At 55.7% G+C, this 69793-nt stretch overlaps 1 protein-coding gene and 1 non-coding gene across 3 annotated transcripts; one reads left to right on the forward strand and one right to left on the reverse strand.

Moving 5' to 3' along the window:
• Positions 1-12223: 12223 nt before the first annotated feature.
• CPZ (carboxypeptidase Z) lies at positions 12224-35917 on the forward strand. 2 transcript variants are annotated; one of them, XM_036853956.1, is made up of 11 exons: positions 12224-12424; positions 17500-17532; positions 18446-18820; positions 21521-21736; positions 24258-24454; positions 25001-25162; positions 25573-25731; positions 29625-29760; positions 31465-31604; positions 34686-34785; positions 35466-35917. In XM_036853956.1, exons 1-11 carry the CDS (start codon positions 12337-12339, stop codon positions 35813-35815), a joined length of 1956 nt encoding a protein of 651 aa, XP_036709851.1. In that variant the 5' UTR covers positions 12224-12336; the 3' UTR covers positions 35816-35917. The 2 variants fall into 2 exon arrangements, with proteins under 2 accessions (XP_036709851.1, XP_036709852.1); XM_036853957.1 differs by lacking the exon at positions 34686-34785 and having other exon boundaries at positions 35466-35710.
• A 24948-nt stretch (positions 35918-60865) lies between these two features.
• TRNAG-CCC lies at positions 60866-60938 on the reverse strand. Its single transcript has one exon. It is a non-coding gene; the product is annotated as a tRNA-Gly (tRNA).
• Positions 60939-69793: the final 8855 nt, after the last annotated feature.

The following is a 69793-nucleotide window of genomic DNA, read 5'->3' on the forward strand; positions in this document are numbered from 1 at the left end:
GCTAGGACTTCCAAAACTATGTTGAATAATAGTGGTGAGAGTGGACATCCTTGTCTTGTTCTTGATCTTAGAGGAAATGCTTTCAGTTTTTCACCATTGAGAATGATGCTTGCTGTGGGTTTGTCATATATAGCCTTTATTATGTTGAGGTAGGTTCCCTCTATGCCCACTTTCTGGAGAGTTTTTATCATAAATGGGTGTTGAACTTTGTCAAAAGCTTTTTCTGCATCTATTGAGATGATCATATGATTTTTATTCTTTAATTTGTTAATATGGTGTATCACATTGATTGATTTGCATATATTGAAGAATCCTTGTATCCCTGGGATAAATCCCACTTGATCATGGTGTATGATCTTTTTAATGTGTTGCTGGATACTGTTTGCTAGAATTTTGTTGAAGATTTTTGCATCTATGCTCATCAGTGATACTGGTCTGTAATTTTCTTTTTGTGTGTGTGATATCTTTGTCTGGTTTTGGTATCAGGGTGATGGTGGCCTTGTAGAACGAATTTGGGAGTGTTCCTCCCTCTGCAATCTTTTGGAAGAGTTTGAGAAGGATGGGTGTTAGCTCTTCTCTAAATGTTTGATAGAATTCTCCTGTGAAGCCACCTGGTCCTGGACTTTTGTTTGTTGGAAGATTTTTAGTTACAGTTTCAATTTCATTATCTGTGACTCGTCTGTTTATATTTTCTAATTCTTCCTGGTTCAGTCTTGGAAAGTTGTACCTTTCCAAGAATTTGTGCATTTCTTCCAGGTTGTCCATTTTATTGGCATATAGTTGTTTGTAGTAGTCTCTTATGATCCTTTGTATTTCTGCAGTGTCAGTTGTAATCTCTCCTTTTTCATTTCTAATTTTATGGATTTGAGTCGTCTCCCTTTTTTTTCTTGATGAGTCTGGTTAAAGGTTTATCAATTTTGTTTATTTTCTCGAAGAACCAACTTTTAGTTTTATTGATCTCTGCTACTGTTTTCTTTGTTTCTATTTCATTTATTTCTGCTCTGATCTTTATGATTTCTTTCCTTCTACTAACTTTGGGTGTTCTTTGCTCTTCTTTTTCTAGTTGCTTTAGGTGTAAGATTAGATTGTTTGTTTGAGATTTTTCTTGTTCCTTTAAAAAAATTATTTATTTATTTATTTATTTACTTTTGGCTGCATTGGGTCTTCGTTGCTGCACGCGGGCTTTCCTAGTTACAGTGAGCGGGGGTTACTCTTCATTGTGGTGTGTGGGCTTCTCATTGCGGTGGCTTCTCTTGCTGTGGAGCATGGGCTCTAGGCACGTGAGCTTCAGTAGTTGTGGGACACAGGCTCAGCAGTTGTGGCTCATGGGCTCTAGAGCGCAGGCTCAGTAGTTGTGGCGCACGGGCTTAGTTGCTCCACGGCATGTGGGATCTTCCCGGACCAGAGCTCGAACCCGTGTCCCCTGCATTGGCAGGTGGATTCTTAACCACTGCGCCACCAGGGAAGCCCTTTTCTTGTTTCTTGAGGTGAGACTGAATTGCTATAAACTTCCCTCTTAGTACTGCTTTTGCTGCATCCCATAGGTTTTGGATTATCATGTTTTTGTTGCCATTTGTTTCTAGGTATTGTTTTATTTCTTCTTGATTTCTTCAGTGATCTCTTGCTTATTTAGCAGTGCACTGTTTAGCTTCCATGTGTTTGATTGCTGTTCTGCTTTCATGCAAAGTCTGGTTGGGTGAAAATTTCTCTTGGATTTGAAAGCAGACTGGCAGGAAGGAGGGGGCAAGAGGAAGCTGCTGCATTTAATGGAAGGAGGCTGGGCTTGGAGCTGGTTTGGTGGCCTCTCTGCATAGGGATGATAAGGACATTGGGATTGGAGCCAGAGTGATTCCCAGCACTCCTGGTTTCTAGTTATGGAGCCTTGGAAAAGACACTTAACTTACCTGAGTCTTCCTTTCCCCAGCTATAAGGTGGGAATCATAATAGAGGCTGACACTTCTCTGAGTGCTCAGTGTGGTGTGCTGGGCACTGCTCTAAGCCCTTTATGCATATATGTTAGTTTAATCCTAATAGCAGCCACACAAGGGAGATGCAATTACTAGCTATTAATATCCATCACGCAGATGAGAAAAGGAGGCCCAGGAGGTCAGGTGACTTGCCCGAGGCCCCGTGGCAGGTGATGGGGCCAGTCTGCCCTGCTGCATCCTCCAGCCCCCTGCCCTCTCTCCGGGCCTCACAGCACTGGCACTCAGGACACTCCCTACTAGCCACACTTTGTCCTTCAGAAAGGGCTAGGCTGGCAGAACCTCCGGGTGAGGGTGGGTAGGAAGGAGTGGGGAAAGGTGGGATGAAGGTTTGTGTTCTGGCTCTTATGTCAGGGCTGCCACTGCAGAGAAGATGCCAAGAAGGTTCCTGGAACCAGTGGCCTCCAAGTGCCTTCCCCTCATCCTTGTCCTGCAGGCTGGCCATTGAAAGGACTGGAAGATTCCCACAGAGTGACTAGGTTCGGAAGCCGAGAGGGGTCGGGGAGGTGGGGAGGGAGAGAGACCCTCTCCTAGAGGCTCCAGAAGCCACGTGGGGCAGCAGAGCTCCAGCTCCAAAGGTGCTTCCAGACTGTAGGACGCTGGGAGCAGCCCCTCCCAAGTTTTCAGCCTTTCTTTCTGTCTCTCTGCGTTTCTCTTCCTTTCCCCCTCCATCTCCTGATGTCCTCCTCTCCTCTTTACCTTTCCTTCCTCCCCTCACCCCTCTTCCAACCCTGTTTCCACTTCTTGCCATGCTTCTTGGTTCAACAAGCATGGATCCAGTCCCTGACCCTGAGCTGGGGGTTGGGGAAGGGGGACGTGGCCCAGCCAGTGCGTGCTTTCTCTCTCTAGTTCCCTCCTTGTAACACCCTCCGCCTGCGCTGCACAGTTCCCTGCCCCCTCAGTCTCCCTACTCAGAGCCCCCCGCAAACCACACCGGTTTGGTGCCAGCGAAGAGGAGGATGCGGCGCACGGTGAGGGGCATTGGAGGAGGAGCTCACTGGCTGGCCAGCATTTCAACTGTGCGTGAGTCACCGCGGAGCCTCCCGTGAGGGTGTGACCACTGCACGGACCGACCTGGTCCCCAACAGAGGGGCGCAGAGCCCCCTCCCGCCACTCCACGAGACGGGAAGTAAAGGCAAAGCAACAGCCATCAGACCTCTGGGTCCCCCACACCCTGCGCCCTCCTGCCTAGCTTCAGGGGCTAGACGGTGCCAGGGGCAGATCTGCGCCGGCCGCGGGGACGGCGAGCGCGTTCAGCACCCTGGACAGCGCCGCGGGCGGGGGCCTCTGCGGCGGTGTCCGCGCTCCGCCCTCCCGGGAGGCGCCCCGCTCCGCAGCGCAGCGCCCGGGTCAATGCACTGGAACCCCGCGCTGGCCGCCGCTCCGAGTGCCGCTCCGGACCTGCCCGCCGACTCCGGATCTTCGGACTCCGCGGGCGCGCCCGCTGCCCCGCCGCGCTTGCGCCCGCTCGCACCCGGTCTGTCCCACGCCGCAGCTGGGTGCCTGGAGAATCGCTAGCGCCACGGGCCGGGGAGAGGCGGTGCTGGTGGCGCTGCTGTTGGCCGTGTCGCCGCTGTCCAGCGCGCCGCTGCTGCCCTGAGCCTACGGAGCCAAGCTGCGCGCGCACCTCAGGCGTCTTCCCGGTGAACCTGTGCCTGGGCCACGGGCTGCCGCCGGCGCCGGACTTGCCCTTCACGCTGCTCGGCGTGCTGCGCGGGCGGTCGCCACAGGGGCCTGGCCCGTCGGCTTCCTGGACACTTTCTCGGCTTCCAAGGCAGCGCTGAACGTGGCGGCCCTGAACGCGGACCAGAGGCTGGCGGTGGGTTTCCCGCTGCGCTGCGCCCTACGCCCGGAGCCTGCGACCGCGCGACACCCACCTGCTGCTGGCCTACTGGTGGGGAGGGTCGCTGGCCTTCGAGCTCACCGCGCGTCTGCTGGTGGCTCGGCTACCGGCGCCTTCGCGTCCTGCTCGCTGCGCGGGCGCTTCGGGGGCCTTGGCCTCCCTGCTCCACACCAGCCTCTCCGCCCGCCGCTCAAGGTGCTGCGGGTGGCACTCGGCCACTTTCAGCGCAGCGACGTCGTCACCACGCAGGTAGCTGGCCCCACCCCATCCCACACCCCCAGCCCCCAAGGCCGCATCCGAGCTCCTGTACTCCCCTGGCAGGTGGCTCAGAGGACCGGGCGGGCTCGGTCACCCGCTCAGGCGTTGCACTCAAGGGCTTCCCCTGCGCGCTGCCCATGAGCTTCCACGGTGGCTTGTTCATACACTCCTCTGTGTGTCCACACCCCCAAAGGCATGGGTGTTTCTCATGGCCCTGTGGAACGTGTGTTGCAGCAGACGGGACATTTTGCACCAAGCTGTGAGGTCTGTGCCATGGGGGAGGGCTGCCCCCTGATGTAGGGGCAACAGCCTCGCCCACCCTGGGGCAGGTGGGTGTGGATTGGAGCCCTCCCCATTTCTGTCCTGCTGACCCTGTGCCTTTGCCTGACCTGGGGACTCGAGGCTTGGGGAGGATCCGCCGGGTTCCGTCGGCTCACCACTGGGCATGCACGTGCCCACTGACTCTCCAGCTGGGGTCGCTGCTAAGTGCTGCCTTCTCCCACTGGTGCACGGAGCTCCCGCAGCCCCTGCCCCACGCTGCCCCCTCCCCATGTCCCCGCGGGCCCAGGTGGCTTCTCCTCACGAGGGTCCAGCCTGCTCCCCGCCCCCCCCCCCCCCCCCCGGCCGAGCGGATCTTAGTTCTCTCTGCACTGAGCGGAAAGAAGCCCCGGGGGAGGGTGGGGGAGGGATTAGAACGGGGAAAGGGGGAAAAGACCGTCCCCTCCTTCCTTCTGCCCATGCCGCCACGATTTCACCTTTACAAAAGAAACCCAGCTCTCCCTTGCTCTTTCTCTCTCTTGTTCTGTCCCTCTGTAGCCCTTGGGCCTGAACGTCCCCTTGAACCTGCCTGGTTCGGCTCTTGGCTCTGGGCTCAGCTCTGTCCCTGCCCTCCTGGGCGCAGCTCTGTCCCCTGCCCTCCTGGACACCGTGACTGCTGGCCTCTCCTCTCCCTGAAGCGTGCGGTGGGGCTGCCTCTGTGAGCAGAGGCAGGGCTGCCCGGGGTCTGCCAGGAAGACCGGCATCTTCAGCGGGTCCTTCATCATCTGCTTTGCCCCATGTGCTGTGACTAGATGGGTGTTGGCTGTCAGGCCCCTGTCCCGGGAACTGCTGGGCGGGGTGGGCTCCGGCACAGTCGGCCTCTGAGGTCTTCCAGCCGGGGACCTGGAGGGAAGCCAACATCCACAGGCCCCTCCTCAACACCTGAGGCACCAGGGGCCTCATCTCAGCTCTTGTCAAAGGCGCTGGGACTGGGATGTCCCCAGCCCCACTTCCCGTGCTTTAAATGAAGAGACTGCCCCACCCAGGAAGACTGACCCGGGCACAGTCAGTGGGTCCGTCTGAGCCAGCACCTGGCTCTTTCTCATCCTAGGAAGTTTTCAAAACCAGTTAGGCAAACTGGGAGCAATCTAAGCCTGAAACTGAGCATCCCCTGGGCATGGGTTGCAGGCGCCCTGGGTGGAGGCCAGGCCGCGGCCTCAGGACTGTCACACCTGGGGGAGTGGTCTCTTTGCTTCTCCTCCCATCCCTTTCCTGGACACCCTGGCCTGGCGCTTGCAGGAGATTGGGAAAGAGCCCGTGTCAAGGGCCTTCTGGGTACCATTGTCACGGTCCTGTGAGGAGGGCAGCGTGGGTCTGCGTTCTTGGGATTCTCCTTCCGTAGCCAGGGCCCTGCTGTGGTCAGACTCCCTGGGTGGTCCTCCCTGCCCCCGGGAGGAGCTGGCGGTCCTCAGCCTCACGGGGCTGCGTCGCCCATGGCCCAGGCCACAGCCCCAGGGCAGAAAGCAGGCACGGGGCGCAGGTCCAGGCGCCCGGCTTTGTTCACACAAGGTTCTCCTGGGGCTCCAGGGCACACTGTGAGGTCAGGCCGTCTGTCTCCTCAGGCCATTTGGTTTGTTAGGTGGTGTTGGAGGAGGTACACGTTCCCCACAAGCTGAGGAGGGGCGTCCCTGAGCTTCGGTGCTGGCTGGAGTGGGCTCTCTCCTCCCTGTCAAGCTCTTGTGGGGAATCAGTGTTCAGGACCCGAGTCACGTGACTCTCGGCCGCTGACCCCGTCTGGCTCAGGCACGTGGTGTGGGTTTCTCCTGGATCACGGGCGCCATGCTTCCTCACATGAAACCTGGCAAGGACTCTGGTTTGAGGAAACTGCATGGGAACCATCGCAGATGGAAGGACGGGTGGTGTTCTCCATGAGCCAGCGGTTTACCTGACCCAGGATCATGTCTGTGTGTGCACACATGTGCACGTGTGTGTGTAAGCACACGTGTGCAGGTGCACGGGGACACGTTTGTGTGTGTGTGTGTATGTGTGTGTATGTGCTTAGGACATAAAGCCTGAGTTTCAACAGCTCGAGCCAGGCATTGCTTTCCGAACACTAACCCGCTGTGCTGCTCCCAGACTCACTCCCTGGACACCTGCACCTGAGGCCCAGAGCCACTCGGCCAGTAAGCATTAGGGCTGCCATCTGTACTCCCCTGTGGTTCTGTGGGTCTAGAAACTTCCAAATCTCTAGAGCACAGGTGTGCTTGTGTGAGCGCGGTCACTGCTGCCGAACTACCTGCTCAATTGCCCAACAGGCTGGTGGAGCTCGTGCCCTTTGTCACCATCAGTGCTCACTTTGTCACAGTGGGGATCGTTTCAGCTCCAGGCTTGGGCTTGTGGCTGCGGGGTGGCCCTTGGACAGTGGCTTGCCCTCTCTGAGCCTGTTTCTCCACCTCCTTTCTGAGGTTGTTGTGGTGCTTCAAGGTGGTGGGTCAGCAGGCACCCTGCGCAGTTCCAGGTACACGGTGGGTCTCCTGTAAGTGACAGCTGTCGTTACGGGTAGGGTGACTATGCTCACTTAGGGTCTGCTGGGTGGCCCAGGTCAGCATCTGTTGTTCCAGCCCAGTTATTAACATTGCCCCCCTTGCCTCTCAGAAGTGTCCAGGTCTCCCACTCCTCACGTCCGACAATCTGTGGTCAGGGTGGGACGCTCCAGTGCGGGCAGGGGCGGGTTCCCTGAGAAATCTTGTTGTCACCTCCCTCTGCCTCCACTTCTGTTCGTCGTGATGCTCGGGGGCTGGGCTCATTGGTCACACCTGCACCCCGTCTGCCTTTTTTTTGGTCTATTTCCTCCAAAGGATCAGAATCTTGACTGGGGAAGGACATAAAGAGTGTCTGTGTCCCAGCCTTTTCTGATGAGGACATAAGAGCATGTGGACCCTGTCCCCATCTCCCAAGGCCACCGTTGGGCCTCTTGATGACAGTCATGAGAAGGTCAAGAGAGTAACAGCAGGGGGTAGAGCCCAGGAGTCCAGGGGGGCAGCGGCCGGGAGGCTGGGGGCCTCCCTCCCCCACTGCGGCCACTCTCCTCAGCCCTGGAGCCCAGAGAGGGTGGGGCTTCCCCTGAGTGGCATCATCCTCGGTCTAGTGGGCCATCCAGGGGAACGCTCCCGGGTAGGGCCACCCGCTGGCGTTGTTGCCAAATGGACCCAGGGCACAGTGTCCGGGAATGGCGTGCACATCTGTCATGTTTCACAGTTCGAAGAGAGAATGGTGCCCAGCATAGAAGTCTGCCTTCAGCAGAGGGAGGTTGTACGGGTGAGTGAGTGAATGAATGAATGAATGAAGGGATTCGATTCCCTCTTCAATCCTGTTCATCACTGTTTCCTTCCTCCCGGCCCCGTGCTACCCCCTGCAGAACCAGGGGTGGGCGGCGTGATTGGGGGCGGGGGGCGCCACCTGGTAAGACGGACTGTCTGACAGGGGCCCGCCCACAGGACCCTGCAGAGCCCGCAGCGCTGGCCCCCGCCCAGGTCCAGGGAGAGGTGGGTCCTGAGTTCGTTCTTTCCAAACACACACACAGCAGTCAGCTCTTTTGGCCTCTCAAGGCGTTAGTAACAGTTTGTAGCCTGGTGGAGCCGCCTTGACAAATTCTTTTCCAACTAACTGGGTGTCGTTGGCTGCTTTGGCTGATTCTCCAGCACCTCCCGCCAGCAGGATATATTTAAGTGCTCATAAAATATAAGGTGCAATTCAAATGAAGCAAATTACTTGAGAGAATAATAGCTATAGATACGGGGTCAGGAAGCAGTTAAAAAATAAACTACTCAGGCAGTTCAATGAAAGCCATCACTCCAGCCCTGGGCGGTGGGCTGCAGGTATGAGGCGGTGGCGGGCTTCGCTGCCCTCATTCACAGGAGGCATGTGGACCCAGAGCCCCCGGGGCTCTCCCGGGCACCCCCAGTTCTTGCAAAGGAGAGCGTGGTCCCCTTGTCTGTGACTTCAGAGCCAGGCCATGGATCTGCAGGTCGAACCCGCTTCTCCTTCCTGGGAACATCCCCAGGGTGGGAGAAGCATGCCAGCCGGCGGGGCTGGGCCCCGTGCCACCCCATGCACAGGCTTGCAATGTTAAAATCCACTCTTGGAGCCTTAAATCCACTTGAGGAAATGTGTGCACAGGAAACCATCTCTGGCCGGCGGGGAGTGGATTCCCATCACCTATGGGCTCCTGGCTGCTGAAAATGCCACGGTTGGAAAGAGACAACACTTATTAGAGGTGGTGGCTGTTCCTCTCCCTATTTTGCCTTCCCTGAAGCCCCACGGAATTTTCTAGAAGACCTCTCAGGCACAGGACCCTCCCAGAGGAGTGCTGTTAGCTGTGTCTGTGCTGGGCATTCTAGAACATTCTCTCTCTCAGCTGATGTGGCTTACTCACTGTGTTGTCTTTCTTTTTTTTCTTTATAAATTTATTTATTTATTTATTTATTGGCTGCATGGGGTCTTTGTTGCTGCACACGGGCTTCCTCTAGTTGCAGCGAGCGGGGGCTACTTTTCGTTGTGGTGCGCAGGCTTCTCATTGCCGTGGCTTCTCTTGTTGCGGAGCACGGGCTCTAGGCGCACGGGCTTCAGTAGTTGTGGCACGCGGGCTCAGTAGTTGTGGCTCGCGGGCTCTAGAGCGCAGGCTCAGTAGTTGTGGCCCACGGGCTTAGTTGTTCCGCGGCATGTGGGATCTTCCCGGACCAGGGCTCAAACCCGTGTCCCCTGCACTGGCAGGCGGATTCTTAACCACTGCGCCACCAGGGAAGTCCCTGTGTTGTCTTTCATCCTGGGCTTGTGGTCTTTTTTTTTTTATTATTTGAAAGATACTTTTCATGTGCACTTAAATGTATTGCAAAACGGTGTTGTGTCCCAAGAACTTTGTGAACCAATAAACACTTTATTCAAAGAGTCTCTCATTTCTCTGGGAAGGAGAAACAGCTGCCTTTGCATTAGCCCGAAGCCAGCTGTCTGTGACCAGGGGGGCGGGTCCCCTGCTGGGCCTCCAGGATGACCCCGACCAGACCCTGCACCACGTGTGCCGGGAGGGGCACTTGGTTCTCCTGCACAGCTTGTGCTTTCCCAGCGCTCAAGCCAGCGGCACCCAGCGCAGCACGTGCTCTTCCGGGGACAGTCCCTGGCTCCCCTCCAATGCTCAGAGGACCTGCAACCCACAGGGCGGGAACGACTCGCCTCTGCATAGAGGGTGGCTGCCAGCTTCCTTGTTGGCAACTCCAGGCAAGGCCTGCATGAGAGGAGGACGTCTCTCCAGTGCCCGGCAGGGGCGGCACCGAGCCTGTGTCTGGAGAGCCCTCATGCTTGAATTAAACATGGTAAATTTACTGAACTAAGCGCTGTCCCAGAGGAAGCATGGGGAGGGGCTCCTGGGGAGGTGGGGGCATGGGGGTGGCTCCCCGAGGCTTTGACGCTTCAGCCAGGCACTGAAGGAGGGGCGCCCAGGAAACCATCTCTGGCCGGCGGGGAGTGGATTCCCATCACCTATGGGCTCCTGGCTGCTGGGCACCCACCCCTGGTCATCAGGAGCCCCTTGCTGAGGTCAGTCTCTGGCTGAGCGTCCTCCGAAGGGTGGAGTGGCAGATAAGGAATGGCAGAGTCTCTGCGCTTTCCGAAACACCGTGTGGCTTCTCGCCCAGCATCTTACTCTGCAAGCAGCCACCACGGGCTCGTGCGCCGGCCCAGGCATCCGGGTGCTTGCAGACTCAGGTTCCCTGCATCGCCTGGCTCACCTGCTCCACCCTGATGCGCAGGTCTCGCTGCAGGTTGCCCCCACCCCTCTGGCCCATCATTCGGTGGCAGGGATGCAGTGCGCGGGGAGGATTTGGCCCTTGGAAAGGGTTAACCTTGCCTGTGACTTGCCCCCGACGAACGATTTGGATCGTTCGGATCAGAACGATCTGATTTGGATCAGAACGATTTGGTGCATCAACCTCTTGGCTAAAAAGCTTTTGCAAGAGGTTGTTCCTTCCAACTTCATTGGAGAGGAAAGAGGGTAGTCCTAGAGGGGATTACCAAATTCTTCTCTCTGGGTCTTTAAAAACAACAGCTAACACTGATCTTTTTCATCCAAGCCAAAACACTTCTGGTTTAAAGCTGTATCGTTACTGTTAAGCACCACTCAGCGAGAAAAACAAACCGGATGAGAGGGCTGTAATCGGAGGCGTGAAGCTGACCCCCTAAGGGCTCAGGCTGAGAACTGAACCCGTCGCGGGAGGGGACAGCCAGGACACTCACCTGTGCCCACGTGGGCGCATGGGGGTGAGGGAGGGGGAGGGAACACACCTCCCCCAGTACGGGCACCACCAGCTGGCACTCAGGAAGACTGGGGTCTGCATTCACACTCCCAGTGTGGGCCAGAAACCTCAGACGGGAAGTCAAAGGAAAGTGCCTGGGAGACTGCCCGGAGAAAGGCCAGGGGCTTCTGGAAGGACAAGCCTGCAGTCCATGTGGACACAGGGTAGCATGGAGGCCAGCGCCCCAGACTCTGGAGGTGCTGACGGGAGTGGAGTGAGCGGCTCCTTCTCTGAGCCAAGGATGGATCAAAGCCCTCTTCCCGCGTGTACTCCACAGTAGGTACTGTCACTGTCAACCCAGCCTCCGGGCTAAGCCGCTCGTCCCAAGTCTTAGGGCTGGGTGACATCTGGCTCCAGGGTCCAGCCTCCCTGCCAACCAGGACAGTTGGTGAAGGAGGCCCATAAAGGAACCTGGCTCCAAAGATGGTCTGGGCCAATGGCCCAGCTGGGGAGGGACCTGCCCCAGGGGACGACGCGGGGCTGAGGACCTCCGTGTCTGGCCCGCAGTGTTCCCTGTGCTCAGGGCACGAGCACAGCGACGTACACGCCGGCTGGACCACAGCTGTGGGGCTGTGAGAAGTGGCTGGCAGGCAGATGTGTGCACATCTGGATGGCAGAGTGAGCACCTGTCCAGCTCCTTGGGGGGGTGGTGGTTTCAAAGGCGTTGGCTGAACCCCCAAGCAGTCCTGACCCTGGGAGGAGAGAGGGGCTCTAGGAACCACCTTTTTCTCACCTTGGGGCTGAGGTCCTGGGCCTCCCTCCTCCCAGGCCCCTCGGGCCTCCTGCCCAGATGGCTCCTGGTGATGCAGGCAGGAGCATGGGGGAGGGGAGGGGAGTGGGAAGGGGCTCTCTCGCACCCCCAGGTGCAGATAGGTCCCCCTGGAGTTAGAGTGTCTGCGCTGGGCTCTCTGCCCGCCTCTGAGTTGCTTTTGCCCTGTCATCTGGTGGGTGGGGGGGATGGAGGAGACACCCCAGTGAGCCTTTATGCCACCACCTGGACCTCTATTGGCTCCTTTAATGGGCTGAGTGGAGGGACTGCCACGTTTCACTGAGGACCCCTGGTGCCAGACTCCCTGCCAGGTCCTGCTGGGAGCAAACCAGGAGGGGGCTCTTCGCCAGGGCGCAGGCTCAGAGGCGGGGAGTCACCCAAGGCTACCGAGGAGCTGCCTGCCCTTCCTGGTACCGGAGCCACCCCCCCAGACCCTTCAGGTGCATCCACAGCCTGCGACAGCGCGGGGAGGTGGGGACACTCCATCACTCCTCTCCTGGGACCCAGGCCCAGAGCTGGGGATGATTTGGCCTGGCTCCCCGCCAGTTGGGTCCAGCGCGGGCCAGGACCCCGTCTTGCCCACAGACCCCTCGGGTCCAGGAATCAGGATTCGTAGGCAGGATCAGCAGGGGATCTGGAGGTCAGGTGGGAGGCAGAAACCGAGCCCCACGGGGGGCACCCACCCCTCGGGGCGGAGCGCCGGCCCCGGAAGCGGGCTGAGCGCTCCTTGGTCCCTCCCGCCGCATCGCTCTGCGCGGTTCCTGGCGCCGCCGTGCTGTAACCCGACTCCGCGCTCGTGGGGGGCGGGAGACCGAGCGGCGCTGCGCCCCGGCCCGAGTGCCACATCACTGCCCGCCACCCTGCCTGCCGCCCACCATGCGGACCCCGCCGCCGCCGCTTCTCTTCGCGATGCTGGTCCTCGCCGCCGCCCGGCCCTGGTGCGAGCCCAACACGGACGCCGCGGGTAAGGCCGTACCGCCCGCGCCCTGGGGTGGAACTCGGCGCCCCGGAACCGGGAACTTTCCCCCGCGTGACCCATGGTCCCCAAGTGAGCACCCTGTGACCTTGGACTTCGGGGTCTGCCCAGGAGGGGGCAGCCGGCTCTCTGAGCGCATCCAGGCTGGGACCCCCGCGCGGAACGCACAGGCAGCTTCGGGGCAGCGGAGGTACCCAGTGCTCTGGCAGGGGGTTCTTCTCGGTCTGGGCACAGCGGGCAGGGCGCCCTGCAGGTGGGGTCCGAGGGAGCAGGTGCCAGAACTTTGCAGGAGGAGAGGTCGTCCGAGGTCCCCGGTCCTTCCAGGAAGGGGGCGGCCTCTGGGCCGGGCAAACTCTTGACCCCTCCCTCCCATCTCTGTGGCGTGGACAACAGCGTCTCCGGAAGTGGGCGCAGAGGGCCGGGGAGGAGGGGGTAGGATTCTGGGGCAGGGGGAGGGGGAGAGTGGCGGGAGCCAGGGACCCTCCGGGGCGGTGCGCCTGGGAGTGCGGGGTGCCGGGCTGAGGCGGGGGCCAGCTGGGGACCCGGGCTCCGGTCCTGACCACACCTCCCGTTCTGGAGTGGAGTGGGCCTCGGTTTCCCTTTACGTTTAAAGGTGAGGGTGTATCTAGTCCACTGCCGTCAGGGTCCTTAGCAGCAGCAGACATCTGTGCCCCTGGAGGGCGGGGGTCCCCTGGGGCACAGGGGTCTGGGCGTGTCAGATTCGGAATCTCTCAAGCGCTGGAGGTTTGTGGATACCTGAGAACTTGCGGGCACCAGCCAAGTGGGTGTGCCAGGAGCAAAATGCCTCTCTCAAATGTGCCAAGGGCCATCTTTTCCTTTTCTTCTCCCTTAGCCCAAATTGAATTTTCTCTCCTCCTCTGCCCCCCTTCATCTTTTTCCTCCCCCACTTGCTACAGAAAGACCCGGGCCAGGCAGAGTGTGTATGGGTGTGTGTGTGTGTTCACACGCACGCCTGTACATCTGTGCACGGGATGCAGATGGAACTTGCGTGGTGTCATGGATGGACCCTCCCCTGAACCCCTGAGGCCCCAGGAAATGTCTAGAAGTATAGGCTTGTCAGGGATTACAGTCCCCTCTTCCAGGAAGCTCTCCCTGACCTCCCCTTCTTCCAGGGAGAAATGCAGCCCCCTCCTCTGGACCCAGGTTGCCCCTTCCTCACCTGGAGGGATAGGCAGGGTGGATCTCTGTCTTCCACTCCATGGTGGCATCAGTGACTGTTTCTAGAATAATTCCTTCCTCCTAGTTGGATGTTCTCCTTACAGATGAGCATGTGTGGTCCGTGGAAACCCAGTGCCTTTTCCAGACCGCACGCTGACGTGGGCAGGGGCAGGCAGCTTGAGTCCAGGCTTCTATGTCCAGGACTATATCCAGGTCCTTACTGTCCCAGGGCTCAGAGCGGGCCCAGACCCTTCCCCCCCGCCTGTCCCTTGCCTCCCTCAGGTCTTTATCGGGAGCAACTTTCATGCTCCTAGGGGCCAGGCAGGTCTGGGTTCAAATCCTGAGTCCTCTACACTGCTGTATGGTCTTGGGCAGATGGCTCGACCTCTCTCACCTCATTCTATTATTGTTCCTCGTCTTTAAGACCTTCAGCCCCAGGTCAGTCTTGCTTCCTTGGTTGAAGACATGCTGACACCTTGTGGTCAAGAGGTGTAACGGTCACGTGTGGACTGCTCAAAAGCAGCCTTTGGACCAGAGCTGCCCAACAGAATGATACCAACCACATACATCATTTCACATTTCCCAGAAGCCACACGAGTGAGATAATAAGAAACAGGTGAAATTAACTTTAATAACAAATTTTATTTAACCCAGTATATCTGAAACGTTGTTTCAGTATTTTGTCATCAATGTAAAAATTATGAATGAACTGTTTTACATTCTTTTTTAAGTGCTAGATCTGAAAGTTGATATTTTGCACCTAAAACACATGTCAATTTGGACTCACAGCATTTCAAGTGCTCAATAGCCACACATGGCTAGTGGCTACCGTACTGCATGGTGTGTCCTCTCTTGACACCACCCCCAGCCCGAGCTCCCCAAAGGCACCCCCTGGGGCTTGCTTATCATTATGGGTTGAACTGTGTCCCCCAAAGATATGTTGAAGTCCTAGCCCCCCCTTGCCCCATACCTGTGACTGTGACTTTATTGGGAATCAGAGTCTTTGCAGGTATGGTCACATTAGGACTGGTTTAGGGTGGGCCCTGAATCCAATGACTGGTGTCCTTAGAAGAAGATGGAAATTTGGACACAGACACACCAGGAAGGATGTGTGGTGACAGAGGCAGAGATCAGGGTGATGTGGCCACAGCCAAGGGTTGCTGGGGGTGGAAGCCGGAGGAGGCAGGAGGACCCTCCCCCGGACCCTGCGGAGGGTGTGGCCTGCCAGCAGCTTGATTTCGGGCTTTTGGCCTCCAGAACCATGAGAGGAACAATGTTTGTTGTTCCAATTTGTGGTTCTTTGTTACGGCAGCCGCAGGAAACGAGTCCACCCATCTCTCTGTCTTGCTCCTGGTGCCCACCCTGGAAGTGTTGGTGACCAAGTCAGCAGATGCCGCCCCCTTGTCCTCCCACTGGGCATCGCTGTCTGGCAGGAGGGTCACAATGGGCCGTCCCTCCTTCTCCCCGTGCGACCCTGAGCCACTGTGTGTTGGGCCCTTACTGGGCCCAGGCCCTGGCCTCAGCACCCCCTCATCGGACCCTCCAACAACAGTGGGCACTCTTATTATCATCCCCATTTTACAGATGAGGAGACTGAGGCACAGAGAGGAGCTTAATTCCCGAACTTCAGTTTTCTCATCTGTGACTCAGGGAGGCTCGAAGCCACGTGAAACCGGGAGGATCCACTTGTCAAATCCACTCAAATCCAGGCGGCCGTGTGGCATCTGATGGCTTTGAAGGAGCAGGTGTGGGAGTAACTATGCTCCGGCCTCCCCGCCACGCGTTTGCCTGAGGCCAGCAGAGGCCCCAGGGCCAGCGGGGGTTCTGCTCACTGAGCGCCTGCCGAGAATCTGAGCAAATCTTCAGGTTCGCCCGCCTCGGCTCTGGGCTGGGCACACGGCAGGCGCAGCCTCGGCGTGGTGGGTGCAAGCATAAGGAGGGGGCGGGGGCCTTGGCTGGAGCCATCCGTCTAGGGAGGCCTTGGGCTCCTGAGCTGACTGAGTCGTGGCGTCCGTATGGGTCCGAGCTCGCACGGGCTGTGAGGGCGGGTCGGCTGAGCGTGAATTCTGAGTGTGAGCCCTGGGCACGGATGCTCCCAGGGGGTCCTGCTCCAATAGCGTCCTTTCATCTGTTCTCCCGACATCAACGCAGACAAGCAGATAACAGCGCAGTGTTCCAAGCTGAGTCCTGGGCCGGTTTCTGGTCCTTTCTTTATTTCCCTTATGTTTTGATTCATCCTCACGCCTCCTCATTCCGCACAGGGCAGTGGGCACAAGTCTGCAGACACTTTAGACCATAAAGGCGTGGAGTCGGGTGATGGAGTCGGGCGGGTGCGTGGAAATTCCCAGGCTGCAGGCTGAGAGCAGGTGTCCTCACTCACCGCCAGCCTCCTCCCAGCGGGCACTGCGGGGTAGCCGAGGGCACAGGTGGTGGGCACGCAGCAGACCTCTCTGTTGCATTAAGGGCGGCAGCCCCATTGCCTGGATACTTGAGGAAAATTATTCTCTTGCCCATTACTTTGCCAAGTGGTGCCGGCCGGTTCGGACAGCCTGAATCCTTGGCTCACCTGGTGGTGAGAGGGCACCCTGAACGTCTCCATCCCATGAGAGCTTCGAGAGCTGGCCCGAGGGGTCAGGGACTGCGGCCGCCTTGTCCACAGTGGGGGCACCGTGTGCAGAGGTCCTCACGGGGGGCTGCCTGGCCCCCGCCGCATCCCCGCTACGTCCCCGCCACTGGGGACTGACGTGTGCTCAGGCAGGTTTCCACGACCCCCAGATCTTAAGGCGAATCCCTAGAAGCAGCTCCCACCCTTGCTGTGGTCCAGGTCTAGCTCCCGATGAGGTTACAGGGTTAGACACACCCTTTCCCTCTGGTCCTAGCCTCCTTTCACTGCTCTTTCCGGGCTCCCCCTGCGCCCACTTCCCGCTTTCTTTCTGTTTGTTTGTTTATTTGTTTATGTACTTACTTATTTGCCCCTGGTCTTAGTTGCGGCAGCCGGGCTCCTTAGTTGTGGCATGTGAACTCTTAGTTGCGGCATGCGTGTGGGATCTAGTTCCCTGATCAGGGATCGAACCCGGGTCCTCTGCGTTGGGAGCTCGAAGTGTTAACCACTGCACCACCAGGGAAGTGCCCTCCCCCTCCCAGGACCCCTGCACCAGCTGAGCTTTAAATCTGATTTCCGTCTCTTGGAGCCAGTTTTTTCCTCTTAGCTCTCACAGAGCACTTGGGACCTGCCTCTGATGGGGAACCTGGCAGGTAGTGTTGGTTGAGGTTGGTCTTAGTGACCTTCCCAGGGGTCTCACTGTTGGGTCCATGTGTCTGGGCCTCGGGGAGGACCCTTGAAACCCACAATTCCAAGGACAGTTCATGCGTTGGTCCTCTTCTCAGGAAACAGGAGACAGCGCACTGCAGAGTGTTCTGGAAGGGAGAGGGCCGCTGCCTGCCTGACTCTCGGGGGAACTTGGAATAGCGTGGGGTGAGAGTCACTGGTGGGGTGCAGCCCCTGGTACAGCCTCTGAGGGCTGCTTGTTAAATATTTGGGAATTTGGTGAGAACTAGTTCAGCTGCAGGAAGCTGAAATTGGCCACAGTGGAAGTATTCACACCACGGCGATCGGCCGACACTCTTGAGTCAGGGCTCTTTCGTCCTGGCTGTCTTCCGTTAGGGGAGTCGTGTGACCTCTTTGAGACTCAGTCTCCCCTACTGTGAAATACGGGAGGACGGCCATGAGGACATCAGAGGGTGGCTGTGAAGGGGAGGGTGGGCAGGGGGCTGGGGGCCTGGCCAGTACCCAGTGAGAAGCAGCAGTGCCTTTGTGCACATCTGGGGGACGACTGATGGGCGGGGGTCCGCCCCCCTGATAGCACCGCCCTTTCTCTCCCCAGGTGGATGCCCCGGGACAGCAGCTGCGGACAGCGGTACGGTACACGGACTTCCCGGTTTTGTTTTGTAGGAGTGATGCAGGCCCTTCACACTATCAAAGCGTTTTAGGGGGTGGAACCCACCGTTCTAAAGTGGGTGATGAATAAGGTGGCCCATCGATTAAATCCGGACCCATTTTAAACAACTAGAAATTAGACAAAACGAGACAAGGAGGCCCTTCCCTCTGTGCAGCTGGGCTCCCGACCTTGGCTCTGCCCCGGGCTCCTGTAGCAGGTCCTCCCATTCCCCTCCCCCCCACTCCCCCCTTCCCCCCCAAGGCGGGATCTAAGTGAGCTCGGTTCCGATCGTGAGGTGTGCACACACCCGCTGCATTAGCTCCTTATCCTGTGCGTTCCCAGTTCTGTGCCCGGCCCCTGCTGAGTCCAGGGCTGGGACAAGCCCCTTCCCTCCCTGGCCCTGAGTTCCTCCTTTGTAAAACGAGGAAGGGAGTATTGATCTCGGGATGATTTTGGAGGTGACGTGGGGTCTGATCTATCAGAGGTGCTCGGAAGCAGACGTTTCCTCAATGCTCCTCCTGCCAGATTTAGGCATCTGGTATATTCTAAGCGGAGGGACTAGAGTTTTTTAAAAGTAGGAAAATATTTTCCCCATACAGAAGTCAGTGACATGCCCTAACGTGGCAGACCCTCGGCCAGGGTGGCTTTCCTGCACCCCTTTGGCAGACGTGGAAGCTGAGACCCAGGGCAGCCTGCCCCGCTCTCTCACCAGTGAGCCCTGGCAGGCTTCCCTGGTCCTCGCACAGGCCCTGGCCTCTCCCTGCCATGCTGCAGGTGCCCATCCCGTAGGCCCCGGCCCTGAGCGGGGTCGGCTTGGGCAGAGCAGGCCCTTAGTAGGCGTCTGGGTGGGCCATCGTGGGAGGGAGTGACGTGGTGACGCCCCCTCCCCCAGCTACATGCGTGGACCTGCAGCTCCAGACCTGCAGCGACGCCTCCTACAACCAGACGACCTTCCCCACGCTGCTGGAGCACCGGTCCCGGGCGGCGGTGGAGTCCAGCTCCGAGTACATCCTGCTGAGTGTCCTGCACCACCTTCTGGAGGGCCAGTGCAACCCGGACCTGCGTCTGCTGGGCTGTGCCGTGCTGGTCCCACGGTGTGAGGGCGGCCGGGCGCGCAGGCCCTGCCGGCACGTCTGCGAGGCGCTGCGGGACGCCTGTCAGCCCGCCTTCGACGCCATCGACATGGCGTGGCCCTACTTCCTTGACTGCGGCCGCTACTTCGTGGGCCAGGAGGAAGGCTGCTACAACCCCCTGGAGAAGCTGCGAGGTGAGCTCTGGCGTCCCGTGGTGGTGAGCAGCTGGGGGTCAGGCGGGCGGATAGGACGCACGTCGGGCGGGAAGTGCCTGGGCCAGGGCGCCGACAAGGAGGCCCTGGATGCAGGTGCCCGGCTGGGAGGGCAGAGGTGTGTGAGGGCCCGAGTCCTCGACGGCACCCCTCCCCCGCCATCAGAGAACAGAGGGCACTGTTGTGAGGAGGGCCTGTCCCCCCGTGAGGCCTGCCGGCAAAGCCTGGTGATGCCTGTGGTCAGTCCTGAAAGATCACACGTAGAATACTGGCCGGGAGTGGCAGCCGGACTCCTCGAAGTGGGGTCCGTGGAGCCCCAGGGGAGAGGGGAAGAGGGGCTGCAGAGATGGGCTTTGGTTTCTCGTGTGGACAAACCAGTGGAGGTGGAATGGGCAGCCCTGGGTGGTGGTGATGGAACGAGCAGCCGTGGGTGGTGGTGAGCCCCCCGTCTTGGGGGGTGTGCAAGGAGCTCCTGGGGCCCCGCTTGGCAGAGATGCTGGAGGTGGGGGGGGGGGCGTGCAGGCCAAGTGCCTCTGCAGGCCTCCCTACCCCCTGGCTGGGCTTCCAGACTGGGTGAGAAGGGATAGTTCCAGTGCACAGTGGAACCCACAGCAGCCCCACTAACAGAACCCTCTGTGCCCCCACCACCCCAGACACGGAACCCGCAGCAGCCCCACTAACAGAACCCTCTGTGCCCCCGCCACCCCAGACATGGAACCCGCAGCAGCCCCACTAACAGAACCCTCTGTGCCCCCGCCACCCCAGACATGGAACCCGCAGCAGCCCCACTAAGAGAACCCTCTGTGCCACCGCCACCCCAGTCAGTAGCCACTGGTCACACGTGGCTCCCGAGTGTGACTAAGCATCTAAATTTTGATTCGATTAGACTTTAGTGAATTTGAGCTTAAATGCAAATAGCCACATGTGGCCATTGTGTGACACTGGGCGGTGCAGAATGACATCGGCTTCTGGCTTCTCACGTGCTCATGTCGTGGAGCTCACGGGGAGGTTCACGTGATCTGGGGCCAAGTGCTATGCACGTACGATCTCATGAAAACCCCACAACGACCCTGAATATTGGTGTAACCATTTTACAGACGGCAAAGTGGAGGCTCTGGGAAGGCCAGTGGCAGCAGGCGGCCGGCTCCCGGCTGGTGGAGCCGGTGTGAGCCAGGCCAGTCACTGGTGGATGGATCCATCTGTCCATTCACCAAACAGCTCTTGGGCACCTGCTGTGTCCATGGCTCCCGGCTGGGACACCGAGGATGGCGGGGGGGGTGGTACACAGAGGTGCCTTGGGCTGGCCTCCAGTGAGGCCTGGGTTGCAGCTCCGCCGCTTGCTGGCTGTGCGGGGCTCAGGGCTGATCCTGGAGCTGAATCTGGGGGGCTGGGGGGTTCCGTCCACCCGCAGCTTCTGTGCGATGCAGCGGCCCGTGGGTGGCACCTTGCAGGCAGACAGGAGCCATCTGCACGTGAGGACGCAGGAAGCGTGGACAGCGGGGGCAGCCGGGTGGGGAACGAGAAGCAGAGGAAGGAAACCAGACATCTCCGTGGGGTTGAGCCTGCCTGCCCTGGGAGAGCCCACAGAGCGGGCTGGAGAGAGTTTATTTTGGGCAATTCTGCCACCAAATTGCCAGTTCCAGCTGCTTGCTTCTCCCTCGGAAACCATTTTGAGGAGAAACAAAACCACAGGGCAAGTGAGACGCTTGGGAAAAGCATTCCCCATTAGTGCTCCTCCAGGACCAGCCTGCGGGGACCTGTGTCTTTCCGCGCAGAGACCCCGGGGAAGGGGGTGGGCAGGGGCCACTGGGGCCGGCCTTGGGGTGCTTATGTGGGTGGGAGGGGACAGCCAGCTGGCCTGTGGATTGTGCTAAAAAACATCCTTCCCTCGACCTGGAAGCCCAGGAATTTCTCCTAAGAAAACTTTAAATTTGGGGAAAAAGCTTTTCTCTTGTCCCCCTCCCTTCCTCTTTCCCTCCCCCTCCCCCTCCCTCCCCCTCCCTCCCCCTCCCTCCCCCTCCCTCCCCCTCCCTCCCCTCCCTCTCCCTCCCCCTCCCCCCTCATGCTCACTGTTGTGTGGGTAATAACAGCTAACGTTTGGCCTCAGGAGGGTAGTGGAATAGTGGACAGAAAGGAGCCTTTCAGAGCCTTGTTGCCTCCCTGACAAGACGTTGAAACTGTGTCCACCGCGATGCTGAGTCAACAAAGCAGAACAGGAACCTGCATCCGCCCCCAATTATAGCTTGATGCTCCCGGGACACAGAAACACCCGAAGTCATGGGGCGGCAGCTGAACGGAGGTTTTCCTTGGGTTGAGGATTCTGTCGGTGCGCCTCTTCCTTCATGTTCTACTGTTCTGTGTTTTGTAAAATTTCCAAACTAACTACATATGATTGTTATTCATAGCAACGCTAGGAACTGTGTTGCCGTATACGTCTGTTGGGGGCTGTTATTAGCTGTTGATATTAAGCATCATACAGAGAACTTTCATTACCAGCAAACACCGACTGGCTGGGGAGCCGTCTGAGAGGGAACAGGTGGATCCCGACCCCCAAGCTGCCACGGTGCAGTGTGGGTCGGGGTGAGGGCGCCGGGAGCCGTCAGGGGCCCTTGTCGTCATCGTGGGGGTGGGGGGGGGCGGGCAGGCCCCAGCTGACCCCCGGCACCCGCGTCCCTCCCCCAGGAGGCCTGGACGTCGTCGAGGAGGCGCTGCCCTCGGGCCACCCGCCAACCTTCCTTCGCTTCGCCCACCACTCCTACGCCCAGATGGTACGTGTGCTGAAGCAGACGGCGGCCCGCTGCACCCACGTAGCCAAGACCTACAGCATCGGGCGCAGCTTCGACGGCCGGGACCTGCTGGTCATCGAGTTCTCGAGCCTGCCTGGCCAGCACGAGCTGAGTAAGCCGCTGTCGCCGTCGGGGGCAGGGGTGAGAGGCCCGGGCCCGGAAAAGGCTCTGGCCTGCTTGGCCTTGGGGTGCAAGAGCCAGATCCGGGGTCCCGATCAAAGTCCCCGATGTCTGGGGGACAGGGCGCGGACGGGGGCTTCGGGGTGTGCTTGGGGCACTGGGGTGCACGTCCCGTCCCAGCGGGCATGTGTGACCGCTGTCACAGCCACATTGCTGGGAGCTGGGAGGAGCAGCGGGGAGGGCCACGGTCCTGGAGAAATGGGCTGCGCAAGTCAGGGGGCATGAGGTGAGGGTGTACAGTGGCTGTAGGCACGTCGGGCCTTGTGCGTCTGCAGTGCAAACTTAACTGTGCTTTGTCTGTACCTTTTGTTGTTTCTGCAACCTTGCCCTGGCACACCCGGACCCCAGGCAGGTATGTGGGGCTCTGGGTCCTGGCCCTTGACGTTTCCTCCTTTAAGTTGCGCGGTCCGCATTCAGCGAGTGATGTGAATACAGCAACTTTTCCAGTTATTTAAAACCCACGTCCATTTCAGCTCATATCAGGCTTAGGTCCTGTTTGGAGATGGGGGACCACGTGGAAAGCGCCACGTCTTACTGGCCCTCGGAGCCGTGTTCTTGCAGGGCTGAGGAGGTGTCAGACTCCACCACAGTCCTGGGTCTTCCGCCATAACTGAGAAGGGACTGCAGTGCAGATGCTGAAAAAAAATTACCGTGAAACTGAATTTCAGGGCCAGGTCGAGGAAAGGCAGTGGGCCCTGGGGGCGGGGCTCGGGGCTCTGGCCCAAGCATCCAGATGTTCTAGCAAAGACTCAGCACCCTGGCTGCAGCCTGTTTCCGGGGTGGCGGGGAGAAGATGACCACGAGCCCCCCCTCCAGGGCACTGAGAGCATTGGGCACAGGGACCCCCTTCTGGCCTCTGCTGGGGAGTCGATGCGTGAGGGTCCCAGGCCTTCCTCGTCTGGTGTCTCAGCTTGTCTGTCCCTGTGACTGTGGAAGTCAGACGGGATTGGTCTAGAAACAGCCCCACTTGACCTTGGTCCTTACCCCTTGTCTTGGTTAAGTGGCTCCAGCCCCTTTGCTGGGCTGGCCACACTCAGCCAGTTTCCATCCTGGTGGCTTGGGCAGCGTGGACGTCACGAGCCCTAAGCCCTGTCTCCCGTCAGGGGTCAGAGGTCATCTAGCCCCACTCCAGCCTCCAAGGCCCACCCTGTCTCCTACCCCTCCAGCCCTGGGCTGAAGACAGGACTCTGGCTTTCAGACTGATTGGTCTGCAGCTTTGGAACATGTGGGTGAGGGCTGTCCCCTGTGAGAGGGTCAAGGGCGGTGGCCAGTGTGGAAAGCCTCAGGGTTGTTTATACCCTTGGAATGTGGGAGGGACATGGCCGCTTGTTCCCACAGCTGGCGGTCCTTGGGCTGCTCACAGCCAGGGAGGGAGATGCCATTTGCCATGTGAGCAGTGTGAGGCTCAGAGAGGAGAGGTGACTTGTCCTAGGTCACACAGGTAGTGAGGCTGTCAGGCTCCTGGTCTACTCTTCCATCCATCCATCCATCCATCCATCCATCTTCCATCCATCAGTCCGTCCATCCATCCACCCATCCATGCATCCATTCAGCCTTTCATCCTTCCATGTATCTTCCTTCCTTCCTTTATTCCATCCTTCTATCCATCTTCCTTCCTTCCATCTATCCATCCATCCATCCATCCATCAGTTCATCCATCCATCCACCCATCCATCCATCCATTCATCCTTCCATCCTTCCATCTATCTTCCTTCCTTCCTTTATTCCATCCTTCTATCCATCTTCCTTCCTTCCATCCATCCATCCACCCACCCATCCACCCATCCACCCATACATCCATCCATTCATCCTTTCATCCTTCCATGCATCTTCCTTCCTTCCTTCCTTCCTTCCTTTGTTCCATCCTTCTATCCATCTTCCATGCATCCATCCATCCATCCATCCATCCATCCATCCATTCATCCTTTCATCCTTACATTCATCTTCCTCCCTTCCTTCTTTCCTTCCTTCCTTCCATCCCTCCAGCCACCCATCCATCTATCCATTCTTTCATCCATACTTTCAGCTTTCTGCCTTCCTCCTTCCCTCCGTCCCTCCCTTCCTTACTTCCTTCCACCTACCCATCCATCCATCCATCCATCCATCCATCCAAGGGCCAGCTGCCTTCGCATCTAAGCACCAATGTATACCCTACTCTATTGCACAAACATGAAGAGTGGCCATGAATGAAATTCCCACAGACCAATGATAACTTATATTATGATTAATCAGTATCTTTGATCCATCGTGCTAATAGTTATGGCGATACATCACAGATGTGCTCAACAAAAGTGATGACCTTGATGAGACCTCATTAGTCACAGAGTCGCTTGGGCCAAAACGAGTAGGAATAGGTTCCAAAACAACTGGCCACCCTTGCCGTGTGGGCCCTCAAGTCTCTGGGGACCCCGGGGCTTTGAGACGATGCCCCCAGGTCACCATATCCCCCCCAGTGGAGCCCGAGGTGAAGCTCATCGGCAACATCCATGGCAATGAGGTGGCGGGCAGGGAGATGCTCATCTACTTGGCCCAGTACCTGTGCTCTGAGTACCTGCTGGGCAGTGCCCGCATCCAGCGCCTGCTCAACACCACCCGCATCCACCTGCTGCCCTCCATGAACCCCGACGGCTATGAGGTGGCGGCTGCCGAGGTGAGCGCCCCCGGGCCGGCCCCATGGCCAGTGCCTTCCACCCTCCCCTGTTCGTTCAGCCCCTAGCGGTGGTGCAGGGTCTCTGTGCGCGAGGACTCAGTGGGCGTCAACATCGGCGGGGTCCTGCTTGGGGGTGGGGAGGGCCGACAGACACTGGTAGTTCTATGGTGGGTTGAAAGGTGACGAGCGCCGTGGAAACAGGGTGACGGGGGTGGGAGGGGCCGGAGCGTGTGCTGGCTGGAAGGGGGGGGGGACTCCGGGAGAAGGTGACCCTGAGCAGGGCCTGCGGGGGGTGGGAGCGAGCAGTGCAGCCCTGGCAAGGGGTGTTCCAGGCGGGGCACAGCCAGTGTGGGGCCTGAGGTTGGAGGATCAGCCCAGAGGCTGGAGAGATGGCAGGGGAGGTCAAGGGCAGCTCCCAAGTTCATCACGTGAAGCCAGAGAGAAACCACAGCCCTGCCCGCGACTCTCAGCCCAGCCCTGCGCCTCCCTCCAGAAGGATCAGGGTGGGCGCGCTGACCCCTGGTGGGGGGCGACCTGTGTGTTCAGGGTGCCGGCTACAACGGGTGGACGAGCGGGAGGCAGAACGCACAGAACCTGGACCTGAACCGCAACTTCCCCGACCTGACGTCCGAGTACTACCGCCTGGCCTCGGCCCGCAGCATGGGCAGTGGCCGCATCGCCATCCCACAGCACTACTGGTGGGGTAAGGTAGGAGCTGCCGCGCGCCCCGCTGTTGCAGCCGAGGGTCTCTGGGTATTCTGGGACCCTCGGGGGTCCTCCTTCCCCAGGGCAGCAGAGGCTGGCGGTTAACAGCCTCAGCCTCTGAGCCTCGCTTTCCTGCCTGCAAAATGGGGATAGTCCTCACTGGGCCGCTGGTGGGATTCGGGGAGCGTGTACCGAAAGCACCCAGAGTCTGGCAGGTGCTCAGGGGCAGTGCCCTGGAGGGCTGCCTGGAGGGGGTGGCATCCCCAGGAGGTGGGCAGGAGAGTTCCAGGCCAGAGGACGGGCACGTGCGAGTGCCCGGTGGGGCCTGAACGGATTCCTGAATCTTGGGCAGGGGGCTGGGTGGTCGGCGGGGACGTGCCTGGTCCTGAGGGCTGCCTCGTCCGCCTGGGCAGGTGGCCCCTGAGACGAAGGCAATAATGAAGTGGATGAGGACCATCCCCTTCGTGCTCTCCGCCAGCCTCCACGGGGGCGACCTTGTGGTGTCCTATCCCTTCGACTTCTCCAAGCATCCCCAGGAGGAGAAGATGTTTTCCCCCACGCCTGACGAGAAGGTGAGAGGCTGGGCAGAAGTGCTGTGGGTGCAGGAGAGGCAGCAGTGTGGGTGGTGCCCGCGGGGCCCCGGAGTCCTTCCGGTTCTGAGCCGGTGAAGCCCATGGAGCTCGGAAACATTAGGAGCCTTCTAGGCCCACCTCCAAACCCCCTCCTCCAGGAAGCCTTCCAGCCAGCTGGAAGCAGCCCCTCCCTCCTCTGGCTGCCCCCCTTCCATCAGTGTCTCATCTCGTCTGGGAGCTCCTGGGGTGGGGACCCTGGCCGAGTGCCCTCCCCCCAGGCCGCCCCGTGTCTTCTGTCCTAGGGAGGCTGGGGTTCCGGGCGACACCGGCAGAGGGCAGCGCTGCATCGTGCATGGCGCCCGGCTGGCTCCTGGCGCCTCCCTCCTTCTTGTGGGTCCGGCCAGTTTGTTAAGGGTCAGGTACCCTGGGACTTGAGGATGCAGTGAGATCAGAGTAGGAATTTTGGCCCCAGCGGTCGCCTGGGCCCTGAGGAGACCCTTCCCGCCTCCAGGCCTGTTTCGCTCGCTGCTCAGACCAGCAGGCATGAGACCCGTGATGATGGCGGGACCCCTCACCAGCCCCGTTCTTCCCTTCCCCGGGGGCACCCCCTGCCCTGACTGATACTAGAGGCTGGTCTTCTGGGAAGGGCATGGGGGTTGAGGAGACTGAGGCCAGGCAGGGGGTGATCTTCGGTGGGTCACAGCCGAGTGCACTGCAGCTTAGCTGCCCCAGCTGCCCTGATGACCCCCCGCCCCCAGGCCAGCTCCTGCCCTCCCTCCCCCGTCAGGAGGCAGGAGACTTTCCTGCCCTTCCGGGAAGACAGAGTTTGATAGTCTTTCCTTGACCAGCCTGGGGAGGCTTGGGCGGGTCTGAGCTGTCCGCTTGGTCACTCAGCAGGCCCCCTGGTGGACCGGACTCGGGGTGGAGAGCGAGGCCAGGCCTCTGCTGCCTTCTCGCACTTTCCACCTGGTACTGGGGGCAGGGCAGGGAGGGTGGGACTGGTCCTGGACAGACAAGTGCCCGGAGCTGGCTCCCCTCGTGTTCTCCTCCTGCGGCCACCCAGAGGTCAACCCTGCCTCACCCAGTCCCTCCCTGTGTGTGGCCGGTCCCATGGCCACCGCAGCGAGCAGGACTGAGCCCTGCGCTGAGGGTCCTAGTTTAGGGTGGGAGACGGAGCCAGAAACGGGAAAGGATGCTCATCTACTTGGCCCAGTGAAGGTGTGGCCTGGCCAGAACAAGGGGCTGCCCAGGAGGGCGGGGACACGCAGGGATGCTGTGTGTGTGTGCGTGCGTGCGTGTGTGTGTGTGTGTGTGTGTGTGTGTGTGTGCTGGATCCTCAGCCTTAAGGTGGACTTTAAGGAGGGTGTCCTCAAGGGGCAGCTACCCCAGTGGAGCAAGTGGAGACTCCGCCAGGCCCCCAGGAGTGAAGACTCAGGGGCCTGTGGGCAGTGGGGGCTGGGGAGGCCCAGCAGGGATGGGCTGGGCAAGCCTCCTCCAGGGCTGGGGGTGCAGAACCCGTGTCTCCTGCGATTGTTCCTGCACTTGTTCATTCTTGCTCCCACTCTCTCATTCATTCAGTCACTCGTTCACTCCCTCATTCATTCATTCATTCACTCCCCCACTGACCACTACAACCAGCACATGCCTAGCACCTGGAGGGGTGCCAGGTTCTACGCTTGGAGCTCAGCCAGGGCCCCCCGGGGTGGCTGGGTGGTCTCCGCTGTGCCTGGCCTCCACCCGCTGTGCTGTCAGGAATCAGGGCCAATACCTGGGTGAGGCCTGCGTCCTCCAGGCAGGAGGAGCCCCTGGTCGCTGGACTCAGCATCTCTGGATCTCAGGGGCAGGTGCGTGAAGACGCCTCTGGGGGGAAGTTCGCCTCAAGGAGTCCCCGCAGAGTCAGAACCCTGAGAACTTCCCCACCGGCCATCAATCATCGATCATCAATCGATACTCCTTCAGCCCTGCAGCCAGTGGTGGCCTCTGTGGAAACCAGGGTCCCAGGAGAGGCTTGGGGAGTCGGGGCACGTGAGGAGGGCTTGGCCAGGGGGTCCAAGTCACGCCCGCAAACTTCCACGGTGCCCGGTGGATGGGGGCCAGCGCCTCAGGGCAACGTCCAGGCCGGCCAGGGCTGCCTGCCTCGCCCCCCTCTGTCCCCCTCACACCTGCCCTTTCTGCCCAAATCCTACTCCCCAGCTGGGCTCAAGCTCCGTCCTGCCGACCAAGCCCTCCCTGACGCAGCCCACCCCGCAGTGGGAAGGAGCTGCGGTGTATCCAGGTCCCGGGCAGGCCGGTCCTTCTCCGGGGCCCTGACCTGTGATCCTAGGCCCCTCGTCAGCCCATGTCTGCCCTTCCTAGCAGCCCACCGCACCCCACCTTGTTTCATTTGGGGGGGTCATTGTCTCTGTGTCCTTCCTCCACCGACCCACCACCCCCGCCTGGACCCTGGGTGGAGATCCTCCCCCCAGGTCGGGCCTGTTCCCAGCCGGGCCTGGGGCTCCAGCGCCCTGGGGCTGTAGGGACTGGTGGTGACTTTCCCTGCTCTCCTGAGGGGGCTGACTGACAGGTGACAGGAGGAGGCCCCAGGGCAGGATGGAGGGAGAGACCGGGAGGGAGCGTGGTCGGGGAGCAGACCTTCGAGAGGGGCTGGCCCAACCTACGCCCACCAGCCCAGGTCCCGCTCTGCAGACAGGCGCTGGAGGCACGGCCACAGTTCCAGAAACAGCCCCGTCACCACCTGGATGCCTGGCTGAAGATGGGTGACCACAGCCCACGGGTGGCAGGGGCCGCTGGCAGGATGGCGGTCCCTGACTGCCGACCTCGGTGACTGAAGGACATGCGTGGGCTTGTATTTTGGGCGCTTGGTTTGTGTCTGTGGGACCGAGTTGAAACTGCAGTCCTATCCCTGAGAAAGTGGACTCATCCTTCCCCAAACCCAGGGTCCCGGGGTCTGAGTCGCCAGGAGAGACTCTCACTCTGGCCCGGAGCAGCTCCCCATTTCTGACCCCACCCGCCCACCTCCCCTTTTCTTAAGGAGGGATGCCCAGCCCAGGACAGACCTCTCTCAGGGCTGTAGGGCCTGAACAGGCCCAGTACAGGTGGGCCCCTGCTCCAACTGACTCCTACTTGGAGCCTCCGCCCTGGGTCAGACCCGTGTCCGGTCCTGGGACGTACAGGTGGCTGAGACCAGCCTGGGAGAAGGACCTGGCGGCCCTGTGGGGCGGGGAGTGTAACGGGGGAGCTCTGGGCTGGGGGAGGTTGGGGGGGAGGGGCTCTGCATCACCCAGGAATCGGGGCCGCACCCAGACGGGCCCTGCCCCCGAGGCTCCCCAACAGGGGGTGGCAGGCCCTGTGAGCTGCATCCCAGCCGTGGTGGGAACTGCACGTGGTTATGGCAGCAGGCCGGTGGGCGCCCGCGGGGGCTGGCTGTCTCCTAGGGAAATGAAGTGACAGTTTTCATAGCCATTCGCTTGGGGGATGAAGTCAGTGAAGATGAGTCCCATGCCAGCCTCCCGCCTCTCCCGGGGCCTGCCCTCTGCACAGCGGCAGGAAATGCTTTATAAATTGCAAAGCCGACCTCCAGGTGCCCTGCCAGTATCCCCACAGGGTGACCCCTTCTCGAGAGGAAGCCCACGCTCCCTAGCCAGGTGCGTGAGGGCTCCGTGATGCGCCCATGTACCCACCACTGGTGCCCCGAGCTCTGGCAGTCCCGCCTCCAGGCCTTTGCACGTGCTGTGCCCTCTGCGTGGACCCTGGTCCCCCTCCCACCCGAGCTGCAGGTGTTCCCTGCGGTGGCCCCTCCTCACCCCACTGCCCCCAGCTCGGAGGGCATCCCGCGGAGCGCCCACCTTCCGGTCTTGCCCTCAAGGGGACCTCTCTCTCCATCTCCTCTCCAGATGTTCAAGTTGCTGGCCAAAGCCTACGCCGACGTGCACCCCATGATGATGGACAAGTCGGAGAACAGGTGTGGGGGGAACTTCCTGAAGAAGGGCAGCGTTATCAACGGGGCGGACTGGTACAGCTTCACGGGAGGTGCGCCCTGGACCGGCGGGGGGGGGGGCTGGCATGGGGCGGTGCGGGGCGCTGCCTCCTCGCAGCAGCTTCTCCTGGGAACTCGATTCTGGAGCTTCCGGAACGAGGGAGAGCAGCAGGGGTGCCTCACGTGTGGGGGGACTTACGCCCTGGGGGTGGGAGGGTTCGGGCGTGGCTGACTTCGGTTCTCGTGCGGCCTTGGTGAAGTTCACGTGCGACTGTCGTGCAAGGGCTAGACTGTGATTTCCCCGTTGCCATTTTTGTGGTTTATTTAATGGTCACTTAACATCTCATGGTTCCACCCGTGACCAGTTCTTTTTTGCCTTTTGGGGTTTAGTAGGGCTGCCCGATGGAATATGGGATTCCCCAGTTAAATGTGAATTTCAGAGAAGTTAAGGAAGAGTTTTCAGTTCTGTATAAGTACTGTGCAAGTCCCAGATATTGCACGGGATGTACTTACACTAAAACCATATTCGCTGTTTCTCTGAAATGTGGGAGCAGGTGACACCCTGTGTCACGGGGACACTGGAGGCTGGGCCCACGTGCTTCCACGTGCTGCCGGCCACCCCTCCACGCCAGCACGACCCTTGTTATTCATGTCACTTGGCAGATGAGGAAACCGGCTCAGACAAGGGCAGGACCAGCTCGAGGGCCACGGCACGTGGCAGAGCTGGGACTCACCCTGCCTGTGCCCCCCCCTTCTCCTGTGGAGGCGGAGAGCGAGGCCCCTCAGCTCCCGTTAGAGCCACTTTCACCCCCTGCTCAGCACCCCTGCTGCCCACGATGGCACGTGTGGTCCTTCCCCGGGGGTCAGGGCGGCTTCTCTCCCTCCCAGGACCCAGACGCGTGGGTTCCCTGACCCTCGGGGGGTGGGCTCCGTGTCTCAGGCACGACCTGTTCCCGGGGTCTGCAAAGGCCCCACTGGGGGGCTGAGCCTGGGAGAGGCCAGCTGGGCTCCTCTCCCTCAGGACACCGACCCAGGGAGGGCATGGGGCCAGTGACCAGGGACAGAAGGGCCATCTGCAGGGGAGTGCGGCCTCTCTGTGGACGTGAACGTTAAGTCGGGAAGGTGGCCGCTGGGTACCGGGGTTCGGATGAGGCTCAGAAGCTCTGAAGGCCCGGGGCCCCCACTGCCCCATCAGGGCCTGGGGCTGCCTCAGAGCACGGCTGCAGCTTCTGCTGCACAAGACCTCCCAGAGCAGATGGGGTGGAGGGCAGACACGGGGGGTGGGGGGTCAGCCCCACTTGCTCCGAAGCCTCTGCCATCTCCCTGGCCGGCCATTGGCTTCGCTGGGCCAGGCTCCCCGGAGATGAAGGTAGTAGGACCTTCTTTCCTGGGCTGTTCTCGGGACCGTCCAAGTAAATGGACGTTATCACTGGGGGGTCAGGCCAGGGGAGGGCCAGCAGCTTGGGCCCCAGGGGCACGTATGGCCCCCACATGCTCCCAGCTTCTCTGCTGGAAGTGGGCTTGCTCCTTACCCCCCCAAGGGGCCGCAGGGATGCTGCGTGAGCCCGCGGACGTGGGCGCCAGACCGCTTGGTCCACAGTGCAGCTGCCCGCTCGCTGGACCTTGGGTGGGAGCCGTGAAGTTCCCGGGCCTCGGTCTGCTCGTCTGGGAGGCGGGGGTAGGGCCACAGCCCCTCCCAGCTGCCCGGCCCAGGGCCCTGGGGGGGCCGGCGTTGAGAGCCACGCCCTGTGCTGCAGGCATGTCCGACTTCAACTACCTACACAGCAACTGCTTCGAGATCACGGTGGAGCTGGGCTGCGCCAAGTTCCCGGCCGAGGAGGCCCTCTATACCATCTGGCAGCACAATAAAGAGCCGCTCCTGAACTTCGTGGAGATGGTGAGCTCTGGGCGGCCCCCGGGGCCTGGCGTGGGGCGGGCCAGACCCAGGCCGTGTGTAGGGGCTCAGCGCCCACGCTGTCACATGATTAGACTGCACTTGTTTATTCGTTAACCACCTGTGTTCACGAGTGAAGATTCACCGGCCACCCTGGGGTGGCTGGGGACACCATGGGGCATACAACAGGGCCCCCAGTACAGGAAAGGTCTCAACAAGGGGAGTGCAGGGACCAGGGCAGCCCAGGGGAGGCGCCTGACCCAGCCTCAGAGGCCACGGGGGTCTTCCTGGAGGAGGCGGCACCTGGGCTGCATCTTAAAGAAAGAGGGAGATCAGGTGACAGGACAGGGACCCCTCTGGCAGGGGGGACGGCACATGTTAGAATTCAGTGGGGCGTTTAGGCCTGCAGGGGTGCCGTGGCTGGAGGAATGGGGCAGGCCCTGGTCGGGGCCGGGCCTGGAGGTGATGGCTGGGCAGCGGGGTGTCTGTGCGGTCCAGGCAGGGCCTTGCGCACATCTGCCCCTGGGACTCAGAGGGGAGGGCACAGGCTGCTGGGGCGGCAGTGAAGCACCCGGACTGAAGGGTACCCCCCCCCCCCCCCGCACCAGTTGTGGGGCTGAGGTCACCCAGAGGTGGGCAGGCTGTGAGCGGGGGCCTCGGAGAACGTGTCTACAATCACCCGTCACTGGACCCCGAGAGCCAGGTCTCCCAGTGGCCTGGTGGCCGTGTGGGGACCAGATGCCGCAGGTCCCACTGCCTCTCCCAGCCCTGCCCCACCCCTCAGTCTCCCCAGTGTGGCCCGCCACCGGGGGATGTGGTTCTGAATAGGACAACACTCATGAAAGGGACACAGGCATTCAAAATGGAAGAAGACAGTGCTTTTGTATTGCAGTAGAAGCCTCTACATTTTGCTTATCCCCGAGCATTTTTAAGAATCATAAAAATGGCGTGTTGCTGCAGTGTCCCGGTGAGAAGCAGGTCCTGAGAGGAAAACAGGATTGCCCGAGGGAGACAACGAGGGGTTGTGAGTGCATTTTTTAGATGGAGGAACAGGGGTGCTGGGGGAAGGATTGTGCTGGTCAGGGGTCGCTGGGCTCCCATCCTGGCTCACAGAGGCTGTGATACAGCCAGAGGAGGAGACAGAGGGTCAGAGAGTGACCGGGCGGGTCCAGTGTCACCAGCCACTGCGCAGAGCTCGAACTCAGATGTGCCTGCCCCAAACGCCAGTTCTGTTGTCGAGCCCCCTGCTTTCTAGAAAGATCAGGAACCTCTCTCCAGGCAGGAGGCAAGCCGAGCCTCCGGACCAGCAGCTGCAACAATAGGCAGGAAGCAAGGCCGCAGATAATAACCGGGCGTTGTTAGCCCGGTTCCTTCTTTGCGGCTGTGCCAGTGACCTCGCTGCGGGGCCTGGCATCGTCGATAATGGCTCGAGGCCAGGCCTCTTGGCTCGTTTCATTTTACGGCTGTCTGGTGAAAATGAGTTTTAAGGAGCCTTAAATGGAGCTGGGATTGCTCCGTGGATATTGTATGTGAAGGCTCGGGGTATAAAGATTTAATAGCACGCGCGATACCGTGGAAGGCCGGGCAGCACATGGCCGGGCGTGGCCGGCCCCCCAGGATGGCCCCCAGGACAGCTGCCCGGGCCTCCTGATAAGGATCCGTCTGTCGTGTCCACTGAGGCCTTTTGCACAGTGATCCTGACCAGGCCCGGACGGGGGGGCGGGGGGAGGGGGGCGTCTACATCCCCCTAGTCAGGAGGGGAGGGGCAGGCGCGCCATCTCTCCTCCTCTGCCTGAGAGCTCCGCGTCCCCGGTTCTGCATGAAGATGACTCCTCAGCCCGAGAGCGAGGCCGGACCAAAATCTCGCTGGTGCGTGCTGGTATTACATGAGGCCCTACTGTGTGCTGGCCTCTGTTCTCAGGCTGGGGGGGGAGGGGAAAGGGCAGATGACATCACAGTGAGGTCAGGGCTGGGAGAGTGGAAACCAAGACTGTGGGATCCCAGAAGAGGCCCCTGATGTGTCCAGTCATCAGGGAGGGCTTCTTTGAGGAAGAGGAGTGTGAACTGTGTCTCTAAGGGGGAGAGGAATAGGCCAGGTGAGGGAGCTGGTCAGGTGTCCTGAGCAAAGGAGGGGCCAGGATGGAGGCTGGGAGTCCGGGGGCAGCCCTGAACGCGTGAGGGACAGCCTCCGGGGATAGGACAGCGCCCACGTGCTGTCTCCCCTCCCCCCTGGGCATCCCGGCCGCCTTTGACGTGAGCTTCAACCTCTGGCTGTTTGCAGCCTGACAGAGCAAGGGTGTTCAGCGTGTTTGTTGCTGATTGTTGTAGGAGAACTGTGCATGGGCTCAGGGTTCCAGGCGGTGATTTCTTTGGAAAGTGCGGCTTCCTAGTCTGACTGTGATGTGTGCAGGAGCTGCAGGGCGTGTGCTCGGGAGCGGCTGTGCTTAGGACCCATCAGGAGGGTGGGCCGTCCTGCCTCCAGCTCGGCCGCTGCGCCTCACGTGTATTAATTCTTATTTCCTGAGGTGGGCACGGTGACCCTGTGTTACAGACGGGGAGAGTGGGCCGAGATGCCAGGTAGCTTTCCAAGGTCAAGGAGCGGGTTGGTGCCCGGCCAGGACTGACACCAGGGTCCAAACCCTCGGGCCCGTGTCCTCCCGCTGCCCCACGCTGCCTTCGGGACCTCGGCTCAGAGAGAACCTGCCACACCGGCTCTGCTTGTGAAGGCAGGGGGCTCAGATGTGTTCGCAGGTGGACACGAAGGGGTCTGCTGCTCAGCGCTCATGGCCCAGGAGATGATGTCAGCCAGACCCCCGAGCTGGACGGTGGGCCGTTCACAAACCCAGGACGGGGTTGCTTGCGGCAGGGAGACCCCAGAAGTGGGCTCACTGGTCACCCTCGCTTCACAGATGAGGAGACCAAGGCCCAGAGGGGGTGTGGCTTACTCAAGATGGCGAGGCGAGTGGTGCAGAGCTGGGCTTAGCCAGGCCGTTTCCCTGGAGACGGGTGGGGACTGGCCAGGCGGGCTGCCGGGCGCTCAGGAGGGTGTGTGCCGTATCCACGCCCTGTCCTTGGTCTCCTCAGGTGCACCGGGGCATCAAAGGCGTGGTGATGGACAAATTTGGCAAGCCGGTCAAAAACGCCCGGATCTTAGTCAAGGGCATCCGCCATGACATCACCACCGGTGAGCACTTCCTGGGGCCACGTGGTGCCGGCACCTGCAGTGCTCAGAGCATGCCCGCCGCCCCATCCATCCTGCGCCAGCCTGGGGGCTGAGGGTGGGGAGCCCTGGGGTCTGCGTCCACCACGAGCTGTGTCTCCTGCAGCATTGGGTCCAGCGGGGGGGGGGGTGGTAGGGGTTGCGCTCATGTCCTGGCTGCCAGTGCCCATCGATGTGGATTCCATGTTCCTCAAGAAGTGACTGCTGGGCAAACCTTCTCAAAGACTACAGGAGGGAGCTCGTTGGTTCCTGTCCTAGAGCTTACATCCCACTGATAAGCTGGGGTGCCCATGTGGGCTCCGGGTGCCCTCAGGGATTTCACAGCTGATTTGAAAAATACCGTACATTGTGATGTGAGTTCCTTGTGGAAACACAGTCCAGAGGAGGGAGGGATTGCTAACTGTGTGGGGGATGGAATGGTCTGTGAAGGCTTCAGAGAGGAGGTGCTGCCTAAGCAGGGTTTTGAGGGATGAATAGGAGTTTGACAGAGGGAGCAGGTGGGAAGGACATTCCAGGCCAATGCAGAGGTACACCTTTGGGGTCTGCTGCCCTCCAGGCTGACGCCCGCCTGCCCCCCATTATCCATCATCACAAAGCTATCTGAGCCCAGGTCTCAGAGTCATTTTCATTCCATTTGTCCATAGCCCCAGATGGTGACTACTGGAGACTGCTGCCCCCAGGGTCCCACATCGTCATCGCTCAAGCCCCTGGCTACGCCAAGGTCATCAAGAAAGTCACCATCCCTGCCCGGATGAAGAGTGCCGGCCGTGTGGACTTCATTCTCCAGCCGCTGAGGATCGGACCCAAAACGTTCCTTCTTGGGCCACGGAGAAGTTGGCCCGGAGGCGCCGGCCCACACAGGGAGCCCGAGGAGCCCAGCCAGGAGCCCCTGGGGGCCCGGAGACAGCCCGCGGCCGGCGGCAGCAAGCCCTGGTGGTGGTCCTACTTCACGTCGCTTGGCCAGCACCAGCCGCGCTGGCTGCTCAAGTACTAGGCGCCCCCGCCCCGCCATGCGGTCTCCTGCCCTTGATTCCATCTTCCAAAGACATCCCACAAAGCCGTTTCTGTTTTATTAAAGTGTTTCTATTCCCCTCCCGTCGTGATGAGAGGCTCTGTGTGTGAGGCCCTGCAGGGGAACACACGGTCCCTGGAGGAGAGAGGGACGCTTGGGCAAGGGCTCCTCTGTCCCACAGGTGGCCAGTAGCGGTGTTGCCCTTCAAACCCTTCTGTGTGTGGCCCATTCCCAGAAAGTGAGGTCTTGAATCCAGAGGGGCCTCTACCTTACAGACCGGAAAGCGAGGCTCAGCGGGGGCTGTGACACCCCAAGGGCACACGTGGAGAGGGTGGTGCCGGGCTGGGAGCTGAGACTCTGGGTCCTACAGCTGAAGGTTGTGTGTCTGGGAATACGTGGAGGTGGGAGGCCAAGGAGAAAGGTGAGGGGAGCCTGGCTGGGGGAGTGGGGGGTGGGCAGCAGGTGACCCCCTCAGGGTCACAGCCTCAAGGGCAGGAGAGCTGGCAAGAAGCGTCACCCAACGGTCACGCTCAGAGGCTCCTGACTCCAGGAGGGAGGGTCTCCCTCAGCCCCATCCTCATCCTATGTTGCCACCAACTTAGGTCCAGGGGCACCTGAGGCCCCAAACTCCCCACAGGACCCCCTTCTGGTCCACTTCTGAAGTTAGGTGGATCTGTCGGTCCTGGGACCTATCAGGCAGGGAGTGAGGTAACCTATCAGAGAAGGCTCCTAGAGAGGGTGCACTAGTCAGCTAGATCCTGGGATCTATCAGGCAGGGAGTGAGGTAGCCTATCAGAGAAGGCTTGTAGAGAGGGTACACTAGTCAGCTAGATCCTGGGATCTATCAGGCAGGGAGTGAGGTAACCTATCAGAGAAGGCTCGTAGAGAGGGTACACTAGTCAGCTAGATCCTGGGATCTATCAGGCAGGGAGTGAGGTAGCCTATCAGAGAAGGCTCATAGAGAGGGTACACTAGTCAGCTAGGGCTGCGTAACAAAGCACCGCAGACCATGCCTCAGACCACAGACACTTGTCTCCTGGTCTTGGAGGCTGGAGGTCCGAGTCAGGGTGTCAGCAGGCTGGTTCCTTCTGAGGCCATGAGGGAGGATCTGCTCTAAGCCTGTGTCCTTGGCTTCTAGATGGCTATCTTCACCCTGTCTCTTCACATCCTCTTCCCTCCATGCCTGTCTGTCTCTCTATCCAAATGTCCTCTTTTTATGTCTTACTGGATCAGGCTCCACCCTGATGGCCTCATTTTAATTTGATCACCTCTGTAAAGACTCTGTCTCCAAATACAGTCACATTCACAGGTACTGGAGCTTAGGACTTTGACATATAAATTCCAGGGCGGGGGGGGAGCACGCAATTCAACCCATAAGAGAAGTGGGATCCTTGCTTGCTCCTGGCTGTGTTCTTGGGGTCCTTTGCATCCTAGTGTCCCTGGCCTGGGCAGGGTTGACCCCACACAGAAGTGGGGTATCCCTCTGGAGCAGTGCCTTCACCCCAGCTGGATACCAGCCTGACCCTTACTAGCATCATCAGCACTGTGGGATTGCTTCCTGTCAGCCTGGGCCAAAGCCGACAGGAACAGGCATGCTTCCGATGGTGGGTGGTGTTGCCTTTGGGGGGGAAGGTGCAGGAGGGGGCGAGGGCATCCTCCAGTCACACAATCCGGCCCCCATACAGTGGTGCACAATTTGCAAAGCAAAGCACGTGTGTGCATCCAGGGATGATCTGGAGCTTTGGTCAAACATCACGGCTTTTGGAGCCCCTCTACCTCACATTCACCCACTCATGTGTCAGTGGTCCCGAAGACCAGCACTTATTTGGCCCTGCTGTGTACTGGGCACTCTACCCCTGCTGCACGGATATGGGTACTGCCCAGAGAGCTTGTGGGACGAGCCCAGGACCTCGCAGCGTGTGGGCGGCAGCTGGACCCCTCCTGCAGGACCCGTGTGTGGGGCTCCTGCTCTCCCGGCATCTCTCACTTTCTCTGCTGATCACAGCCACCTCCCAGAGTCAGTGTGAGAGGCAGAGACAGCTCTGTCCGGCGCCTGGTTCATGCCAGGTGCTGAGGGCAGGGCCCCGGAAATGGGGATGAGGACGACGAGATTGAAGTCCAAGAGACCACCCCCAGCCCCTTGCTGGTGCTCACATCATCTGTCTGTGGCCAGCAGAGTCCCTGTGGTGGCTCCCATGTCCTTTCGATAGAAACCAGGAGTCCTTGGCCACACCCTTGCCCTCTGACAGCGCCCTGAGCCAGGGTCCTCTGGTTCCACCCCGTCTTTTCAAGTCTCCTGGTTTCTATCATGGGAAATGATGTTTAAAAATGTAACCTGCACAGCTGGCTCCTCATTTCCCCCTGGGGGTTGGCCATGGCTTCCAGGCCCTGCAGAGGACATGTTACTGAGTCTAAGCTCATACTGCTTGCAGCGCGACAGACCAGTAATCGAGAGACAAGTTGTTGGGACGAGGAATAGCGACTTTATTCAGAAAGCCAGCAGACAGAGAAGATGGTGGATTCGTGTCCCAAAGAACCGTCTCGCCTGACTTAGAATTCAGACTCCTTTTTTTTTTTTAAAATAAATTTATTTATTTATTTTTGGCTGCGTTGGGTCTTCGTTGCTGCGCACGGGCTTTCTCTGGTTGCGGCGAGCGGGGGCTACTCTTCGTTGCGGTGCGTTCGTTGGGCTTCTCTTCGTTGGGCTTCTCATTGCGGTAGCTTCTCTTGTTGCAGAGCACGGGCTCTAGGCGCGCAGGCTTCAGTAGTTGTGGCACGTGGGCTCAGTAGTTGTGGCTCGCGGGCTCTAGAGCGCAGGCTCAGTAGTTGTGGCGCACTGGCTTAGTTGCTCCGTGGCATGTGGGATCTTCCGGACCAGGGCTCGAACCTGTGTCCCCTGCATCAGCAAGCAGATTCTCAACCACTGCGCCACCAGGGAAGTCCCAGACTCCTTTTATACTAAAAGGGGAGGGAGCAAAGTCAAACACTTCTTGGTTCTCCTCATCCTCCAGAGGGGATGTGTTAATTTCTTCCTCCCTGCAGTCATTCACAGGTGGGCCTGGTCAGGATGTTTCCTGTGAGCTGAACAAAGGTATTTTAGCTTAATGCTCATTACCTGGGAGTCAAGGTTCCCAGAGATGGGCAATGATGTGTAATTTAAGCATATAGGCAACATCCCTTTAGTGATGAACTTGTAACAGAATACAAAGGTTCTTTCCTGTTACAGACAGAGCTGGAAATAGGTTTCCTTTGAAGGGGGAACATAGATGAGTTCACATTCATGGCTCCAATCCAAACTCAGAATTACTTAGCCCCCCATGCTACTCTGAGAAACCCGGTTTTCAACAGCGATGGGGAAGATAGAGTGAGTGTTTGTTACAATTGCTCATTTACTTTATCCCGAATACACACACACCAGCCTCAGATGACACCATCACCCCACCACCCATGGTGTGATGACTGAAAACAGCTCAAGATTTTCCTTTTTCTTTCTTTTGTCCTGGGAGACAACCCATTAAAGATACAAGGTCAAGTTATTAGATTTTACTAGTCCTGGCAGTTGAGGGCACAAAACTGAGGGGCAGCAAAGAATCACAGGCACTTGGTAGTGCTGGCTGCAGGAGCTGGTCCTTGCTCTCCTGCATGGGGCCGGGCACTGGGGAGGAACGGGTTTGAAAGGGAGCAGAGCTCGCAGCAGCTGGGGGTGGGGTCACTAGTTGGGGGGAGGGGTCTTGATTTCCACACGGAACTGGGAGTTTGATGTAGAAGCAGGAAAGGGAAGGTGACCCCTGGCGGAAAGAGAGAGCCCACATGACTCACAGATGCTGATGAGGAGAAAGGGGGTGGGGGTAAATAGCAGAAAAAAGGAGGAAAAGGAAAAGATCACACAGCAAGGAAAAAGTAAACAATAAGCATAAAGAACACGGAAGGAGTAAAATGCAGACCACGAAAACTGTGCATGGGCTGAATTCCCTGTGAAAAAGCAGAGACCACCAATTTGGGTTTAAAAAAAAAGCCTATATGTATTTTATTTTATTTTTTATTCTCTTTTTTAAAAAAAAATTTTATTAAAATATAGTTGATTTAAAATGTGTTAGTTTCAGGCGTACAGCAAAGTGGTTCAGATATATATATATATATATGTGTGTGTGTGTGTATATATATATACAGACACACACATATATATATATATTCTTTTTTTACATTCTCTTAAAGAAGCAGCCTTCAAGGCAAGTGATAAAGAATGCTTGAGAATAAAGGGATGTTGAAAGGATGCCAAGAAATGCAGACAAAATGAAAGCAAGGGCATCATTTTTAGTCCAGAGAAGGTGGAACTGAAAATCAAAAACATTAAATGGGAAAGAGGCATTCTGAAGGATTAAAAGGACAATTTATGAGTAAGATAAAATAATAAATCTGTATTATACACTAATCAACTTAGCAGCTAACTATATAAAACCAAGTTATTTAAAAATACGAGGAGAACGTAATAAAAGCAGAATTTCAACAGGAATTGCAATGTACCATTTTCAGAATCAGACCAATCTGGTAGATGATAAATAAATAAATCAAGTTTTAGAGAAATGGAATCACCAGCAAACTCAATTTAGTAGATGTATACAAAATATTTCATACTTCAAATACAGATTACACATTCTTTCTAAGAGCCACTGACCATTTATGAAAATTGATAATGTACTTAGTCACAAAGTAAACCTTTAGAAAAAATTTAAAAGGTTGAGATATTCTCTAGCCATCTGCTAGAAAAATTAGAAATAATAAATAAAATTTCGATCTGTCCCCCCCAAGAAAACCCAACCCTTTACCAGTTGGAAAGTAAGATGCACACTCTCTTAAATTATGCTTTATCTTAGAGAATAGATTTAGCTGCATGGTAGAGAACCAACAGAAGAGTGAATTAACACGATGGAAGTTTAAAAGTCTGGCCTGGGTTGTGGTCAGACAGCAGGATGCTCCCCGAGAGCCCAGGTCCCATCATCCTGCTGCTCCACCATCCCAGGGCTGCCCTCATCCACATGGTCCCCAACTTGCCCCCATCACTTCTGCTCACATCCCATTGGCCAGACTCAGTCACATGGTCATGCCTAGCTTAAGGAATGCTGGGATTTGTAGTTTTTATCCTGGGTAGGACTATGTCCAATAAAAACTGAGGACTCTGTTACCATAGAAAAGAGGAGAATGGCTTTCGTAAGACAGTTAGACTCTGTACTATATCCTCGGAGTAAAAGGAAATGAAAACTGAAGTTTGAAATTAATCTGAGAGCAGTGACAAGGAAACCTTCTCAGTGGGACACAGTGAAAGCTGGTACACTGGTTAGATACATTCATCATTGAAGAAGAAAGACTAAAAATATAGGAGTTAACTTATCACCTGAAGAAAGTATTTTTTTAAACTCAGAATATAAGAAGAGGAAAATGATAAAGAAAAAAACATAAAGAGAGCAAAGAAACCAAAAGAGCAGAAAGTGTTCACAAGCCCCAGAACTGGCTCTTTAAAAAGACCAACAAAACAGATCAACTGGGGCTTCCCTGGTGACGCAGTGGTTGAGAGTCTGCCTGCTAATGCAGGGAACACGGGTTCGAGCCCTGGTCTGGGAAGATCCCACATGCCGCGGAGCAACTAGGCCCGTGAGCCACAACTACTGAGCCTGCGCGTCTGGAGCCTGTGCTCCGCAACAAGAGAGGCCGCGATAGTGAGAGGCCCGCGCACCGCGATGAAGAGTGGCCCCCGCTTGCCGCAACTAGAGAAAGCCCTCGCACAGAAACAAAGACCCAACACAACCATAAATAAATTAAAAAAAAAACAAAAAAAAAACCCAGATCAATCTCTCACAAACCTGATTAAGAAAGAGAGTAAAAGAGACATGATCAAAAATGAGAAAAAAAGACAATAACTAAAAAATTGGAAGAGATTTAAAAATATCTTTTTACAGAAAGTTTTCTATAACTCAGTGGCAATAAAACTGAAGACCTGGAGAAAAAGAGATGGTCTCCTGGAAAAATGTGAATTAAATACATAAAATATATTTTAAAAATAAGTATAAATTACAAAACGTAACCTAAGAAGAAGTAGGTAACTTGAACCGATCATGTATTAGAGAGCAGATGAAAACATGGGTGCTGAGAGCTGGGGGAGGCGGGGGTGGGGAGTGCCTGCTAATATAATGGGTGTGGGTTTTGGGGGGTGACGAGAATATTCTGGAATTAGGTAGTGGTGATGGTTGTACAACTCTATGAATATACTAAAATCCACTGTACACCTTAAAATGGTTAAAATGATGAATTTTACGTTTTATGCATTTTATCTCTGTTTTTTAAAGAAGGTAGAGAGAAGGCTCGTTGGAAGGAGTGCCCAGAGATGAAGAATTGAGTGACGCTGAGTGGCATCCAGGTGACGGGGCTCAGTGACGGGACGTCAAGGACTGAGGGGCGGTACAGACTGTGGGAGTGGGTCTGGGGCACGTCTGTCCTCGGTCATGGGATGCTTATCACACACGCATCCTCCCATCCCTGGGGACCGTGAGGTCCTGGGGGGAGGGAAGGTGTCACCATGTCCCAGGTCCTGTGAGAGGTGAGTGCATCTCTGATGTTCATTGAACAAGGAATGAATGAGTGAGAAGCAGGAGGAAAGCTGGACGCGCCTGTGGAGTGGTGAGGTAGGGCAGGGCTGAGGGTGCCCCGGGGGTGCTGGCCACGCTTTCCCGGGCCGCCTGGGAAGAAAATGGGCGTTGGTCCTCGCCAGAAGATGGAGGGGGTCGACCGAGGGTTCTCATCTTCCCAGGGTGGGGGAGGCCTGACTGTAGACCAAGCATTTCCTGAGCCCCCTTTTTGCTTTTTGGTTGTTGCTTTAGGGACTGGGAGGGGCAGGGGAGGAGAGACAGCCAAGGGGTCAGAGCAGGGGTGATGAGGGTTCTTGGCCCCTGACAAGGCTGGGGTGGGGTGGCCGCAGGCATGGGAAAGGCAGGGCCTCTCTTCTCCCTGTGAAGCAGGAGAAGAAACTGTTGGGTGAGAGTGAAGGGGGGTGGGAGGGTGATGGTATGGGGAGTCACCCTGGGAAATCGGAGGGGGTCGCTGAACAAGACTCGGGGGCTGTGAGGGAGGGGCTTCACCTGCACCAAGGGTGTGCACGTTCAAGATCCCTTCCAGTGCACCCACAACTTAGGTTTGGGGCATTCTCTAGAACCCTAGACTCTTGGTTGGAAGTGACCTTGAGGGTCTTCTAGAGACATTTCTGCCCAAGGAGAGTCTCCTCTCCAACATCTCTGATAGTTAGTCTTACAATCTTTGCTTACATGCCTTGAGGGGTGGGAAGATTACCCACTTACAGGGAAGCCATGTTGTGTAGATGTTTCTCATTGTGAGAAAGCACTTCCTTAAAGAGGGCCCATTTCTTACGTCAAATCCTCTCTCTTCCCATGACAACTCTTCCACCATCCCGGCAGCTCCCATGGACTCTCCGTGCTCCCCTCTGCTAAAAGTCCAGGTCCCTCCTTCCCAGGTGGACAGTCCGCAGGGAGAGGAGAGAGCAATCTGGGACCAGTCTCCACGCTCCACTCTGCATTAAACCATAAACCACTCTCAAATGATTTTATGAGAGTCATTTTTTTCTCTTCCATTTTCGTATACAAATCTAATCTTTTGAGAACCTACTTTCTTCTAACTCACATATTACGGGCTTTCATCAATAATAATATACGATCAATTACTCAAATGTAATTGATTAGTCTAGAGAACCCTATTTTCCCCTCTTAGTTTGCGTCTGATTGGACATAAAGCACAGCAATTGCCATGTGATGGTGGCCTTGCCCTTTGGCTGTGGACTATCTTTACCTTTTAGCTGAGATTAAATTTATACACAATTTTCTAATGTTAGCTTAAGAAAAATCCAAAAGGGCACTTTATATCCCAACCCTGCAGATGACACCATCCCCTGACGCGATAAGCAACCCATGAGCTGGATTAGCGGACGAAATTGCCTTTGGAGTTGGCTCTGAGCTTCGTTCATCTTTATTTGGCCACACAGATAATTTTTTTGTCATCGGAAAGTTGAGTTTCATAAATTCAATAGCACCCAATTCAATAAAGAGAATCGGAGTCTGTTTCAGCCAGTCTGCGTCTCTCCCAGATGAACCGAAACCATGACGTCTTACCAAGATGGCAGCGGTGTCCAGAGGATTGGCCTCCGATGCACAGGGACAGTCTGGGCCGCCAGCACCAGCCCGGGCTACGCCTCTCTCCACCAGCAGAGCGGATCACTGAGAACCGTGATTCCGCTGGGCCACCTGGTTGGAGGTGATGAACAGAACGGCGGGCGTGAAGGATGGGCTCTGGGAGGCTGGAGTTCAGCCTCCTTGGCTGTTGCTTGCTGTGTGCCCCGGTTTCCTGGGGGGCGGAGGATTCGTGGAGGAAGACGATGTAGACAAGGGGCCAGGAGCTCAGGAGACGTCTGAGGCTGGCCACGTTTGCCACCCGGTCAGGGCTCCCAAAGAATAGTCAATAGAAAAAGCGGGGAGGGGGAAGTCCTTTGAAACCCTGACCCCAGCGCAGATTCTGCTTTCTCCGTGCAGGCTTCACCGTCTCCATCAGCCTAGTCAGAATGGCATTGTCCTTCCCCACTGATTCCACAGAAGGCAGCCAATACCTCTTTAAATAATATGGGTCCTGGGAGGGACTGGGGCCAGATGTGGCTTCTCGCCGTATTCCGTGCGGGCTGTCTAGAGCCAGGAGGGGGGAACTCCTCGTCAGCCGCCTCCAGCCTCAGAAGGAAGGTGCACGGGGCGGGGGTCCGAGGACGCGTGGAGGGGGCCCGACAGTGAAGCAGCTGGAAGTTACTACTGTGCAGTGTCAGAGTGGAGTGGCCGGCGGGGGTTCCCAAGTTCCCACCAAGTGAGAGACGCAGTGACCAGCGGAAGAGGCCTCTGGGCCTCACGTTTCAAGCACCCCAGTCCGACTCAGAGGCTGGAGTCAGACCAGCTCCATCACCTCCTAGCCCAGCACCCTGGGGCAAGTGACTTAAACGCTCCACTTCCGATTACTCATCAGGAAGTGGGATGGCGCTAACACGGTCCTCATGGGCTGTTTCGGGATTAAATGGAGACAAGCCTGGACACCCCGGTCCCCACTGCCTTCAGCAATGAGCGGACTGACGGCCGCGGGGCAGTGGGCCTCTGGCAGGCAGGAGCGGGGTGTTGGGGGGGACGCATCATCTCCGCTAGAACTTGGGGCATAGCCTGCCATCAGGTAGATGGGGTCCTCATCAGCAGGACGCCTCCGGATGCCCTGATTCTGGAGGGAGACAGGGTTGAGCCCCTTCCCGGAGCTGGAGGCTCCCGAGGTGGAGATGGCAGGAGGACTTGGACCCTGCTTCTCCCCGTCCCTCAGGCCATAGGAGGGGAAACTGAGGCCTGGGCTTCTGTCGCACAGCCCGTTGGTGGCCAGTCGGGCATCGTGCCCAATGCGTCTTCTGGGATCGACCCGTGCTATAGGCAGCCCCCATGCGTCGGGCTCCCAGCCGAGTGCTGTGGGCCAGCTGCCAGGCCTTAAGGCCCCCTGTGCAGCGATGGCAGTCGGGACAGCAGGTCTCACTGTGACCCTGTGTGCCCGGCCTGGCTGTGAGGCCTGCCCCCCTGGTCACATGCCCCCTCCTGGGGAGACCAGATGAGACGTTGCCTAGGAGGCCTTGGCGTGTGGCTCGCTCCCCGGGCCTCCCTCCCCGGTGGGTCCACAGGTTGGAGGACGGTGGGTGGATCCTGTTGGGGGTTGGACTGTGTACCCACAGAAGCTGTGCTGACGTCCAAGCCCCAGGTACTCACTTGGAAATGGGATCTTTCCAGGTGTAGTCAGGTTAATACAGGGTCATGCTGGACTGGCTAGGTCCCACTCCAATGACCGGTGTCCTTCTAAGAAGAGGAGAGACACAGGCATACAGGGAGAGGCCACGTGACGACAGAGGCAGAGACAGGAGTGGCACAGCCAAGAACCAAAGGATGCAAGGACTGGGGTGGCCCCCGTGCTGGAGCAGCCTGGGAGGATCTACCCTGACAGCCTCAGGGGGGCCCACACCTGGGTCTCGGGCTCTTGGCCCCAGACTGTGAGAGAGGAATTTCTGTGGCCTTTTAAAAAAATTCTTTTATTTATTTTTATTTTTTCTTAAAGTCTTTATTGAATTTGTTACAATATCGCTTCTGTCCTATGTTTTGGTTTCTTGGCCGCAAGGCACGTGGGATCTAGTTCCCCGACCAGGGATTGAACCCGTACCCCCCGCATTGGAAGGCGAAGTTTAACCACTGGACCTCCAGGGAAGTCCCTCTGTTGTTTTAAGATGTCAAGTTTGCGGTGCTCCATTAAGGCCTCCCCAGGAAACGATACAGACCCTTCTCAAGCGATGACTGGTCCTCTATTCACATCTGGTGACGGGATCATTCGAGGGAAAAGGAATTGGGCAGTTGTTCCTCAGGAGCTGGGGAGCATTACGTTTCTCCCCAGGGCGGTCACTCCGTGAGAGTGAAGGAAGCAAATCCCTCCGAAGCTGTGGCCCGCGTGCCCCGAGTGCAGTGGGACGCGCGTAATTGGTTTGCTTTGCAATTCTCTCCCCTCAGTGGAGACAAATTGATTTGCACATGGACATGGGCTGTCACTGGCGGGGTGGAGGGGGCGGCTGTCTCGTTAGAGGACGAGATTTGCTGGGTGGAGGAAGGGCGGGCTCTGGCAGGGCTGGCGGTGGCAGCAGGTAAGCCCTCTGGGGGCAGCAGGCAGCATGAACCGCGGGACCTGTGGCCGCATCCTCAGGCCCTGGGCCTGTGCTTCGCCGAGCACGTGTGTGCCGAGACCTGCAGGTGAGGCCCCGGAGCCACAGGAGCACATACACGTGCCGGCCTGACCTGGACTCTGGGCTCCTGACACACAGATACCGACCGTTACGGGAAGCGTTAAAGGAAGAGAAAAGATGTTGACTCAGGGCAGGACGAGGCGCTGTTCACAAAGAACAGAAATGATTTAGAAACCCCCAGAGCGCCGCGTCCGACAAGAGCAGACAAGGGCAATGGCCAGCAGCTGGAGGGTCCAACCAGCGCTCTCCTCCTCCCGGCTGGGGCCAGGCGCTTCCGCGAGTCTGATCCAACCTCACCTCCACGCCAGCCACTACGCCCATCAAATGCGGGCTCCTCCGTTTTCTACAAGGAACACGTAAGAAGAAACTTGACGCAGCGCCTCTTCATTGGTTCTGTGGGAAGATAACAGAGTGTGAAGGAGCCACGTGGAAAGCGCAGACAGAAGCTAGAAGATCCCCGGCAACACGGCCCTGGCACTTGTTTCAGAATTGTCCTCGGAGGCGTGATGTTCATTTTGTGCCTCTCTGCTTCCAGCGTTTTCCCAATTTTCTATGGTAAACATGTATTCTAGTTCTCATCAGGAGGCATGACTGATTAGTTTAACTCAGAGTTCCTGTGGGAAACGTCAGCCTGTTTCTGAGATGGGACCCGAGCTGGAGACCCGCTGGGGGGTGGGGGGCTTTCTCTCTGCCGGCTCGATTGCTCCACACGTGATGCCGGGGCTGGGTGGGAGGATGGCTGTGAGCCAGACGGTGGGACAGTCTGTCTCCTGCGAGGCTGGAGACTCACGCTGGTTTCAGGCTTTCTCGGAGGCATTTATGACACGGGAGAAGACTTCAGGCGTGGGCGAGATTCCGGTTCAAATCCCAACCCCTGCACTCCCTTTTGGGGTCACCCGGAGAAGGTGCTCGAAATCTCTGGATCTCAGCTTCTTCATCCATCAGACTGGCATCGTGTCCACTAAATCAAATGAAGTCACTAAGAGTGTGACACAGAGTAGGCCCTCAAAATCTGGCAAATGCTGTTTGCTATTAATGTGCTGGACCCCCAGGAACATCGTGGCAAGGGTGGGGCTGAGAAAGCGCGGCTGCCCTCTGTTACTTTTATTTTTCCTTTACACAAGTCGATAACTGAGACCTCGTTGCCCATTGAGGATTTATCTGTGTGATTTAAAAAAAAAATTCTAGTGAGGGATAAATTAGGAGTTTGGGATTAATATATACACACTACTATGTATAAAATAGATAATCAACAAGGACCTACTGTATAGCACAGGGAGTTCTACTCAATATTCTATAATAATCTGTATGGGAAAAGAATCTGAAAAAGAAGGAATATATGTATATGTAAAACTGAATCACTTTGCTGTACGCCTGAAACTAACACAATATTGTAAATCAGCTATACTCCAACATGAGATAAAAATTAAATTAAAAAGAAAAAAGAAAAAGAAGGCTGTGGAAGTAGAAAAAAAAATTTTTAAATTCTATTCCATGTCCCCAAACATCTGAGAGTTTATAGAAATACTATCATAAAGGAAAGAATTAATAAATGAAGGAATCTGGACAAAGGGAAAATATGAAGAGAAGAATAAGTCAGAGGTAAGGAGAACACACAAAACGCCACCAGAAGCCCCTGTATGCACGTGAGGGGTGTTGGAAGTTCAAGCCTAGACTTCAGACCAAAGATGAGAACAGAATCATTGCATGATTTGCAGTGTCCACAAGATTTAAAATGTCAATTATTCAGAGGAAAGACAGGGTGTCCTTAGATCGGGGCCTGGCAAAAGAGAAATTGGGTGATAAATGACTGCCTTAGGCAAACGTTTATTGAAGACCTACTATGTGCCTGGTGTTGGAGATACAGCCATGAGCTAATGGAACATGGTCTGTGGATGGGAGGAGCCCTGTGACCCATGTGTTGTTCACACCACATCTGCTGTTCTAACCCTAACAGCCATCCTACCTGGCAGGGATCACCAGTCTAACCTTACAGGCGACGTGTGACCTGCTCCAAGCCTCGCGGCAGGTGGGAGAACTGGGGGCAGCTCCATCCTGCCCATGGTTCCAACCACTGCATGAGGTCCCAGCCCCCATGACCCAGGAGACAGGCTCCTAATGCAGTTTCCCGTGCAATTTCCCGGTTCCGTCTGATCCAACTGCATCTAACTCGGAGAGTTCAGAAGAGTTGTCCTGGAGGGGCTCAGGCCTGACCTGGATTGAAACACTCAACTCTGAGCCGGCTCAATTCAAGAATAAAATGTGAGAGACAGAAGGGATGGGTTTTGGAGGCTCTGGTCCACTGCCTCCGTGTGCAGAATTTCTTACGCAAGCTGCCAGCACAGGGTGGCCCCGAGCGGGCATCCCCCAGACACGTGATGAGTGGCGGAAAGAAGGAACGGTACTGCTGGTTCTGACCCATCTGGCTTGGCCGGCGAGGCTCCCGTGCTGAGTGACGGTGAAAGTGCAGTGGCTGCCACCCCCCCCCCCAGAATCGGGGGGTCAGGCGGTCTCCGGGCCGAGCTCACATCGCCAGAACTAATACGTAAGATAAACAGACCCCAGAGGCGCCGATCAAGTTCTGCAGGCCCAGGTCAGAGGTCTGCTCTTTAGGTGTGAGGAAAGGTTTAGGGAGGACCAGGGTCAAACGTGTGCAGACAGACAGGCTGACCACGGGCTGGCTGTGGGCCTCTTCGGGGCAGGCCAGCTCCCTGACTGTTCGGGGAAGCGGTGTGGTCAGAGTGGACTCATTACTCAGAAAGGCCGAGAAAGTTGTCTGCAGCTGCTCTCGGCTGCCCGAGCGCATCAGTGTCAGCTCTCACCCGGCCCCCTGGGCCCTGCGGCTCCGCGGCTCCTGGGAAGGGGAGGGTGACGCCAGTGGGTGGAGGGGCCAGGCGGTGGGCCAGGAGCGGTCCTCGGGGGCCATGTCCTGACTGGTGACCCCCCTCCAGCCCCGTGACAGGGAGCTCACTACTTCACAGGGCTTTTTGGAGAATGCCGATCCCCTGTGACCCACCCTGGGTTTGACCCCCTTCCCGCGTTGAGAAAGCCCTTCCCACGTGGAGTCAGAGCCTCAGGCCTCGGCTGTCGCCAGGGGGAGCCGGGCTAGGGGGGTCTGGCCCCGTTTAATAGCTGAGGGTCTTGGGCAAGCCACTTAGCCTGGGGGTCCTGCTTGCTTGCCAGTGAACACAGGAGGGTGGCAGGAAGGGACTACCCTCACCATTCGACCTGAGGCCTCACTGGAATCCCCAGGCCTCTCCTTTTAACCTCCAATTTGTATAAAAATTTAAATGAATCAGATTCCTCACCCTTCTGTCTCAGTTGTAGGGAATCACTGATAGAACAACTGCGGTTTATAAAAATCATCACTGGAGTTGCTACTCTTTGCTCAAATCATTCTTTTTTTAAAAAAATTTATTTATTTATATGTATTTTTTGGCTGCGTTGGGTCTTTGTTGCTGCACTCAGGCTTTCTCTAGTTGCAGCGAGCGTGGGCCCCTCTTCATTGCGGTGCGCGGGCTTCTCATTGCGGTGGCTTCTCTTGTTGCAGAGCACAGGCTCTAGGTGCGCGGGCTTCAGTAGTTGTGGCACGCAGCCTCAGTAGTTGTGGCTCGCGGGCTCTAGAGCGCAGGCTCAGTAGTTGTGGCGCATGGGCTTAGCTGCTCCACGGCATGTGGGATCTTCCCAGACCAGGGATCGAACCCGTGTCCCCTGCATTGGCAGGCAGATTCTTAACCACTGCGCCATCAGGGAAGTCCCTCAAATCATTCTTGAAACACCTCAGAGACAGAAGTCAGCACCCAGGTCTGCATGCTGACCGAGAGATGTGGGCTAACCTAGAACAGAAATGAACAAAACAAAGGAAGGCTTTTAAATCATAAATTCATTCCAATACTTTCACAAAGAAATGTGCACCCAGGTCTTGTGCCGAATAAAAGCCTGTGAGCTAGAGAGTGCCTGACCGCGGTCCTTCCTGGTCACCTCGGGTGGACCTTCCATGCTGTGTGCCTGCTGCCTTCCTCTAAACCCCAGGTTGTGCGTCCACCACGAGCCCGCTCGCCGAGCACGCACTGCGGTTCCAGACGCCACTGGATATAAGAGGCAGTCTGGGGTAAGGGGGGATATTCCAGGAGGGCTTCCCAGAGGAAGAGGCATGGGTGGATCTTGAAGGCACAATCAGAGCTCTCGGGGAGGGTGGGGTGGCTAGTGGAGAGGGCATTCGTGGGGAAGTTGCCGAGGTGTGAAGTGCCGTCGGCCCTGGCTATGTCAGCTGGAGCCCAGGCTGGGAGGATGGGGCAGAGAAAGGGGCAGTGTCTTCCAGACGTGATGGCTTGGTCAACTTGCAGGTCTCAGCCTTCATTCCGGAGCACGTGCCATGGAGGAGAAGGCCTTTGGGGTGTCCCCCAGAGCAAAGGGGTCCCTTGGCCCAATAAATTTGGGGGATTATCTTGGAGATTTCCGGCGCACATTATCATGTTAAAGGCTCTGAGAAGCCCTGAGTAAGGAAACCGGTTCACTCTAGCCCAGCGGTGCCCCAACTTATTTGACCACGGGACCCCTTTTTGCACACGACCCAGGAAAACCCCAGGAGATTGACACTGGGTGGGTCGCCGCCCCCAGCAATGGGGTTCATGGACACACTGGCGAACGGCCTCATGATTGTCAGCCACTGTCTCCACACCTCCGACTCTTCTCCCCCCGAAGAAGGAGGCGTGAGCCCCGGGGTTTGAACGTTGGCTGGGGCGCTCACCAGCTGGGCTGTCCCAGCCCTTGCTCCCCTGACCCAGTCTCACGGGGTGGAGAGAGGAAAGGAGGTGACGGATGGAACCCGGAGCCCGGAACTGGGTGCCTGGGATGCGCTGAGACCTCGGGCAGGTGCTGTCCGTCTCGGGGGCCGGGAGGAGAGGGGCCAGGCCCGGGAAGGAGGGCGCTCCAAGGCCGGGAATACCGGCTTCCCCCACCCTGGCGCTCCGTCTTCTCACCCACCCAACATACATCAAAGCCATCTGCCTACCCGGCCGTGGGCGGCTGACACGGATGCCTCCTGACCACTGACCAGAACGCTGCTTTGCCTCCTCACCCAGCGCTTCGGCTCGCTCCAGCGCTGCCAAAATAAGAAGCAGACTTCCTCCGCACGCCCAGATCCGCAGGGTGAAAACCCGAAGGGGCGACTCTCCGCGAAAAGAGACAACAAAACCCAGCCTCCCCAAGAAGGTGGAGGCGCCTAATTCTTTCCAGGGCACCCGGCAGGGAGGCTGCTGGTCTGCGGGGAGGCCTGTGGGAGGGGCTGCTAAGCAGAGGACGTGGACCCAAGGCTCCCTCGGCTCACGGGGCTGGAGACCCCGGAGCATCAGCTCAGCCCGGAGTCGTGCTGGGGGGCTCAGCCCCTGCCGGCGCAGGGCAGACTTTCCTGGGAGCCAGGCACGCAGCGCAGCCTTCAGGTGGTCAATATCACCCCCACAGACAGGGAAACCAAGGTGGAAAGGTGAGCTCACTTTCTGCAGGTCACGCGGTGGGGAAGAGACAGGATCTGGGTGTTGGATCCCATGGTGCTCTCCACAGCCCTGGAGTTTTGCAGGCAGGGAGACAGGCCTGACTCAGGCCTGGGGAGCTGGGTCCCACGGACCAGCCTTCCAGAATCATCCCACTTGCTCTGTCTCTGCCGAGGGGCACCTGCACGCAGGCCAGCACTTCCGCCCTCTCACTTCCATCCTGTCTGCCTTCAGACCTCAAGCAATGTGAGCTGAGCCCCTGCCGGGCAGTCTTGGCCAGGACGTGGGCTAGAACCCCTGGGGTGAGCGGCCGTGGTCCCCGCTGTCTCGGGGGTCCCCAGGCCGCCTTGAGGAGCCGGCGGGTGGTGGTTGAGAGCACGCCCTCCCCCATCAGACCGCCAGGCCCAGCTCTGGGTTGCGCCGCGTCCACTGGCTGCAGGGTCACTTAGCCTCTCTGTAAAGTGGGCTGGGTGATGCAGGTATGCATCAGAAAGGGATGATGTAAGGACAAGTGGTTCCAAACACGCAAAGCCCCCAGGAGGGCACCTGGCCGTGGAAGCCCCGTCGACCGTCTGTGTGTGTGCACTACTGTGCTGGGAATGTTAACAACCGGCTCTCCAGAAAGGAAAAACCAACCAAGCAGCCCTGACTTGTAGTGTTTCCAGATTTCCATGGAGTAAATGCTGTCACCACGGCCATTACAGTAATTTAACATGTGGCCCCAAAACTTCTGGACTGGAAAGATTAGCCCCGGCAGCTGCTGCAACCCCTCACCCCCCGGGCACTTTTCCTTACTGCTGAAAATAGAAAATCAGGGCTGGAGCCAGGGTCCCTGGGCGGCCCCTCGGCCTGGGGCTCTGAATCCAAAGCTCCAGAGAGGATACCCTGCTGATATTTTGGAAAACAAGACACACAAGTTACATTTCCTGTCCCAGGCAAACCACCACACTATGAACCACTCCAGGGGAGATGTACACAGGCCCCACCGGAGAACGGGCTGCCCTTCAGCGGGTCTGGAGACAGAGGTGTACATAATCCACTGCAATACCCGGGCACTTGTACGGAAAAAGGGACTTTACAGATGTGATTGAGGACCTTGAGATTTGGAGACGGTTCTAGATTATCCAGGTGAACCCTACATGTAATCACAGGGGTCCTTATAAGAGGGAGGCAGAGTGGGACTCGACTACAGAAGTACGACATACGACGATGGAAAAAGAGACCAGAGGGATGCAACCAGGAGCCAGGGAATGCCGGCAGCCTCTAGAAGTTGGAAGAGACAAGGAATTGTCCCTCCCCTGCAGCCTCTAGAAGGAACCAGCCCAGCTGACACTTCGATTTTAGGCCTGTAGGACCCATTTCAGACTTCTCACCTCCAGAACTGTCAGAAGAAATTTAAGCCACTAAGTTTGTGGTAGTTTGTTACAACAGCTGGAGAGAATTAATGTAAAGTGCAATGCATTTTCCTGCCATTCCTCATGTGGTTTCTTGTTCCTAGGACTTGCTTCCTCTAATGAACTCCTATACATCCTTCAAAGCCCCACTGAAACATCACCACCTCTGACCAGGCTCTTGGTGTGGAATAGATGGCTATTTGCTCATTGCGCACACCCCGTTCAGAGCGTGATTCATGGTGCTGTGGTCGGCTCTGTAAGCAAGTAGCGTCCTCTCCATACACGTCCACACACAGGAGAAGGTAGAGGAAGCTGCATTCTTGTGTCCTCTCGTCTCCCTGGGACAGACCAGCTGCTTAATGAACTGTGTGAGTGCTGAATGAACCTTGGCCGAAGTGATTGATCAAAGGAACGTGTCCCTCCAAGGGGAGACCCCCGAGTGGGCCCGCTCTAGGTAATAAGCGTTATGGAGGAGAGACGTATGGGGGCTCGGGGAAGATTTATTGATGATCCAGCGACTGGCCCTGACTGGAGTCCTCCATGTAAGCGCAGCGCTGGGAAACGCAGCGGTTCTCTGCGGGGTGGGGCAGGTCTGATGTGGGAGCGGGGGTGGGGGGCACAGGAGCCGAGGGAGGTGGGGGGGAAAGCGGGCTGGCGGAGGCTGTGGAGACGCACAGGGCTCCGGAGCCCCGCCCTGGTTCCAATCTCCACATGAGGAGGCTGGTCCTGAGGGTGCTGTGGGCTGTCCCGCGAGGAGTGATGGTAACGTGACGAGGAGTCCCGCCTGCAGAGGCTGCGAGGGCCCCCCGGGCAGCTGCTCCCCCACCAGGGGCGCCCTTGCGTGTTGCGGGGAGGGCGGGCTCTGCAGGTGCTACGGATGACTTGATTCTGTCCTGATCCAGGCTTCAAGGGGGAGACATTCCAGAATCAAATGCATCCTCAGCCGTACACAGTGCCCTGCACACACACACACACACACACACACACACACACACACTGGAGCCACAGCAGGATCTCAGCGAGCGAGCCTGTCCAGGCGACGGCCCGTGAACGCACCCTGCTCGCGCTCCAGACGTAGCCTGGCGGCTGGAGAAAGCCCTGGGCAGGGGGCGGGGCGGGATGAGCCCAAGATGAGGGAACCCAGGCTCGGGGACCACGAGATCCGCCCCGGGTCCCCCAGGGTGAGCCGCAGCGCCGGGCCGTCCTCCCCCAGAGGGATCTCTCGCCACAGGGCTCCCCGCGCTTTTCCTGGCACCTGCCAAAAATAGCTGGTTTTCAGGTCGCGTGGGGAGGGCTCCCACTGCATCAGGAGGATACATGCTTCACCACCTAAATCACCTGACTGCGTCCTCAGGCCTTCCTGAGCACCGCTCCCTCCCCCCCCACCATGGGGGAAACCAGAGACCATCCTGGATCTTTACCCTGAAGTTTTATAAATCAGGAGACCTTGCCTAGAGGGTCCCTGGTCGGTTGGGAGGTGAGGGAGGAACAGTTTCATTACAACAGTTTACAATAAAAAGGGTCTCAAGACTCTCACCGTATTGCATATCAAGTGGGAGCATCTTACAGAGACTGGGAGTCAGAATTCTCGCTCCGAGGCCACCTGAGCCCTGGACGCGTTTGTTCCGGTGTCTGGGGGGGATGCAGAGTGGTGGCTTCAGTAAACCCCAGGTTCCAGCCCTGCCTGTCACAGCACGGGCGGGAGGTAACCCCGTCTGCCCCACATTCCAACTCGGGAAATGTCGTTCAGCCGCGTGTTCCCACGGGTCGCTCCACGTGGCTGCCGCGGATGACATTCACTCTTCTAATCCCCAGGGTCCCCCTGGACCCCAGTCTGAAGTCTAGCCCCGCTCAGGCAGTGCCAGGGTCATCCTGACTGCGGCCCCCTCTCTCCAGCCTCGCCGCCCGGGGTCACTCCCAAGCACTGGCCTGCACATCCTGGCCAGCACCCTCCCCCGCAGACAGGTCGATGTGCCGGCAGCCTTCCCGGCTCTCCCTGCCTGCCCCCGTCTCCCATGCTGCCCTCCCTCCTCCGGTGGGTCAGGAGGGGTGGGCCAGGGAGGGCAGAACTCATATCCCAGCTTCTCCACTCACCTGCCGGCTGGATGACCAGGGGCAGATGCTGAACCACTCCGGCCTTGCTCATTCAGTCATTCATGCACCAAACATGCAGAGTCAGTCAACAAACGTTTATCACGTGCTGACGTGCGTCAGACACTGTGCTCCGCCTGGGCCTGGGGAACAAGCTGGCACAGCCCTGACCTCCTGAGCCCACTCTGGTCCATTTTCCTAGTTCTCCACTGGATAGAGCCTTTGTCCAAAAAATGTAGATTGAACTCACATATCATAAAATTCACCTATTAAAAAAGTATGCAATTCAACATATGGCATTTTAGAATCAGTTCATTAAGACACACACACACACACAGAAATGTGGTTGGAATTGTACTGAATCTATAGACTGATTTGGGGAGAACTGACATCTTTCAATTCGCGAGGATTTGTCTCCATGAATATGGTATATTTCTCCATTTGTTAGGTCTCTTAAAATGTCTGTCAATAATGTTTAATGACTTTCTCCACAGAGCTTTTTTCTATCCTCTTTTAGATTTATTGCTAGGTGTTCTTTAATTGCTGTCACTATTTTAAAAATTAGATTTTCTACCTGTTACCTGTTGCTAACTTAAAGTAATATATTTTTTAAATGTACTGATCTAGTTTTTAGAAATCTTGCTAATCTCTTAGTAATTCTGATAATTTGTCTATAGATTATTTTGGGTTTCGGCAGGGAACAATCATGTCATGTGACAATAATGACAACCTGGCTTCTTCTCCTAAAATTGTTCTTTTCTTTCTTTTTCTTGCCTTACTGAGTTGGCTGGGACCTCCTAGTCATGTTGAGTTGAGGTGGATACACTTGCTTGGTTCCTGATGTGTAAGAGAATGTTTTTAATAGTTCACCTTCAAGCAGGCTGTTTGCATAGATTTGGTGGGTATTCAATATTGGTTAAGGAAATCCTCTTCTAGTCTTAGTTTGCCAAGTTGGTTTTTAAATGTTAAAAGAGTACTTACAACTCGTTATGTGTATCACCTTATTAATTTTTTTACAGCAACCCATGAACTGGGTCCTCTTCTCTTCTCTTTATAGATGAGTGGCACAGCAAGGTGGGGTAACCTTCCTGAGGTCACACAGCTGAAGCAGCAGCCGATTCAGTCCAGGGTCCAGGTTATCAATCACCACCCTACTCTGCCTTCAACAGAATAAAACAGTTAAAAACCTAAGAAGATAGTATAAATAGCAACAAACTCCAAAATTTGGTTCTTTGAAATATTAAACAAACAAATATTTACCAAGACTGCCTAAGAGAAAAAGACAGGGCAAAAGGAAAGAATATGGAAAGCAGAAGAGGACACAGCTACAAGCACAATAGTGTGTTGTAAAATCCTCAGAAACTATTATGAACAACTTTACACGAATATTGTGGGGGTTTTTTTGGCTGCATTGGGTCTTCGTTGCTGCGCGTGGGCTTTCTCTAGTTGCGGCGAGCAGGGGCTACTCTTTGTTGTGGTGCGTGGGCTTCTCATTGCAGTGGCTTCTCTTGTTGCGGAGCATGGGCTCTAGGCACACGGGCTTCAGTAGTTGAGGCATGTGGGCTCAGTAGTTGCAGTGCGAGGGCTTAGTTGCTCCGAGGCATGTGAGGTCTTCCTGGACCAGGGATCGAGCCCCTGTCCTCTGCACTGGTAGGCAGATTCTTAACCACTGTGCCACCAGGGAAGTCCTATACGCATATTTTGAAAAATTAGACGGAGTAGATTTTTTTCCAGAAAAATATGTTATCAAATTTTACTTAAGGAGAAATAGAAAACCTACAACGATGAAAATAACTGAGCAGCCCCAGGCCATTTCAAAGGTGAGTTTTAACACATCTTCAATTAGCAGACGATATCTACCTCATTCAAACTTTCAGAGAAGAAAAATAAAAGCAGCTTGAAGAGGTGGTGCACCCTGGCATTAGACCTGTCTTTAAAAGAAGAGACAAATGTGGGCCAAATCTATACACACACATATAAAACCTTAAATGAAGAATTAGCAAGTTCAGTCCAACAGATTATTAAAAAAATCCATCATGAAAAAGCAAGCTTTATCCTAGACATGTAAAGTTGTTTCAGCAAAAATTAGATCCACACCTTCCATAAAACTTCTAGTTGGATCTAAAATCTTAATGTGGAAAACAAAACTATTAGAAGAAAATACATAAGATGAGCTCAGAATCTCAGGGCAGGAAAATTCTGAGTCAAGAGACAAAGATCATAACTCGTAAAGCAAAGAGTGATCGATTTGATTAGGTCAAAATTTAAATGGTCTGTAGGACAAAAGACAAAAACAAAGATAAACATTGAGCCACAGAAAACATCTGTGGTCTATTCATCAGAAGGAAAATTAATACCCTGGATGTATCCATCCCTGCTGTGACCGGAGGAGGAAGAGGCAGACAATCTCGTGGAAATGGACAAAAGATATAAACAGAGGGGAAATCTGAATGTCCAACGAGCATATAAACAGACAGATGTTCAGGCATCAGTTAGGTGGGCTCATCCAGGGATGCGAGAAGGAGAAGCGTCCAGCACTTTCTTTCCAGGGATTCACCCTCAGAGGCCATGACACACGCCCGGAGGGCACACACAGGGACTGGTGGCAGCTTTGCTGGTCATGGCAAAAAAAAATTGGAAACAGCCTGTATGGCCATCGTGTGGAATGGATAAATAAAATGGAGGTACACTCATATGGGGAAATACGACAGCACAGTTGAAACAAGGTCTGAGCATTTTGCATACATTTTAAAACATGCAATGCAATGCCATCCATTGTTTCCAGACGGCCATCCGTGTAGAAGAGAAGGTGAACGCTAGGAGAAACCACATTCAGAACCGCGTGGCCTTGGGAGGGGGAGGGGGAGGGGTGGGGGGAGGCAGAGCAGGATGGGCAGGAGACGTGCAAACTGTATCTGTGACTTTTATTTCCTTTATTCCCACAGATCTAAATAAAAACAAGAAGATGTGGCTATTTGTGGATTCTGGGAGCTGGGAACAAGGGTGGGACTTTTCCTCGATGCTTTTCTGTGTTTTTAGAATGTTCTGAAAGAGACACCGGAGGACGAAGGACGTGAGGGACAAGAGGAGAGAGGGGGAGAGAAGAAGGGGCTTCCCTCACTTCCTGCAGGCATGACTCACCCAAGCCGCCGGCCAGTGGCTCCGCGAGGCTCCTGGGTATTGATCGGAAATTCACTCTCTGGCCACGAGCTCCCCGGCTGGTGTCTGCAGCAGCAGTTTGGATCATGAGAATTGCCACCCCTGGAGTAAGCTGGGCAGGGTGTACAGAGAACATGGTGGAAGAGGGGTCAGTGCAGAAGCTGGAGAGCCCACTCTCAGGCCCAGCTGCCCCTCAGGCTTGCTGGGTGGCCTTGGGCAGGTCACACCCTTTCCCACCCACATTCTGACAAGGAGGGTCTGGCTGACCTCGTACAATTCTGAGGCCCCTGGGTGTCCACATCACCACATCACCGCATGCGCCATTGGGAAGCAAAGGAGGACCTGCTGAGAAGGGAGCATATGCTTGGGGTCTTGAGGAGTGAGTAGGAGTTCACAAGATGGAGGAAAGAAGGGTGCTCATGTCTGAGGGAACAGCATAGACAAAGGTACAAAGGCATGACAGGGCTTGGCAAGCCCAGGAGGCTGCAAGCAAGCTGAGCTAATTTCACCTTCCTTTGAAGTGCCCACCACCATCCCACCTGTGACTCTGGCACCTGTGACCTTCAGCGAGAACAGGCTTGCAGCTGCCAGGAAACCTCACCCGGGGCTGTACCTTCAACCCCTCTGTTGAACCATCTCCCTGCCCCAAAGAGTTGGGGAGCCATTTGGGAGGATGCAACCTCTTCCAAACCCTGTGTGGGTTTCGCTTTGGGTTCCAACATGGGAAAACAAAAAAGTAATCCACTTAACTGAGATATATGGTTACTGCCACTGACAGCAAAACAAATGCTGTCTTTCTCCTCCATTACCATGCTGGACCAAATCAATATCAAAACAACCAAAGTCTAGACGCATAAATGTCAAACTATTTAACAAGAAGCAGTTAGCACAGAAAAAACACTTAAATGGCAATTGAGGGGTCTGACGAGCCTTAAAGTAGCTTACGAGGATTTATGGGAGATAAAAACAGTTTAACTAAGCCTGGAGCCTGGCCCCGAGGCCCAGCACGGGGGCCAGCGGGGCTTTGTCTTCCCTGTCAGGCTGACGAGTGGGGCTGCCTTGTCCAAGGAGAGAGAGCCCTTATTCTTCTGGGTCATTTCTGCCTCATCCAGCAGCATGCTGTATTTGTATTAATAATAATATAACGTGATTTCCATCATGTAATGTTGGGTTGCAGCCCTGTAACTGCAGCTTGCTTTCCAGTTACCCCAGGTCCCACTCATGACCTGTTTAAACATAGCAACAGCGATAGCTGATTGCACGACCGCCATATTCCAGGCACACACATTATGGCATATAGTCAAAAATCACCAATGAGGTGGGGACTTTCGCCTTCGTGTGGACGGGGAGGAAGTAGAGGCGCAGGCTTCGCTCAAGGTCACTGCTGGGTGTGCACCTGAATCCCTCCCCTGGAGCCTGTGCTCTGCCCACCCACCATGCTGCCACACCAGCGTCCACTGTGGACTTGGTACGGGTGGTCCACACAGGTCCCCAGGGAGGGGGAAGATGACCTCCCTTGAGGACACGTCTCCAGTGGCCTTTGACTGCCCATTTGCTGGTTAGTGGAATCAATGGCGGCTTCTTAATTGTTGGTAATGACTTCAGGCCCATCCAATGATTGCCGCACTTAACGAGGGTCCATAAATCATCTTAAGTTTTCAGAGGGTAAACGAGAATAAGATTGCAATTTGAAAACTACTCAGATGGCCGTGGACTGCATCACCACCCCTCCTTCGATCAGCTCCTATGGCAGGTCAGTGTTTTCCTACAGGGAGACCTCGCCGTAAGCAACAGCTATCATTCCGAGGATATATTGGTAAATTTCACGGTTGTGACCCAGAGTCATCTTTCCATGCGCTAAGGCGAAGGTTGGCAGTTCTTCACACAGTTCAGATAAGGGCCACATACTGCGACCAGCTTGCTGAGTCTTTTTTTTTTTTTTTAATATTTATTTATTTATTTTGGTTGCACTGGGTCTTAGTTGGGGCACACGGGATCTTCGCTGCAACATGCGGACTCTTAGTTGCAGCACGCGTGTGGGATCTAGTTCCCTGACCAGGGATCGAACCTGGGCCCCCTGCATTGGGAGTGCATTGTCTTACCCACTGGACCACCAGGGAGGTCCCTAGCTGAGTCTCCTCGAGGTGGGCATAACGATGGCTCACGTCTCTCTGCTTCCATAGCCTCCAATTAAAGTGAAAGCTACAGCCTGGTTGACACGTGGCCACCCTTGTAAGTTTGTCGTGACTCTGCCTGTCTCTTCACTGGACAGGGGAGCCCTCCAGGGCAGGCACAGCATCAGCTACAGAGCCCAGTATACAGTAGGTGCTCAACGATGCACATATTGCTCAAAGAATAAGTGGACTTTTCTTTCTTTGAAATTAAAGGACCCTCCTTCTGGCAAGGTAGTGATCTAGATGTCTGGAGAAATCATCCCAGTTCAGAACAACTTAAAATGCTGGATGAAATAAATATGCACTATACACACATTTTATACATTTTGAGTAAAATCTTTTAAGATGCATATTTGAGCTAGTAAAAAAGAAGGGGAAACCCTCGACGGCTAGAAACGATGAGAACCATGAACCCAGGACAGCAAGCTAGCACAAAGGCAGGGTTCACTGGGAGACCTCTGCCTATTTTGGGTGTCTTAGAGATAAGCCTTGAAGGGTCCCACATAACTGGGGGACAAGAAACAAACCCAGGGCCCAAGCAGGGTCGTAGGTTGGGACGGAGACCCCTACCTAAGCCAATACTTCTGGAACTGGATGAGAAAGACACCACTTCACAGAGGGAGATGGTGAGTTCTGAGTAGAACAGAGAAAGCTCCCCTGAGACTTCCTCCCACGAGGGCCTGAAGTCACACTGCTGTGCATCCCCTCAGCCAACAAAAGTAAGGTGGGACTGAGGCTTCGAGTGGTCCTAGGATACTGGAGACTCCAGGTGTCAGGCAGGGGGGAGCGCAAATCTGTCCAGGGGGTGCATTCAACCCAGGCCTCAAGACATTTTCTGCAAAGTAAATTACAATTAATATAAAATACCAGTGAAAAAATAATACCCGAGGAAAAGTCACAACATTTAAAATCTGCAGAATTAGATCCACAGAGACTACAACAGTGGAATCATCAATGGATATATTTAAAGAATTAAAAGTTGGTGTTGAAAACTTGACCAAGGAGAAGAAATTATCAACCATTCGAAAGAAGCAAAAAAAAATTCTAGAAACTGAAAATGTAAAGACTGCAATTAGAAAAACTATTAACCAGCAGAGTCGATACAGCTACAGAGAGAATTACTGAAAGGCAAAAGAGACATGAAGAAATCACCCAGGATGTAACCCAAAGAGACAGTGACATAGAAAATATGGAAAAGAAGTCAAGAAGAGGTCTTATAAGCATTAAAGAAACAGAATCAATAGTTTAAAAATCTTCCCAGAAACACACACACACACACACACACACACACACACGCACAATCCTAGATGTTTTACAGGTCAGTACAACCAAATATTCAAGGAACAAATAACCCCAATCACTCCCAAATTCTTTGAGAGAATAGAAAAATAGGAAACATATTCTAGTTCATTTTAAAAAAAATAGACTATTTTAAAGAGCATTGTAAAGGTGCACAGCAAAATTTAGAGGAAGGTTTATCATATAACTCTTGCCACCCCCATAGAGCCTCCCCCGTTATCAACATCCCCTATGGGATGGAACATTTGTTACAATCTGCTACAGTAGATGAGCCTATATGGACACATCATAATTACCCTAAGTCCGTAGTTTACATTAGGGTTTGCTCTTAGTGTTGTACATTCTGTGTGTTCTGACAAGGGTACAATGACATGTAGCCACTATTATAGTATCATAAAAAATAATTTCAATGCCCCCAAATCCTCTGCACTCCACCCATTCATCCCACCCTCCTTCCTCCCCCACATCCTCCAACTCCTGGCAACCAATGACCTTTTTACTGTCTCCACATTGCCTTTTCCAAAATGTCATAGAGTTGAAATCATACAGTATGTAGCCTTTTCAGATTGGCTTCTATCACTTAGTCATATGCATTTAAGTTTCCACGTCCTTTCATGGCTTGATAGCTTGTTTCTTTTTTAGCACTGAATAATATTCCACTGACTGAATGCACCACAGTTTATTTATCCATCCAATTGCCAAAGGACATCTTGGTTGCTTCCAAGTTTTGGAGATTATGAATAAAATTACTATAAACATTTGTGTGCAGGTTTTTGTGTGGACACAAAGTTTTTTAGCCATTCTAATAGGTGTGGAGTGGTATCTCACTGTTGTTTTAATTTGCATTTCCCTGATGACATATGTCGTGGAACATCTTTTCCAGCTCATTTTTGATACAAAAATTAGATTAATTAGAAAAATGTCACTCATGAACATAGGTGTAAAAATCCAACAGAAAATACTACCACATCAAATTCTACAATGCATAAAAGGTAATAAGTCATGATTAATTGGGGTTCATTCCAAGAATGCAAAATTGTTACCACATTAGAAACATTAATGTAATTCATTACATTAGCAGATAACAGGAGAAATTATATAATCATCTTTTTTCTTTTTGTTTTTCTTACATGATCATCTTAACAGATATTGAAAATATTTTACAAAATTGATCTGTAAAATCCATTTGTGTCCTTTAAGAACTTACTATATTAGCAACTAGGATTGGACTGGAGCTTCTATAACCTGATGAAGAATATCTAAAAAACAAAAATGAAATGAAAAACAAAACAAAAAAATCTTATTGTAAACATCATACTCAGTAATGAAACAAAAAATCCCCAATTCTTTAAAGTCTAACACAAAATCCATTAATCACACTTCTATTCACTTTGTATTGGTAATAACAGCCAGTATAATACAAGAAAAAGAAATAAGCTAAATAACAATTATAAAAGAAGAAACAGAACTGTCATCATTATTCTATAGTATGGTTTTTCTACATAGAAAACCCAAAATAATAACACAGAATCTATTAGAATTAATAAGAGAATTTAATAAAGTTTCTATTTAGAACAGGAATAAATTAAAGTCAATTTCATTTATATGACAACAGCAGTTAGAAAATGCTCATTTTTAATAGCAGCAAGAAATGAGGCATTAAGAAATACATCTGAGAAAAGATGTGCAGAATATTAGGTAGAAAATTATAAAATATTTACTGGAAGACAATAGGTAAGACCTAATGTTGAGTTCTATTGTGGATAAAACTCAATGGTCAGTTTTCCCCCTAGTGAATCTATAGATTCAATACAATTCCAATCAAATACCCAACAGATTTCTTGTTAATAAAACTTGGTAAACCAATTGTAAAATTTAAGTGGAACAGCAAAAAAGGCACAATTAGCCAGACACTTATGAAGAAGGTGGTGAGGGTAGGAGGAGTTCTCCTTACTAGATACCATGGGTGTCACAAAGTTATAGTCACAACGGTGGTGTGATACTGGTGCATGAATAGACCATACAGGCAGACCTCGGAGATGCTACAGGGTCAGTTACAGACCACCACAATAAAACAAAACGTTTGGCTTCCCAGTGTATATAAAAGTTATGTTTACACTATACTGTAGCCTATTAAGTGTGCAATAGAATTATATCTAGAGAAACAATGTACACACCTTAATTAAAAGATACTTTATTGCTAAAAAGTGCTAACCAGTCATCTCAGCCTTCAGCAAGTAGTAACTTTTTGGAATAGTAACAGCAAAGATCACTGATCACAGATCCCCATCACAAATATAGTAATAATGAAAAAGTTTGAAATATTGCGAGAATTACCAAAATGTGACACAGGGACATGAAATGAGGAAATGCTTTTGGAAAAATGGCACTGTTAGATTTGTTCAATGCAGGGTTGCCACCAACCTTCAATTTGTAAAAAACACTGTGTCTGTGAAGCACAATAAAGCAAAGCACAATAAAACAAGGTGCGTCTATAGATAGTTAAATGGAATATTTAGGCACAGACCTATGTGTATGTGGAAACTTGACTTATGATCCTATACTGATGGGATACAGATCGATAGGGCTACTTTGTAAAGCAATTTCTAGTACAGTTGAAGACGCGCATACCCTATGTCCTAGAAATTCCACTGTTCTATAGAGATACGTTATGAGAATCAATCAGAAGGACTTAGAGATGCAAATTCTCAGCGCTAACCCGGTTTTACTGCATCGGAAATTGGGGAGGTGGTGCCCAGCAGCCTGTTTTAATAAGCCCCCCGGGTCATTCTGATGCATGCCCAGGTTTAGCACCGGCCTTAGAGAAACACCAGCCCCTGTTCATCAGAGACATGTGCGCCCTGAGAAGCTGTGGGGAGCAGAGCTGCTGAGTGCCGGGCATGGGCTGACTTGGGGTGGGAGGAGCGCCCCCTTGCTTCCACCTACATCCCCGCTGCTCTCCTCAGACCTCTTTGCGTCTGCTTCTCCTCTATGCAGTAATCTACAGATGTTGGAGCACCTGAGTCTACTATGTCATAGGTGCTGGGGATTCAGCCGTGAAAAACAACACGAACAAAAATCCCTGCCTGCAACAGAACTTACAGCTTAGTGGGGAGAGCAACTTCAATAGTGTAACAGAAGGTTTTACGTGTTTACAGTAGGGTGAAGGAGCTTGGGGGTGGGCGTGGAGCTGGGGGTTGCAATTTTGAGCACCATGGCCAGGGCAGGCCTCACTGAGAAGGGCTGTTTGAACACAGACTTCAGGGAGTGTACTGGGCAGCTGACTGGAGAAGAGGGCTCTGAATGGAAAGGGCAGACCGTGCAAAGGCCCTGGGGTAAGCTGTGTCTGGACGCTCCAGGAGCAGCGTGGAGGTCAGAGTGGCCGGTCCAGAGTGAGCGACGGGGAGGTGACGGGGGCCAGATGGGGTAACCATTTAAGGCATTGGGAGGACTTTGGCTTTTACTCTGAGTGGGATGAGGAATCGCTGGGGGCTTTGGAGTAGAGAAAAGAAGTGAGGTGAGAAGAAAGGTCATGCTGGCTGCTGTTTCAAGAACAGTCTCTGGGGGCAGTAGTAAAGCAGGGAGACCAGTAAAGACACTGGAATGATTGGGTTGAGATGACGGTGGCTTAGGCAGGGAGGAGCAGAAGAGGGGAGAAACGGTCCGAGTCTGGGTGTATCTTGAAGGCTGAGCCAGCAGGACTTACTGGCAGCTTGGATGTGGGAGGGAGGACAGTGCAGACACCCAAGATGACTCGGGATTTATGTCCCCTCTAACTATGAGGCTGCAGGTGTAACAGGTCAGGGACCCTAGGTTGACAATGTCTATTGGCACCAGGTGGAGAGGCCGAGTGGGCAGCTGGCCTCGTGGGTCTGGAGTTCAAGGCCAGGCTGGAGCTGTGAACTTGGAGGGGGTGGGGGGGGATCTTAGCTATAGATGGATGAGATCACCTGGAATGCTCGTGGCCAGAGACGAGAACCGAGGGCAGAACCCTGGAGCCCTCCAGAGCTAGGAGGTCAAGGGGGAAAGGCAGAGCCAGAGAGGAGACTGAGGCAGGAGGGAGCGATTGCCCTGGATAGCATGTAAGGAAGGTGTTTCCTGGAGGAGAGATGGTCCAGCTGAATCAGTGCCACGAGAGGCCACGTCACGTGGACACGGAGGCAGCCACTGGGCTGCAACGTGGAGGCCATTGGTGGTCTCCTTTGGGACACGTTGGGGAGTGGCTGGTGGGGCTGCTGGAGGGGGGTTAGCAGCAGCAGGAGGTGCTGAGAGGCGGTGACTCAGGCGCCTCTCCTGATGCGCTGCTGTAAAGGGAATCAGGGCCCAGAGAGCTGCGGGGGGAGGGGGAGGGGCTGAGCGATGGGGGGAGCGGCAGCTGGGCTACACGCCCTGGGAGGGTCCCATCGAGACTCGGGGGGACCTGGGGGACCTTCCCCAGTGGTATTGGGACACCCCGATGGCCAGGCACCCTCGCACATCTGTGCGCCCGACCCACTGCCAGACACAGGACAGTTCTGCAGCCTTGAAGCCATGGTGACCCTCTCAAGGGGCATGTCCCCTCCGGCACCAGCCCCGTCCCCTCCCTCCAGGGTCTGCCCAGTGCTCTGGGGGCAGAGAGCAGTTACTAAGGGAGCCTGGGGCTACGTGTCCAGACTCCCGGCCTCCCCCTCTCAGGCCCACCAGTCACACAGGCCTGATTCCTCCAACTCACTCCTGCCTCCTGGCCTTTGCACGTGCTGTTCCCTCTGCCTGGACCACCCTTCTCTCTGCGCTTCACCGGTTCATTCCTCCTCGTTCTTCAGATCCCTGGAGCCCTTCCCAGGAACTGTGGCCTGGCTGTAGCGGGTAAGATTTCATGTTCTTTACACCTGAAACTAACACAACATTGTAAATCCACTATACTTCAATAAAATAAAATTTAAAAAAAGAGTTTACGTTCTGTGGGGCTGTGTCTGTGATTATCTGAATGCCCCCTGAGGGCAAGACCTCCTTGGTCTTCTTTCTTGCTGACCCACACAGCTCACTATTTGTTGGATGGGTGGATGGATGGGTGGGTGGATTTGTATTCAGTATTATGTCAGTTCCCTAGAAGCAGAGCCTGAGTCAGGGATTCTGTGCAAGTGGCTTATTGGGGGCATGCTCTCAGGAGAAACTGGAGGATGGCAGCATGTCTCTGGGCCCCTTGAGGCTGTAGGGCTGGGCGTTTGTCTCGGCGCCAGCCAGGCAATGGCCACAGGCCACCTGGTGAGGAAGGGTGGGTTCAGCCTTGGCATCGCCAGGCCAGGTGGCTCAGGCTGTCTGGGGGCTGTTCCCCAGAGAGGAGGGTGTCTGGGAGCCATTAGCACCAACATCCCCAGCAGCTGGGGGACCAGTGGGGGAGGAAAGGTGGGTGGGTGCACCACCAGGTCAAGGGGCTTGGAGTGGGGGTCCCTGGAGCTGCAGCATCGGGGTCCCTGACACTTGCTGGAGAGGCAAATTCTCGAGCCCCAAGCCTGTGGAATCAGACGTTCTGGGGCCGGGCTGCCTGTGTTTCATGAGCTCTCAGGTGATTCTGACGCTCCCCAGGCTTGAGAACTCAACATTGCGGGGCTGCACAGGACCCCCTTACATCTCCACCTCTGTCATTTCATGGGCAAGTGACAGGGGCCCAGGGGTCTCCTCCCAGTGGGAGCACAGAACCTGCTGGCTCAGCCCACTCCGGTCCCGGCGGGTGAGACTCCTAGGGTCCCTGTAAGAAACGACCACAAACTTGGGCCTTGAAACCACAGATACTGATTCTCTCACGGTTCTGGAGGCCGGCAGTCTAAATCAAGATGTCGGCAGGACCAGGCTCCCTCAAGGCTTATAGGGGACGATCCTTCCTTCCTCTTCCCGTTCCTGGTGGCCCAGGCGTCCCTGGGCGTGTGGTCTCATCCCTCCACTCTCTCTTGCATCTCCACGTGGCCTCCCCTCTGTGTGTTCTCTCCTCTTCCTATAAGGACACTTGTCCTTGGATTTAAGGTCCAGCCTAATCCAGGATGACCTCGTGTTGAGATCTTTAGCTTAATTAAATCTGCAAAACACCCCACTTCCAAATATAGCCACATTCTGAGGTTCCAGGTGGACCTGGATTTGGAGGATGTTATTCACCCCGCTGCACAGCTTCTTTCTGGGGTATTGATCTTGTTAATACTCGTCAGCACCAATCTTTCCCTCTGTTCCGTGGGCCCTTGAGGCAGGGGCTGTTTCTGACTTGTCTCCGCATCTCCGACACCATCCCGGGGCCTGTTACCTGCTATGAGCTCACTAAAGAGGGCACGGGAGGAGTCTGGGGAAAGGAAGATTTTTGGAGTCAAACAGGCCTGGGTTTGGTCCCCGCTCTGCCCTGTCCCCTGTGACCGGGCATGTTGGTGACCTATCTGAGCCGCAGCTGGCTTGTCTGTCGAATGGCAGTAATGGCATCTACTCTATGGGTTTGTTGTGAGTTTGAAAATAAAGTAAATCACCAGGCACGGGCTGCATACCTCGAATGACAGCTGTCCTTTAAATCATACACGTTTCTGAATTGACCCCCCCCCCCCACCAGGGAGGTGGAGAAACTTGGGATCCTGGAGACCTGAGCAGGAAAGGACATCACACATCATCCGGCCCATGTCCCAGTGGACAGATGGGCCGCCAGGGGTCCCCGAATCCCACATCTGCGGCCTTCCCACCAAATTCCCAGAAAGAAGGGGACACTTCCTGTGTGGGAAGGGGCAGAGACCTGCGTCCTGCCTGTGGCCGACACTCTCAGAGGAAAGGGAGGTGGCGACCTTGTTTTAAAAAGCACGGTTCCAGGAACAATTTGCCAGAGATCGATCTGAGGATGGCGCTGGGAAACTGCTCCCCGTTTTGGTCCTACCTGGGCCGTTCCCGCCCCACTCTGAGCTATTCTGGTTACCGGCATTGCCTTTCTCATCAGAGGAAAAGATGTTTGCCTAAATTTAGAAGCTTTTCTGGAAGAGAGGGTGCAGCTTGACAGTCAGGAGACCAGGAAAGGAACACAGCTCAGGCCACAATCTCATCTGCCCACCGACACTCAGACGGGGTCCCACCACTGCGAGGAGGGCAAGGGGGGGCAAGGGCTGCTTTCTTTGCCGGGTCGTCTGTGCAGCGTGGGCCCCGTGAGCGTGAAGCACGGAGACCACCAGCTTGTGTTTCCCTTGTGGGTGTGATTGTGCCCGTTTGTAATTGAATAACCCCGAGGTCTCAGAGCTGGTGAGAGGCTGGGCCTGATCCCACCCACCTCCTTGCTCAAGCCCGTTTTCGGCTTCTTTTCTCTCCACCAAGACAGAAGGTTTATTTCCCCTGGCGACCGTCTCAGAGTCAAGGGTCAAAGTCTGGATCTGCCTCTAGAGGTGGGTGGTCGGAAGGGAGAAACGAGTCCCCTACACCATAGCTCGAGAGGGTGTGGGAGTGCCCACCTCCAGACCCCCCAGTGAAGCTTCGGTCCTGCAGACGTGATGCGACTTCGTAAGGTCCGG

Source organism: Balaenoptera musculus, chromosome 5 (genome assembly GCF_009873245.2).
Source record: "Balaenoptera musculus isolate JJ_BM4_2016_0621 chromosome 5, mBalMus1.pri.v3, whole genome shotgun sequence".
Lineage (NCBI taxonomy): Eukaryota > Metazoa > Chordata > Mammalia > Artiodactyla > Balaenopteridae > Balaenoptera > Balaenoptera musculus.

Excerpts from the sequence above, each read along its gene's own strand:
- CPZ (XM_036853956.1), top strand. The coding sequence starts at position 12,337 with ATGCGGACCCCGCCGCCGCCGCTTCTCTTCGCGATGCTGGTCCTCGCC. Across the intron at positions 25,163-25,572 it reads AGCACTACTGGTGGGGTAAG|GTGGCCCCTGAGACGAAGGC; the intron begins GTAGGAGCTGCC and ends CCGCCTGGGCAG. Across the intron at positions 34,786-35,465 it reads CCGCCATGACATCACCACCG|CCCCAGATGGTGACTACTGG; the intron begins GTGAGCACTTCC and ends ATTTGTCCATAG.